Genomic DNA, 71,475 nt, shown 5'->3' on the forward strand with positions numbered 1-71,475 from the left:
TGCAGGAGCGTGCCCTCTGGGGTTGGTGTAGGATGGGTGACCCCATCTGTAGATGGGAAGCAGAAGGGCAGCTGATACTGTGGTCCTCCTTGTTGCAGTCTGGCCAGACCCTGCCCCAGAGATCCCACCAGACCAGAGTGAAAGACTAGGCTAAGGGTGTGGGGCAGAAGATGCTTCCCAGAAGGGTGATGGGGAGGGAAGACAAATGGTTGGTTTAGATTAAAGGGATTTATAGCGCTGAGGCTACAGGTTGGAGTTGGGTCCCTTGCTTCTTAATTCAAAAAAGGTTTGTAAAATACCCTTCCCCTCCTGCCCCCTTCGACTGCAGCTACAGGTACCAATCTAGCCACTGCTCCCCTTTATACTCACTCTCCTACCACTGTCAAGATCTACTCTGAACATATTAGCAAATGCCCCCTTCCCCCAGGATATCCTCAGCTTTCTTCCTCCTGCAGGCAGTTGTAGCCTCCCCTCCCTGCCTAATGGTTTAGGATCCAGTGCCAGCTCACCTACTTCATGCATTTGTTTCAAACGATAGCTGGTGCAGACTGCCCGTGGCTGGGCCAGCCCAGCAGAGGGCCAGAGAGACATCCAGTGTGAAGCACAGACACATTAACCCTGGGCTGAAGATCCAGTGCTTTTAAGCCTTCTTTGTATGCCACAGCCCTGCTCCACAGTGAAGGGCAGACCAACCTGGTATCTTCTCCTACTGTGCAATGCATCTAGTGGGAGGGCATGCCCTCCTCTGACCTTCCCCTGCTACCTGTGCCCCCAGTCATACTCCTCAAGGAGGGCATGGCAGCCAGGCACCAGCCCCTCCTCTCGGTGCTAAGCCATGCTCCGCAGAGGAGGTCACACCACCCTGCTACCTCAAGTTTCAGCCTCGCTTACCACCCTCCCATCCCACATCAGAGGTGCTCCCTTTTCCTTTAGCTCTTTGGGGTTCACTGCCTCCCCCCCCCTTTGCTCATTGAGTGTACTGCTCCTCCCTGTCTCCACTAAACACAGAGATGGCGTCTGCTTGTCCCTAAAACTTCCTAGGAACTCCCCACGTTGCATACATTCATTTTGAAAATCCAGTAATGGCCTTTGGTCCGGGGCATCGTGGTTCTCTTGGAGAAGGGGGCCTGGGATCCAGGTATGACCAATGTCTTTTTGACACCAATCCAAGCATTTCGAGGCTCTTTCAGCCCTCTTCCCCCGCATGCACCAGAGACAAAGGCAGAGACATAGGGCACTAGTTCTGTAACTCGGCCCCAGCTCTGCAGCTTCTTGGAAAATTTCAGCTGGATGGAGCCAGGTTCCTTGCAGGTGTCAGATCTCCAGTGCCGCGGTTCTCAGCTCGAGACAAAGCCGCTCTTTAGAAGTGCTGTGAGTGGACGCGGAGACGGGCAGCTCCGCTTTCTCCGGTGACTTTTTCAAACTAGTTCCAGCACTTCCACCCAGAGCCTGTTGCTCTTCGAAAGTGAGCTTGTCGGGAGAGTCTGCTGTATCGCCAGCCGCGCCTCCCTGCTGCTTGCAGAGGTGACTTGTAATCCTTCCTGGGGACCGGGGCTGCACTTGTACTGGCGGTGACATGGCTCGGCTCAGGCAGCAAACAAGGGCAGGCAGGAGCCAGACTCTCAAGTGCTGGTGTGGCCCACAGAGCCCCCCCACCTCCACCATGGGGCGCAGGAAGAAGGGAGATGTCACCAGCCTGGGTCTACCGGTTGGGGTATCGTCTCCGCACCTCCCCAGGCCCGCATCATAGGGCTCCCTGCTCTAAGGAGAGAGGCTCCTCTCGCTGCCTCTGCCGCTGCCTTTCCCGCTTGGCCCGCCAGCAGATGTAAGCGGCCACCAGCAGGCCCACTCCAAACATCAGGGTGGCCACCGAGACCGCCTTGGCGATGTCCATCTGCGGCCCATTGATGATGAAGGTGATGCACGTCGCTGCGACGCCGATGACCAGGGAGACGATGCCGAAGGGGAAAATGCACCGGTACCAGGATTTCTCAGTGCCCCCCGTGGCCAGAGCCAGCTTATTGAGCGTAGCCGTGGAGTCCGTGGTGGTGGTCAGAGGCAGCGTTGGCTTCCCTCCTTGCAGACAAGTGAGCGAGTTGGACTTGCAGCCCATCATATTGGCAAGCAAAGCAAAAGCAGCCAAAACAACGGGAGGGAGAGCCGGGCGTGGGAGGACCCCGCGCCACCACTGCTGGGCTGCTCTGTGAATGAAAGCAGAGCCGCGGGTCCTACATGGTCTGCCTTTGTCTCAGCTCAGTACTCGCTCCCTCCTCCCAGGGCCACAACTAGCAGCTCGCTGGCTGCCTCTCGCTTTCTGCTGGGAGCTTTGGGTCTGGCTCTTTTGCTGTAACGCTGAGCGGGGATTGGCAGATGAGAGAGGTGAGATCATGCCTGTGGGAGGGAGCCTGTGCAGCCGTTAACTGTTTCAGGGGCTCTGGCCAGGGGTTTGCCCGGAGCCCCGGCTAGGATGGTTCTAGGGACTCATCTTGGAGTGAGTTTTCACAGTTCTCAGTTGCTTGTACAACTCTAATCGTTTGCTGGGCACTTAGCAAAGGGCAGCCCCCCCCGGAGGGAGTGACATCAATGCCTATGGCCCTCCAGTGTTCATAGAATCATAGAATATCAGGGTTGGAAGGGACCTCAGGAGGTCATCTAGTCCAACCCCCTGCTCAAAGCAGGACCAATCCCCAGACAGATTTTTCCCCCGTTCCCTAAGTGGCCCCCTCACGGATTGAACTCACAACCCTGGGTTTAGCAGGCCAATGCTCAAACCACTGAGCTATCCCTCCCCCCGTTCAAGCCCAGCATGTGGGATTCCTCCTGCTAGGTGCCACCAGGAGCCTGTTCCACACCACAGCATTTGGGGGTTGACAAGGCCCCCAGTCTTCCCTCTAGGGACTGGTGTTCCCCATCTCCATCCCCTCCCCCTGCCCTCTCCTTCCACTATCAGAAGCCCCACACTCCTGAGCTGGGCTAGCAGAAAACAATCTTCTGACACTGATGCAGTTCCAAGTAGGATTTCAAGCAGGCAAGTCCATATGTTAAGACCCAAAGTACCAGGCGATGGAAGACTGAACCAGTCCCTAGGGGAGGTTTGTCCATATCACACCGCCTCTTATAACTCACAACTGGGGATCCACTCAGGAGGCCCAGAGCTGAGGCAGCCTGGTGTGTTACAGGTTGTTCTGTGTTTGTACAGCACCTCCCACGAAGGGCTCATTGCTGGCACTGCGAGTGCTCCCATAATACAAATAAATCAATAATGAAAGATTCAGGTGCCCTGGCAGAGCTGAGTGTGGGGAAATCAGGACGGGAAAAGCAGGGGATTGTCGGTGGTAAGAAGTGAGGTGCCCACGCAGAGCGACACACAGGGAACTTGCCAAGTGCCTGCCTGCAGTATCTCTAGACCAATGTTCCTAGTCTCCATTTCTCGAGTGCTAAAATCTTAAGTAAAATGTTGTTACTATCAGTTTAAAAAGTACATAATGGATCCCAGCTCCCCTACAGTGTGAGGGCACTGAGCCATGCCCTTTCAATGACAATCGCTGCATGTGGGACCTACTAATGCATAAACTGGTGGCAGAACAGCACTGTGTCCCTCCCCTCTGACCCTGCTCAACATGTCTGAGGAGCCCCCAGTACTCTGGGAAGGAAAGGTAAAAACAAGGGCTGGAGAAAGAGGTGACATGGAAAAGGGGAGAGGAGAGAGGAGAAGGGCTATGGAGGGGGAGGAAAAGAGAGGGGGAAGTGAGAGCAGAGAAAAGATGGGGAGAAGGAGTAGGAGGGAGGTGGGTCACGGGAAAAGCATGGCACAGGAGATGGAGAGACATGAAAGAGTGAAGGGACTTTGTACACAGCTTGGCACTGGACAGCAGCACAGAGGAGAGCCAAGTACTGAGCTCCTTTTCTTGGACTCCTTTGCATTCCTGCCGCGTTTTCAGTGATTCTCCACTCTCGCTAGGGGATGAAGGCTGGGGGTGGGGATGGGGAGGCTAGGGGTGGGGGTGAGTGGGTCATCTCTGAATAGAGGCCTCCTGCCCTCTCTCACCAACCTTCCCCATCTGAGGAGCCGTGGACAGAGCCGTCCTCATTGGCAGGGTATTTTCCTTTTCTTCTGAATGGAAATGGGGCCAGGGCTGGGGTGAGCAGAGAAAAGACCATTCGTCTCACCTCCATCTGTTTCGCCTAAGCAGCTGCTTTAACTAGATCATCATCAAGGAGCAGAATTAGAGACAGGAGTGAGCTGGAAGATTTTGATCTGAATCTAGATCAGAACTTCCCCAAAGTTCAAAGGGGCTCAAAGGGGATTCTAGCCAGGAATCAAACGTCAGAGGGGCAACAGGAGGACAAATACAAGGAGAAAGCGAACAGAACAGTTAGGGGGCCTGGGCCTGAGGCAATGGAAAGTGAGCTGGGCAGAGAAGGGGAGGAGAGCACAGAGGAAGGGGAAGGCAGATGGTGAACCAGGAGAAGGTACAAAAAGGTGGAGAGCCATGCCGGAAGAGGAAGGATGTTACAGTGGTTAGTGCACTAGCCTAGGACTTAAGACCTTGGCTCAGTTACCTGCTCAGCCTCTTCATAGCTGGCAGGCTGAGCAGCTCCTCCAGCCTAGGGCAGGTTTTCTTCCTTGTTCCCTTCGAACGGATTTAACCTCTTCCCTGCCTGACTCCATATGGCACACGTACACACCACCAGAAGGCGATCAACATTGGATCACTACCACCTGCACTAGAGTAAAACCCAGCACCCCAGAGATGAAAGGCTGCATAAGCTTATTACCAAGCCACTGATCCATCATGTTCCTAAAACAATACGATGGAGCTGGGAGAGTGCCCAGGAAAAAGGAACTCCCTCACCTGAGGGGACAAGGGAACGATAGACGGGAACTAGGGTGCCTGACCACCCAGTTAGTGTGTTTGGAACCAGGATCTTATTTGTATTTTTATTTGCTACATTCTCAGGTGCATTGTGCTAATGGGGCACTGGGTTAGTCTGTGTTTTCCTGGGAGAGAAGCAGAAAGAGACGATACAGAAGAGAGAGCCGCATGTGAATGGGAATGCTGGGCCATGTCGGAGTGCTCCCTTCCCTGCCTTCCTTCCCAAACACAGACACACAACATCAAACAACTCCACTGGCTTCCCATTCATTTCTGGACCCCTCAGCCTGCTGTGACTTCCCCAGGCCAAATCACAAACCAACTCCAGGAGCAAGAGAGAGGAAAGGCAGCTTAAAGCTGAGCACAGCTCTGTTGGCCTGGAGAATCTTGGCCAAGGTCACTAGTGTCAAAAGAGATGCGGAGATACTGTAATATTTTGGACACCTTCTGACCAGATTCCTGAGCAGGATATTGGAACAATCAAAGAGGCAGTTGCCTCTCCTGAGAATCCATTCTAGTTTTTGCAGTGAGTGCTGGGCATGCAGGGGCAGGACTCTGGAGGCCTGATTCTCTGCTGACCTGCACCGTCATCATTTCTAGCTGTGTAAAATGGGTAGAAAACCCTCTCAGATCTGAATGGTGATGACGAACACTTACTTTACACAGGTGTAAATGACTCCGCAAGACACTAGTCAGCAGATAATCAGGCCACTAGTTCTGTATTCCATTGTTGAGCCTCTATGCTTTCATTTAAGGAGCTCCCAGTAACCGGGATCAGAATGGTATTCATGTTTAATTGCAAGACAGATCTTTATGTCTGGGAAAACGATTGTTAAAAGCTCAGACCGGCCCTATTCCCCTATTGTTTGTTCCTGCAATTCCACAACTTTGTAACAAGCAAGGCAAATAAAATCTGTATTCTGTTTTCCTCTATAGCATTACAGAGGGCTTGTTAGACTCCCTCAAATCAAACAAGCTATTGGAAGAATTTACTCCTAGGTGAATATCTTTGTATGAGTCATCAGGGGACAGGGTGGATGTTGAGCTAGACCTGGATGAATATTACCAGTCACAAAAAGGAGCTCACCTCATGTTCACATGCTGAAATTCAATATAAAATCATCCCATGGGTCTGTCTAACTCCAGTAGGCTTGTTCAGTATGAACAAACAGCATCCAGCTCTGTGCAGGCTGGAACTCTGGTGCTTAGACTCTGGTATGACTCCAAAATTAAATCATATTGGAACAATTCATATAGGAAGACAGATCACATATAATGGGTGCTAGTCTCTCCGGGAATGCAGAGGATGGTTTTGGGTTAATTCTGTTGGTTGTCCAGTGAAGAAAAAGACAGCAAAACAGACAAGTCAATGCACTTTTATGATAGGTGGGACTGGTAGCACTGCCTATAATTAAAGCTGCCTGACACTTCCCATTATAATATTGTTTTTAGTTGCTTATAAGTTTGCCAAACTTCAGCCGTTTGAGCTGAAATTTTCCATGCCAGGTGTCTGCCTTACACTGAAATTTTCTGGAACGTTTTAGCCAAGCTGATTCAGCCATTTCTGAGACTGAGGCTAGGGGAAAATACATTGTTTGTCCATGTTAACAAATACTGGCAACCTTTTCATTGAACAGCTCAGTGTCCCCATGCTTTGGAGCAGGGACTGGACATTTGGCAGAGGGTTGGCCTTTGTGTCAGGGATGTGCCTTACACCATCCCCATGAAAATCTGCCCATACCACATGTATATACCATCCCCACAGAGCATGTTTCATCCAACTGCTCCAGGCCGGGACACAGTCATTAACTGAGCAGTAACCATCCACTGAACAAGACAGGAGTTCTGTGCAAAAACTAATATGTGATCATGTAACTAAAGAGTGTATCACAATGCATAAGCACTAAGTGGGGTGTGGGGGGCAGTGCAAATTAAGGTTGCACAAGCAAGCTTAATTTGGGAATTCCCTAACTACTGAGTGCTTGACTTTGCGATTGTAATAATGTTCTTTCAACATAGTTGTGTGTGTGTAATCCAGGGGTCGGCAACCTTTGGCACGCGGCTCGAACCTGTGGATGCGGCAGGTAAACAAACCGGCCCAGCCCGCCAGGGTGCTTACCCTGGCGAGCCGTGTGCCAAAGGTTGCCGACCCCTGGTGTAATCTATAGGTAGACAGGTAATCATACAATTTAAAACGCTTAGGATTTATATATTATTTTTCATCGGTAGAGCTCAAAGCATTTTGCCAAAGAGGGTAAACATCATTATCCTCATTTTACAGATATGAGAAGTGAGATGCAGAGAGGGAACGTGACTTGTTCATGGCCAAGGAGCAAACCAACGGCAGAGCCAGGACTAGAATCTGGGGGTGAAATCCTGACCCCATATCACTGCTAGTTTTGTTATGGACTTCAGCTGAGCCAGGATTTCAACTCAGCTCTTTTGACTTCCAGTCCCAGGCTCTATCCTTTGGATTATGCTACCTCTCACGGAGGGCTCTCCCCTGGAGTACTGTCATGGATGGATATAAACTGTTCAGGAAGGACAGGCAGGGCAGAAAAGGTGGGGGAGTTGCATTGTATGTAAGAGAGGAGTATGACTGCTCAGAGCTCCGGTATGAAACTGCAGAAAAACCTGAGAGTCTCTGGATAAAGTTGAGAAGTGTGAGCAACAAGGGTGATGTCGTGGTTGGAGTCTGCTATAGACCACCAGACCAGGAGGATGAGGTGGACAAGGCTTTCTTCCAGCAACTAACAGAAGTTGCTAGATCGCAGGCCCTGGTTCTCATGGGAGACTTTAATCACCCTGATATCTGCTGGGAGAGCAATACAGCGGTGCACAGAAAATCAAGGAAGTTTTTGGAAAGTGTAGGGGACAATTTCCTGGTGCAAGTGCTGGAGGAACCAACTAGGGGCAGAGCTTTTCTTGACCTGCTGCTCACAAACAGGGAAGAATTAGTAGGGGAAGCAAAAGTGGATGGGAACCTGGGAGGCAGTGACCATGAGATGGTCGAGTTCAGGATCCTGACACAAGGAAGAAAGGAGAGCAGCAGAATACGGACCCTGGACTTCAGAAAAGCAGACTTTGACTCCCTCAGGGAACAGATGGGCAGGATCCCCTGGGAGAATAACATGAAGGGCAAAGGGGTCCAGGAGAGCTGGCTGTATTTTAAAGAATCCTTATTGCGGTTGCAGGAACAAACCATCCCGACGTGTAGAAAGAATAGTAAATATGGCAGGCGACCAGCTTGGCTTAACAGTGAAATCCTTGCTGACCTTAAACGCAAAAAAGAAGCTTACAAGAAGTGGAAGATTGGACAAATGACCAGGGAGGAGTATAAAAATATCGCTCAGGCATCCAAGAGTGAAATCAGGAAGGCCAAATCGCACTTGGAGTTGACGCTAGCAAGAGATGTTAAGAGTAACAAGAAGGGTTTCTTCAGGTATGTTAGCAACAAGAAGAAAGTCAAGGAAAGTGTGGGCCCCTTACTGAATGAGGGAGGCAACCTAGTGACAGAGGATGTGGAAAAAGCTAATGTACTCAATGCTTTTTTTGCCTCTGTCTTCACAAACAAGGTCAGCTCCCAGACTGCTGGACTGGGCAGCACAGTATGGGGAGGAGGTGACGAGCCCTCCGTGGAGAAAGAAGTGGTTCGGGACTATTTAGAAAAACTGGATGAGCACAAATCCATGGGGCCGGATGCGCTGCATCCGAGGGTGCTAAAGGAGTTGGTGGATGTGATTGCGGAGCCATTGGCCATCATCTTTGAAAACTCATGGCGATCGGGGGAGGTCCCGGATGACTGGAAAAAGGCTAATGTAGTGCCCATATTTAAAAAAGAGAAGAAGGAGGATCCGGGGAACTACAGGCCAGTCAGCCTCACCTCAGTCCCTGGAAAAATCATGGAGCAGGTCCTCAAGAAATCAATTATGAAACACTTAGAGGAGAGGAAAGTGATCAGGAACAGTCAGCATGGATTCACCAAGGGGAAGTCGTGCCTGACTAACCTAATTGCCTTCTATGAGGAGATAACTGGCTCTGTGGATGAAGGGAAAGCAGTGGATGTGTTATTCCTTGACTTTAGCAAAGCTTTTGATACGGTCTCCCACAGTATTCTTGCCGCCAAGTTAAAGAAGTATGGGCTGGATGAATGGACTGTAAGGTGGATAGAAAGCTGGCTAGATCGTCGGGCTCAACGGGTAGTGATCAATGGCTCCATGTCTAGTTGGCAGCCGGTTTCAAGAGGAGTGCCCCAAGGGTCGGTCCTGGGGCCAGTTTTGTTTAATATCTTTATTAATGATCTGGAGGATGGTGTGGACTGCACTCTCAGCAAGTTTGCAGATGACACTAAACTGGGAGGCGTGGTAGATACGCTGGAGGGTAGGGATCAGATACAGAGGGACCTAGACAAATTAGAGGATTGGGCCAAAAAAAACCTGATGAGGTTCAACAAGGACAAGTGCAGAGTCCTGCACTTAGGCCGGAAGAATCCTATGCACTGCTACAGACTAGGGACCGAATGGCTAGGTAGCAGTTCTGCAGAAAAGGACCTAGGGGTTACAGTGGACGAGAAGCTGGATATGAGTCAACAGTGTGCTCTTGTTGCCAAGAAGGCTAATGGCATTTTGGGCTGTATAAGTAGCGGCATTGCCAGCAGATCGAGGAACGTGATCGTTCCCCTTTATTCAACATTGGTGAGGCCTCATCTGGACTACTGTGTCCAGTTTTGGGCCCCACACTACAAGAAGGATGTGGAAATATTGGAAAGAGTCCAGCGGAGGGCAACAAAAATGATTAGGGGTCTGGAGCACATGACTTATGAGGAGAGGCTGAGGGAACTGGGATTGTTTAGTCTCCAGAAGAGAAGAATGAGGGGGGATTTGATAGCTGCTTTCAACTACCTGAGAGGGGGTTCCAAAGAGGATGGAGCTCGGCTGTTCTCAGTGGTGGCAGATGACAGAACAAGGAGCAATGGTCTCAAGTTGCAGTGCGGGAGGTCTAGGTTGGATATTAGGAAACACTATTTCACTAGGAGGGTGGTGAAGCACTGGAATGCTTTACCTAGGGAGGTGGTGGAATCTCCTTCCTTGGAGATTTTTAAGGCCCGGCTTGACAAAGCCCTGGCTGGGATGATTTAGTTGGGAATTGGTCCTGCTTTCAGCAGGGGGTTGGACTAGATGACCTCCTGAGGTCCCTTCCAACCCTCATATTCTATGATTCTATGATTCTTTAGTATCAGAGGCTGCTGGATGCAACTCTCATGGCCATCTGCCTTCTTCTAAGAAGAGGCCATAGTTAGACAATCTCTATACATGACGGGTGTCTAATGCACCCATCACTGTAGCACCTAGGCACCACATCCTGTATTTCCCTCTATATATCTGACCCCTATTTTGGTGAATAAGCAACTCGCCTCAATATGAGAAAGCGGGACATAAGATAGGCACATGCCAGGCAAGGGAAGATGCAGTCATTGGTCAGAGTGATGCCAGGAATAAGTGATTTAGGGCCCATCTCCATCAGTGTATCTGGGCGAGTGGTTATAACAGGCTGTGCCCCAAAGCAGTTAAAGAACAGTTCCATTTGGTAGTGGGATAGAACCGTCAGGGTTCCCAGATCACACCAATCCAAGACTCCTGCACAGTTAGGAGATGTGATTAAGATCCTGCTACTCTACAGAATGGAACCAGCCTTTAACAGTCAGCAGAGAGACAATTATCTTGTTACCAGGTCTCCTGGTATAGCTTGACTGTAGCATAAACGAGACCTTCCAGTTTTCCCCACTGTTATTCTAACCTGCAGTGATCTTAGCAATGAATCGTCTGTGAAAGCAGTGGGATCTGCACTCATCCCCCCACCCCACATGTGGAAAGGACTGTGCTGTCGAAGGAGCTATATTTTATATGGTCTGTTTTCTTTCAGTAGCATTTTATATGCTTTTTAAAAACATACTAGAGCTCCCTGTGGACTAGCTCCAGCCTACATAGATCACATCTCTCTGCTCTGTCCTCAGCCAGCCTGTCTTTACAGTGCCCCTTCTCCCTATCTGGAGCAAGAGCCTTCTCCTTTGTCACTGCTGTCACCAGGAACAGCCTGCCTGTATCTCTCTCTGCCCGTCTCCATTCCCCATCATCTTTGAATTACTTGAGCTTAGAGACATTAGTCATTTTCACTGACAGCTTAGCATGCAAAGAGCGAAGCAGAGACATAATACAGCAGGCATCGGAGATACACAATAGGTCAAATTCTGCTCTGTTCCAGGCTGTGCAGCTCCTGCAGTCAATGGGGGGATATGGGCTGTACCTGAGAGCAGAATTTGGCCACTGTATAGTGGCGGGCTTCATACTGTTTTCCAATCCAAGAAATCAGGGATCTTGCAACCCCTCTAAATTAAATCACCACACATACTGATGTGAAGCGTTGTCAACTCTTGCAACTTGATCATGAGTCTCAGGACATGGGATTTTTTTAAAGCCCCGGTTTGTGGATTCAGGTGGTTAAGTCGGAATCTCAGTTTTCCTTCTTTTTTAAAGTACATTTCTAGCCCTCAGAATTGCAGAGGAAAGCTTAAAAACATGCTCCAAGTGTCTCTAAAGACTCAGAACCCAGGAGACAAATAAAATGAGCCCAACAGTTATTATTTTTTTTATTTCTTTTTTTTTTATCCAATCTTCTGATTTTCTGAGGCCTGACTCATGCCTTTCGAACGCTCAGAGTTGGCAGTACTGATGTGATCAGGTGGTTTTATTGTAGCAACCTCATAAACATCCTGTTGTGGCATAAGGGGCCACCAGCTACTTCATTAACAGCTGTGAAAATTAGAGGAGAGTTTTAAAAAAAAATCTGCTGTATATAGCTCCCTCCCATGGCACTTTTTCAAGAGAGGACAGGGTAACCTCAGTGGCCTGGGCGATATTTCCTCTCTTGTGGGGATTGTGTGTCTCAGAGGATTTGACTGGTAATGGGATACAGAGCTTTCTCCTCCAGGGCACCATGTTGGTTCCAGCCCAGGCTGGCAGTGACCAGGAGTTGCTAGATGACAGCTGTTGGTGGTCACAGTGAAATGAGTTGATTGTTATCAATCCAGTTTCTAGTGGGCAAGTATCGACATCACACATGAGACTTACAGGCCGTCTCTGCAGAGAGACAAAGCAGTGTCTGGACCTGAAGCATGACTTGCCCCCTCACTCCCTAGAGAGGCAGTCCCTCCAGTTCAGTGTCGAGTCACATTGATGGGGCAGCGTGGGGGGAAGTTTGCACTACCCATGCCCACAATGTAACTGCTCTGTGAATAAACACAGAACTTCCGCCTCCGAGCCTGCCAGTCTGGCACCTTCCAGTGGCAGCACATAATTCATGAAACCCTATTCCCTCTCTCACTCTGTAACCTCCTTGGCTGCCTGTGAGCTATCCCTGAACGCACAATGGCTGCTGTATTTCCAATTTGAGAATCTCTGATGCTCTGCTCAAGTCTCTGCGGGGTCGTGGATTCCAGTGCCATAGCAAGCAAACCCCTCATGGCGGTGATTTCTCTTTCTAAGAATGAAGCCTTCTTCAGCTAACTCTGTAGAGAGGCACCGTGCTAGGAACAGACCTGCTAAAACCATCAATATCCCTGACGCCACAAAGGGAAAAAATCCCAGTCTTAATTGGATCCGTTCAAGCTGGGGGAAGGGAAATCATAAGAGTTATATTTCCCTGGACAGAACCCAAGCTGGAAAAGCATGGGGCTCACTGCAGGGACAATGTATTGTTAGATGAGCTGGGCTGTTCTTAACAGGTATTCACGTTAAGCCAGTTCAGCCCCTGTGTTTTAATAGCACAAGGGAAAATGCTCTCAAATTAATAATACTTCCAAGAGAAGGGAGCTGGATTCTGTAGTGATTCTTATCTACAGGGCTGCCCCAGCATTGTGTGAGAATATCTGGTAATCCCAACGAGTGTTAAATAGCCTGATCCCTTTCTCGCTATGGACCTGATCCAAAACCCACTGAAATCAATGGGAGCCTTGAGTGGGTTTTCATTGGACCCTATGATAGGAAACACATGAGGGAGGCCATGAGAGAGAGAGAGAGCTGGCAGCAATACAGATCTAAATCCCTGCCTCCTGCACCTTCCCTCTTCACCACAGCTTTCACTGCCACAATCCCGACTTGATTTAACTTCTGAATTTAATTTTGGGAAACTGAAAAGAAGGAAAATCTGTGAGTTATGTTTCAGTAGCAGCAGCCAGCTGTGCTCCCCCCCCCTTCCCATCACTGTCATCCACACCCTCAAGTCACTCGCCCATTCTGCTCCCAGAGCACCACAGCACCACTTGGGGAGAGCACCCCCTGCTGGCACCAAAGGGACATTTGTTTTCAGCACAGTTCTGCTGTGCATAGCACACCCTTCTCTCAACTGATGAGGTCCCTGGTATCAGGGACAGGTTTCTGTACTCCACATTCTCAGGGACTCCTTTGCTGCCAGCACATCTCTATCCAAAACAGACAGAGAGCCTCCTTCCTGTGATCAGGGAGACGTTTCCATTCTTCACACTCAGTTCTGGAGACTCTGCCACTCTGTTAGCAGAGCTTCTCTGCACACAGGTGCTGGAGGCACCTCCTATGGCTGCCACTACGTGTTGAGATTCAAACTAGTCAGGGAAATTCTTGCAGGGCTTAAGGATTGTTGAGTGGGCTCTGGAACAGCCCCTGCTCTTACAAAGAGAATTTTATATAATCCCAAGGATGGGGGTAGGGGGAAAGAGGGCTAGCGAGGCTGCCAGAACCACAGCTCAGCTAACTGGAAGGTATATTCACCCCTTGGCACCAACTGACGAGTCCCAAGATTGTCCTGACTCCTAAAGGCAAGAGGCTAAAGCTCTAATTGTTTGAGATCAAAAGGTTCAGGTCCCTTCGTGTGTGACTAGGGATCTGCTAACACTCCTAGGTTTGTCTAAATATCCCTAATGAGGCCAAAGATATGACCTCTTCATCCCTGAGTGAAAGTCCCCAGAGCCATAAAGAGCTTGTGCATGTCATAAAATTGTATTGGGGTTAAAGACATCGTGAGCAATCGAGCTAGCTGACATGATGCTGACAAATCATGTTTAAAACCAAGCCAGCTAACTGATTATACCCTAGTCCTAGCAGGATCATACTTCATGTTTTTTCTATGGAATACCTTCCTACTTGAAATGGAATGCACCTTCCAAGTTGCCCCTGCTCCCTTGGGTCTATCAAAGGGAAACAATTACTTTCTTTCCCCCTTTTAGTAATTCTAGATCTGTTCCTAGGATCAGCAGGGAATGAGAGAAACACACACTCCTCCTACTCAAATAATAATAGTAATAGTTCATGTGTCTATAACACCTTTCATCCAAGGATCTCAAAGTACTTTACAAGCATTAATTAATTAAGCCTCATGACACACCAAGGAGGTAGCAGGAAATGGATAAACTGTGTATTCTTAATTTTACAGGTAGGAAAAGCAAGACCCAGAGAGATTAAATGACTTAAGGTTAGACAATGGGTCAGTGGAGAAACTGGGGCCAGAATGCAGGTCTCCTGATTCTCAGTGCTGGGCTCCAAGGTCATCCATCAGGCTCCAAAAGCAGCACCAATATTGCATGAATAGATGTCAAAAACCAAGCCTCTGCCTCACATAAAATAACGAGTGAAACTCCCCTAAGCTGGATGAAAGTGTACATTGGCTTGGTTGTCACCCAGCCTTATTTTTCTGGGATGATCCCACAATTGATAAGTTAGGATCTGTCAGTGTGCAGAAAGCCTAAATAACTCCAGGGGGGCTTGTGGGGACACCAGGCATCGTGAAGCTCTGGAGGGACACCATGCTGCTGCACTGCAAAGTTGTGACTTTGCAAACCAGTGTTTTCAGTTTGCATCTTGATGCCATGTCCTCACGTTGTGATATCAGGAGGTTGGAGTACGGCCCATCCGCCAAGCTCCCCGATGCAGGAGTTTTAGGAGAGAGAGCCAGCCAGAGGACAACAATGCACTGCACCTGGAGAGGAAAGTGGGAGAGGGGCTTCCCATGTTTCTTTCATCCTTTCCAACTGGTTGTGCACTTTGGTTGCCTGTCTCCAGAAGTGAATGGACAGTGGAGTTCCCATTCTGGAATGCAGCAGAGAGAGTGTGTGTGTGTGCGCACGTGAGCACATGCTTGTGAACTGAGTTCTCAAATCTGGGGGTGAGGGAAGGGCATGAATTGACAAGTCTTGATATGGAGCTAGGACAGACAAGTTTAGGATATGGGATAACAGAATGGAAAGCGTCAGTCACAAAGGAAGGCACAGAGTGGCATGTCTAGGCTATTGTATAGTGCGGGGAAGGACTGACAGTACTAAAACAGCACAGTGGGTGCAATGCATTCTTGGGGCACATATTGGTTGGTATAAGGATATCTCTCGAGGTTTGGCTCACCACTCTGATATGGCAAGTTTGCACGCATGGACTATTCTTCCTCAGGCAACTCTCCCACAGAAGTGAAAACCCACCTCAAGAACATCCCCAAGTTACTGAATATCCCCCAGATGGGTTGTATGGGCTTGCCCTACGTGGGCCCTCCGCCCACTTCCTCCAGGCCCCCCTCTTGCAACAACATAGGGCTGTAATTTTAGCAGCATAAATAGACTGATGTTCTCATATGTCCTCCTCCCCCTTCCCACAGAGAGAAGAGTGCAGCTGGGACTGCATGACTCACACTGCAGAAGCTGAGATAGTACTTTGCCCCTCCACACCACTGACCCATCTGCCATGGTGATGGATGGACCTACAGGACTGTTCCTTCCACACCTACACAGGGAGGATGCTGAAGGATAATAGGCATCAGGACAAAGGAAACCTAGCAGGGCAGCAGTGCTCTCTAACAGAGAAACAAAACTACTGGAGTCCCTTTAATTTCCAAGCAAAACCAATATTTTACTCTCACTTTACTTACATTATTCTATATTACAGCTGAGTCAGTAACAATGGCCCTGATTCTCATCTCATTTACACTGGTGTAAATGAGGAGTGAGTCCATTTAAGTCAATGGAGTGATAATAGTGCAAAAGTAATGGGAATGAGATGAGAATCCAGTCCTCTATCTCCTATTTTGAATGGGTGGGGAAAGGTAATTTTGACTTATCGGCATAAAGAGGAAGTTAGTATGTCCTGTTATCAGCAAAACTAATCAAATTTCACTATGGAATCTAGAAATCTTCAGATCCATTCCACTCCACCCCTAGACAGACAGAACACTGCATTAAAAGCTGGTCACTGGCAGTATGATTTCTCCTCCTCCACTCCCATCTCTGAAAGACACATAATTGGCTCACAGCAGCAAGTTTAGTGCCTGGCAAAGGAGCTGCACTGACAGCCCAAGAGATTTAAGTTTTCTGCCCACCAAACAGGCACAGGCAGCAGCTACACTGCCCTATTAATGTTACTCCACCTTGAGCTGCTGCAACCACCTTGATGTGTGACAAAGAAGTTCAGTCTGTGCAGCCTATTCAGTCCTCAGCATCTCTGCTGAAGCTTCCAGCAAGTACACCAACTAGATAGTAAAGAGAGGGAGGCAGGTCAGGAAGGAAGTGCACTGACAATGTCAGAGCCAGGGGCAAGGATCAGGAACCAGGGACAGGTCATGAAAGCAGCAGAGGTGGCGAGTTATATGGGACAGTGGTGCCCATGCTCCAGCAATATTCAGGGCCCGGGGGCCCGGCTCCACCAATGTTCGGGGCCGGGTCTCTCCCCCGGCCCCGCCTGCCTTCCCCGTGCACCTCCCCCGGAGCGTCCCTGCCTACACCCTGGGCAGCAGGCGGCTGCCCTTCCACTCGGCGCTGCGTTCCCTCACCGGACGCTGCCGCTGCTGGCTACAACAAAGGGAGCAGTGCTGGCAGAAGGCTGAGGTGGCTGCTGCGCCTGCAAAGGGAGGAGGGGCACACGAGATGACTCCGACTCCAAGGGGACTTTCTGTATGGGGAGATTTCGGCAAACTAGTATAGTGCCTGAAACCACTATTTCTTATTGCTAAATGCAGCTAAGTCAGCAGGCCGTAAATTGGCCATGCAGCAGTCTCAGCTTAACCAAGGCAAGAGGGGAGGAGGGTTTGGGTGCCACAGAAAGGGCAGCTTGACCCCACGTCCTTCCTGATAAGAATTGTGGTGAAGTTGCTGATACATGCATTTTAGAAGAGCAGGATTTGCCATCAGGAATGTCTGTTAGGGCATCAATGCTGCAAACTCTGGGAAAAAACCACACCTGGTTAATCAATAATCAGAAGGAAACCTCTTACTTGACAGTTGAAACTGCTTGCTTAATGAGTTTTCTTTAAGGGATATGTCATTGTATTACTAATGTATAAATAAGGGGGAAAAGTTTGAGGTAGTTGGACTGGACTCTCCCTCTGGATGCATCTTGTGTTCCCCACCGTCAGATTTGGCCACCGGAAGGCTGCCGCTGTGCCACTTGAGAACCACACTTAGCTTTGGTAATTATTGAGGGTGTTTTACTAACCCGTTGTGGACGTGTGTAAGTGCTTGAGACTAAGTAAAGTTTAGCTTTAAGTGAAAGCACTCTTGTGTTGTCCTGTTTGTGCCAGCCATCTATCGGTCGGACGGCTGTATTTCCCCTGATTTATTTCCTGACACTACCTCACACACACTAAAAGTTACCAAGAGCTTTGGGTTGAAAGAACCCCAGGTAACATTCCTGGAGTCTGGGGGCTTGGGTGAGTGTCAGACTGGTGACACCCTGTCCCCCCTCTGCCTGCAGTCAGCAATCCTGCCCCATGCTGGGCAAGGAGCAGCCCCATCCCCCACCAAACAACAACGAAAAATGTTTGCTGCCTCCTGAAGAACATCGCAAAAGAAGGGGCTACATTTTGTTTTAATTTTAGAAAGTATTTGCTTTTGAGGGTTACTGCTCCAAGAGTGCTTGGTTGTTTTCGTATTCAAAAGAGTATTAATAAAGTTGATATTCTTAGTTAAATAAATTTTTCTTACGATAGTGGTATTGTGCAATATAGGGAAACTGTTAAATGCTTAATGTTTCCAGTCCATTTTTACATTATTTAAATATATATATATATTGGCTTACAAAGCAGGTGTGTGGGGGTGGGACTTGGACCTGTTCTGGGCACCACCAAAAATTATACAAACCTGCTGCCCTTGGAAAGCAGGCACCAGGAGTCAGACAAGAACATAAAGTCCAATACAGCCACCAGCCAGGTAGAACCCAGCTCTCTAGACAACTCCCTGTTCTGCTCTTTGGGTTTAAATAGGAAGCTCTGACCAATCACAGGTCCCGGCATTCCTCCAATGAGGGGCCAGGGAAGGCCTCCATGATGCAGCTTCAGGTTTCACAGTCTCTCTATGTAATCATATAACAGTGGGCCACTCAATGGGAGCAGGGCTGTGCCAGTTAACTAGGAACCCCACCGAACCCCTGTTCAAGCCCTGTGGGGTCATTCTAGGCTGTGCTTACAGAAACTCAGATGGTGTCTCTTTGCACTATGCCTGGCTCTAGTGACAGGTGTACTGCTGGTTAGAATGGGGTGGGACAAGACTAGAACTGGAGGGGAAATACAGATTAGGAATTAGGTGCAGTGATAGAGCTGTTTGTGGCCATGGCCTTTTTATGGCACCTTCCCTGATTGAAACCACTCTTCAACCCCCTAATAATCTCCCTGATTTGGCTCAGGATGGTGGAGCTTGGTTTAGAGAGTAACCTACACCTGATGAATGCAAAAGCAAAATCCAAGGAACAGAAAGCAGCCAGTGTGGCTGCACAAGAGACCAAACAACTATCTGAGGGTATCAGAGTGGTAGCCATGTTAGTCTGTATCAGCAAAAACAATGAGGAGTCCTTGTGGCACGTTAGAGACTAACAAATGTATTTGGGCATAAGCTTTCATGGGCTAAAACCCACTTCATCAGATGCATGCAGTGAAAAATACAGTAAGCAGTATATATATTACAGCACATGAAAAGATGGGAGTTGCCTTACCAAGTAGGGGGTCAGTGCTAACGAGGCCAATTCAATCAAGGTGGAAGTGACCTATTCTCAACAAGACAAGAAGGTGTGAGTATCAACAGAGGGAAAATTACTTTTTGTAGATCTGAGGATAGAAAACTCTGAGCTGGAAATGGCATGAGGTGAGAGCCAAGCAGGCTGCACAGACTTAGATAAGATTTGTAGGAACAGAGCAGAATGGGTTAATGCTGAACAAAGGTTTGATGGGCAAAGAAAAGCTTGTACTATAGTAAGTGAGAGAAATATTTAGATTCAGCATAGGCCTGTTAATGAATGAGGAGGGGGATGAAATCCAGGATGACTCTGAGATGGTTGAGTCGTTTGATTTTAAAATACAAAAATAAAGTATTTACCCCTTCACATAACACAAGAACCAGGAGTCACTCAATGAAATTAACAGGCAGCAGATTTGAAACAAACACAAGGAAGTACTTCTTCATACAGCACACAATCAGCCTATGGAATTCGTTGGATGTTGTGAAGGTCAAAAATATAACTGGGTTCAAAATAGAACTAGATAAGTTCATGGAGGATGGGTCCATCAATAGCTATTAGTCAAGATGGACAGGGACACAACCCCATGCTCTGGGTGTCCCTAAACCTCTGAGTGCCAGAAGCTGGGACTGGACAACAGGGGATGAATCACTCGATAAATTGCCTTGTTCTGTTCATTCCCTCTAAACATCTGGTACCAGCCACAGTCAGAAGACAGGATACTGGGCTAGATGGATCATTGGTTTGACCCAGTTTGGCCGTTCTTATGTTCTTATGTAAGTAAGATTGAATATAGAAAGATACATGCTATAGAAGAATACTGTGATACTGAACAGACACCTGGTAGGAGATCCTCAGGCAAGTAATAATAAGTGATTTGCTTTGCAGGATTATATAGGGCCAGAAATTAGGAACAATTCAGCTCTACTCCTGGATCTGCCACTTACTTTTTGTGTGGCCTACGGCAAGGCACTTAAACTGTATGTGCCTCAGTTTTCCAATCTGTAAAATGGGGATAAAATATATGTCTGCCCAACCTGGAAAGTTTCATTAGTTAATGTATATAAATAGCTTTGAAAATGTCAAGGGCTAAATGTTATTATTAAGTACTGATAATGCAAAAAGACATGGGTGATTGTAAAGCATAAAGTAGATATATGCTTGCAATGCCAGATAAAGGCAATAAAAGCTAATGTGATTTTGGGTTTCATATGCAGCCAGATCATGTCACAGAACAGGCAACTGCTTAGTCCTTCACTATTTGGCCTTGTGAGAAGACACAGAATAATGCACACTGGCAAATTTACAGGAGTTCAGAGCACAGCAAGCTGAAATGATCAGGGAGCTATAGGGAATTAGCGAGTGAAAACTATTAAAAATATAAATTATAGGTGGTGCAGGGAGAGGCTCCTAGAGTTAAGGTTGCCTGACACTTTCCATTATAAGATCCTGTTTTCAGTTGCTTATAATTTTGCCAAACTCAAACAGTTGAGGCTGAAATTTTCTATGGTGGATGTGCACATCAAGCAGAATTTTTTTGGAAAGTTTATAGCAAAATGGTCCAGCTCTTTCTGAGAACAAGATTAAGGGGGAAATATATTGTTTTGCCCATGTTAAAAAATCTTACAACATTTCACTGAGCTCTGGTGCAGCCAAGCTTTGGAGCAAGGACTTAAAATTTGGCAGGAAGGTGGCCCTGTTGTCAGGGATGTGCCTTTTGCCATTCCTATAAAAATCTGCCCATATCTGGCCAGCTATAAGCCTGGGGAAAATTGCCATTTGCACATGCTCAGTAAAGGCTTGTCAGCAGCTAAATTCTCCAAAGATTCCATCTGCACTGAGCTTGCTCCATTCCCTCACAGCCCCTATGTGGGACTGCACTGCACACACACCATCCCCACAGGGCAACTGAGCATGATCAACATGGGGAGAGCCCTGCAAATCTTTGGATAACCCCTTTAAATCTGCGTTTCTTTGTTTACCATCTTTGTGGATGGCGGGTTGTATGTGGATCCAAATTTTTTCTCCGCATAGAGTTTTAGAGCAGTGGTCCTCAACAGGGGTCTGGATTTTAGCCCGGGGGGGCGCTGGGCACTGGGGCTCGGGGCTTCATCCCCGCAGGGGGCACTGGGACTCCAGGCTTCAGCCCCGCAGGGGGCACCGGGGCTCCAGGCTTCAGCCCTGCAGGGGGCACTGGGGCTCTGGGCTTCAGCTCCACAGGGGACACCAGGGCTTGGGGTTCTGGGCTTCAGCCCCTTGTGGGACGCTGGGGTTGGGGGCTTTAACCTCTCTTTTTCTGGGTATCCAACTTGAGACCCTGGGGTCTGAGCTGAAGAAGTGCTGAACACTCAAAACTGCAATTGAAGTCAGTAGGAGCTGTGTCCTGAACATGTAAAGTGCTATAAAATGCTAAGTAATCTGAAAAACCAGGCCCTAGGGAAACTTCTTACCATTTTAGCCTCCATTCCCCATGCATAAAATGGGGATAATAATATCACCTTATGTCACAGGGGTATTGTGAAGAAAAATTCATTCATGTTTGGAAAGAACTAAGCTACAGTGGTAAGGTATCATAGAAAAGCCCATGAGGAAATTAAAATCCTGTATTCAGGGCAGGGTTTAATTGGCAGGCAGTAAATAATGCATGGGGCCACACACTGAATAAGGAGGATACAAATAATTCACCATTCAATGAGCTCCACCCAGCCTGTGCACTGAATGAGCCACAGATCCTGTGGGAAAAAAATAGTATATGGTCATATAAAGACTGTATCCTAATGCATCTGCACAAGGGGACCAAACTGAGATTGCACAGGCAACCTTAATTCTGACATTTCCTACCTTTTGAGGGCTTGACTTTGCCAACTTAATGTTCTTTTAACATAGTTTTTGGGATGTAATATATATGTAAGTTGGCAACATTCATCAAAATGGTACAGAACAACTGTCTATAGTACCTGAAGGTTGAAAACACCATGAGGAAAGAGCAATTGTATAGGGAGGTCCAAGCAAGTATATAACTAGGGAGAAGTGGGATGAAACTGAGCAAAGGAAAATGTAGGATGGATATCATGAAAAATTTCCTGACAGGGCAATTGATTAGAGAGAGTGGAATAGCCTCCTAAAAGAAGCAGAGGAGGCTGCTTTTTCTAATCAATTGTATTCTATTCAAGTTATTATACAGTGCCTACCACCTTGGTATCTTTGTGCCATTTAAAACTGGATAAAGCATAGCAGAATATATTGTCGGGCACAATCTTGGACTTGTCTTCGGTGGGATGGACCCAGATGACCTAACGGGTCTTTTCCATGTCTAATGTCTATGATTTGGAAAAGGGGAAGAAAAATCACACTAATCAGACAGCAGCAGCAGGACATGTGGATCTGAAAATAGCAGCTGTGTCACCTTTATCCACTCCAACAAAGGCTTCTGAGATGGTGACAAGTTGCTAGGTGACATCTTTCTGCTATTTTCAGCTCTGTGTCATTACACTCCTTGGTTAGCTCTATCGGAGCATCTCTGTTCTGTTTGTCAGCATCGCTGACTGTGCACCACAGTGAAGTAGAAAATAATGAGAGTAACCCAGTGCCAGATTGCCAAGCACTGGGAGAGGCTGTCTGACTCCAGACTTAGTGATGGCCTTTGAAAAGATGGATTCATGCATTATAGAGAAAGGACATATCCACTTTTCCTGCAATCATAGGAATTAGATGTGGAAAAGAACTATTAGGTGATCCAGCCTGTCTTCCTGAGGCTAAATTGTATCCTGCTATATATTTTCTAATGCCTTGTCCAGGCTACATTAAAATGTAGCAAGTGACAGAGCTGTCCACTGTTTCCCGTAAGAAATTTTCTATTCTTTTTTTCTGGTTGTCTGACTACCCAATATTACAGCCTAACAGTCACTAAATACTGAATAAAAATAATAGAGAAAGAACTGGGTAAATGGCATCAAGGGGAAAATTGCTAATTTTATTTTCAATGTTACAAATTCAAAATTGAATTAAAATGCAAATAACAAAAGCTAATCTACAGAAACTCACAGGCAGCTAGCCACAACTGAATCCATTATAGAGAGAGGTTATTGGCATATACAGTATTATTGATTTTGAGCATGCAATTAGTGTGATATTGCTTTTTTAGTCTAAAATACCAAATGACGTGCAGTATGAATATGCAGGCACAGTTCAGCATGACTCAGAGGAGGTACATTATTTTTAAATGTTAGTAGATAAAAAGTGATCTTAATACATTCAAAAGCAGCTTCTTTTCTGGGATTACTGCTGCTTTATAAATTAATGCAATGTGCAACCATCACATGCAGAACTTCAAATTATCTGTAAAATGGGGATAATACCTCCCAGGGATACTGTGGTGACTGAAGGCCTCACCACGTATCTCTCAAGTGAGTAAAGGCTGCTTATTCAAGTCATCCCATTCAAGGTTTAGCTTTTGTAAGGGTTGAATGATAGGGCCTGTTATTAGAACTTGTAAAGGGCTTCATGATCCTCAGATGGAAGACTATAGAAAAGCCTGGCCCTGCCCTGACTCCACCCCATCCCTGCCCCTGGCCCCGCCCTAACTCCACCCCCTCCCTGTCCCTATTGGATCCCTTCCCCAAATCCCACCCTGGCCCCACCTCTTCCCCCAGCGCGCCACGTTCCCCCTCCTCCACCGTCCCTCCCTGCCCCACGAATCAGCTGTTTCGTGGCGCAAGTGCTGGGAGGGAGGGGGGAGAAACAGGACACGGCGGCGCGCTTGCGGAGGAGGCGGAGGTGAGCTGGAGCAGGGGGGCAGGGTGGGGCCACGGGGAGCTGCCGGTGGGTGCTGAGCACCCACCAATTTTTTTCCGTGGGTGCTCCAGCCCTGGAGCACCCACGGAGTCAGCGCCTATGGCCTATTTGACACTTTTTGGCCTTGACAGTGAACCCTGCCTCCCTTATGCGCTGGAAGACAGCTTGGAGGTGTTCTGCCCATGAATCTGAAAATATGGCCACATCATCAAGGTAGGCGACTGCAAATTTTCCAAATCCAGTGAGAAGGTTATCTACCTGTCTCTGGAAGGTGGCGGGTGCATTTCACAGTTCGAAAGGGAGCACATTAAATTCATACAGCCCTACATGGGTGATGAAGGCTGACCTTTCCTTGGCGGAGTCATCTAGCAGCACTTGCCAGTACCCCCTAAGGTGGAGATGAACTGGGCACGTCCCAGTTTTTCCAATAGCTCATCTGTGCATAGCATTGGAGAGTTCTCTGTAATAGATCCCTAACCTCCAGCTGAGTTACTGAAGACCTCAAATCATGGTTTAAAGCAGTTGTGGGCAACCTGAGGCCCACAGGCCGCACGCAGCCCATCAGGGTAATCTGCTGGCGGGCCACCAGACTGTTTGGTTACATTTGCACAGCCGCCCACAGCTCCCAGTGGCTGCGGTTCGCCGTTCCCGGCAAATGGGACCTGCAGGAAATGGTGGCCAGCATGTCCCTATGGCCCACGCCACTTCCCGCAGCTCCCATTGGCCGGGAATGGTGAACCACGGCCACTGGGAGCTGCAGGCAGCCATGCAAATGTAAACAAACTGTCTGGAGGCCCACCAGTGGATTATCCTGACGGGCCGCATGCAGCCCAGGCCGCAGGTTGCCCACCACTGGTTTAAAGACTTCAAGTTATAGAGAATCCCTCATTTACACTAGTTTAAACCTGCAAGTGACACAGGCCCCACGCTGCAGAGGAAGGTGAAAACCCCCCAGGTCTTCTGCCAATCTGACCTGAGGGGAAATTCCATCCCAACCTCAAATATTGCGATCAGAAAGACACTGACCATGTGGGCAAAACCCACCAGGCAGACATTTAGGAAAGAATTCTCTGTAGTAACTCAGAGCCCTCCCCATCTAGTGTCCCATCACCGACCATTGGAGAGATTTGCTACTAGCAGTCACAGATCAGCTACATGCCATTGTAGGCTGTCCCATCATACCATTCCCTCCATAAACTTACCAAGCTCAGTCTTGAAGCCAGTTAGGTTTTTTGTCCCCACTACTCCCCTGGGAAAGCTGTTCCAGAACTTCACTCCTCTGATGGATAGAAACTTTCATCTAGAGCTTGACCAGCTGTGTGTGTGTCCAGCCTAGGCTCCCTGCCTCTCATGCAACACTGCACTGGAGGCAGAGATTCATCCAAGACTCATCCGCAGGGCTGAGCGCTCTCACCTGTAATGGCATCCCAACAGCACTGTGAATGACTCCACAAACATGGCCGCTAACTCACTGCAGACTGTTTTTCTGACAGTAAGATCTCCTAGGGATGTAGAGGGAATACGGTCTAGCCATTACAGCACATCACTGGGAGTCAGGCAAGCTGGGCTTTCTTCTTGGCTCTTCCAGTGACTTGCTGCAACACCCTTTAATTGCTCTGTTCCTCAGTTTCCCCATATGTAAAATACAAATACAAGGGCAGATTAGGGTTTTGTGGGGCCCCTGGGTCAAAGCAAGTAGGGGCCCTTCCCACACCTTCTGCCTACAGTCCCCCCACTCCGCCCACCCAGAGCTCCAGCTGGGGAGCCGGGTTGTGGTCTGGGAGCCACTGGAGTGCTGGGCAAGCAAAGCAGGGCAAGCCCCTAAACTCTGACCCCACTCCCCAGCTAGAGCGCCGGGCGGGCAGAGGGAGCAGGGCAAGCCCCCACGTCCCAACCTTGCTCCCCGGCAGGAGCATCAGGTGGGTGGAGCGGGTCAGAGTGTGTGGGCGCCCATTTTTCCGGGCCCCACCAATTACCCAAGGCCCCTGGGCACAGGCACAGTTATCCCAGTGGCTAATATGCCATTGTACACGTTACACATAGCCTAGCAATATGAGTGAGCATAGTGCCTGGAGATCCTTGTAGGAAAGGTGCTCCGGGTGGGCAACATATGAATGTTAGGAAGTGGAAGAGTCTAAAGGAAGGGGCTGGATGCTGCACTGCTTGGGGCATCTAAACAAGGTGAATCGAAATACTAGCCAAATGTAGAAAAGGGAACGTTGTGTGGTAAAGATTTACAAAGCCCCCACTTGCATGTTTTTTATCACAGCTTTACTTCTATTAAAAGCCAAGTGCAATGAGCAGAACACAGACCTACTGGCCCACTCTTGTATAAAAATAAATACCCGCCCTCCCCTAATGTTAAAAAAATCTGGATGTTGTTAACCACGTAAGCTAAGCTTCCCAGAGGGTTATTGTCTTTTCAGCTAAAACGCTCGATTGGCAAGTATGAGTCATAACAGCATTGTGTAGAAGTGCTCCATGTTTTACACAGTAACTGGGGTAGTCAACTTGGGCCCAGATCTTCAATTGATTTCAGTGGAGTTAGATTCCTAACTACCTTTGAGGATCTGGGCCTAAGTCTCTGTACCGGCCGGTGATGTGGACAAGGCCTGGGCCCTTAGGGGAAAACAAAACCGTCTTCCATCAAGTTACCAAAACATCAGTCTGCTAACATCTGATCGTTAGCAGAGAACTGATTTCTAGACTTTTGATCGCCTGATCAATCACTGGCCCCAGTGCCATTTCTAATGTCTTTCTTCCACTTTGAACTGATGTGACTTCACTGCAGAGGTGGCAGGCAACATAGAGAGATCTAGGGCTTTGAGCCACAAGCACAGACAGTCCAAAAGCAGGATGTATGCAGGGCAGGTATCTTTGGAGAGCATCCATTTCAAAAATGTTTTGGGCCATCTGAGTGGTCAGATTGGATAAAATGACTATGAGAACTACCCAAACAAGATGGCTATAACTACTTAGACAAGACCACCATCACCACCAGCCCCATTTTCAAAACCACATCAATTTGAAAAAGCCAGGAAAGTGGAACAAACAGTTATAAGGTATGACACTGAGCCAGTGAGTGTTAAGCAACCAGAAGGCTAAGTGACCAAAAAAATCAACCTTTAAGGACATATTAGAAAAGTATTGAAATGGTAAACACAGTGGCGGATTAGCCACTGGGCCAATGGGGCCCATGCCCAGAGGTCCCAGCCAACTGGGGGGCCCGCAGAAAAATGGGCACCCCCATGCCCTGACTCACTCCACCCACTTGGTGCTCCTGCCATGGAGTGGGGTCAGGGCACAGGGCTTGCCCCACTTTGCCCACCTGCCCAGCGCTCCTGCCAGTGAGCAGAGGAGGCCCCTGCGCCCCAAGCCCGCTCCCCAGCAGGAGCGCCAGGGGGGTGGGGAGGAAAAGGGGGACTTCAGGCGGAAGGGGTGGGAAGGGGCCCCCACTTGCTCTGGCCCAGGGTCCCAGGCCCCACAAACTCCTAATCTGCCTCTGGGTAAACAGGGCCATTCCTTGTAAATAGGTAGCAAAGCCACATTAAATAGAATAAAGCCCTTGAAATGTAGGCCTGTATTGTTAGGGGATTAAGAATAGATACTAACTGTATTTGTCTATTTACCTATATCTTGTTAGAAGTTTAACAATGTTATCCAATTAGCTTATAGATGCTAAACTTCAGTTCCTGTCTGTAATGTTTCATTACTATAGTATATTGATTCAGAGATCAAAGAGGAATATTAACATTTAGATGAAACTAGTAGTGTAATATTGTCTTTATTTCTCTTTGAAGTTTGTAGTCAACTACCTGTGAACTGTTCGAATGGTTAAGTGCCTTATGCTAATGAATGGAACTAGTTATGTGTGTGTCTAGGACACAGGGATTTACTTCAAAGCAACAATATACACTGCCTATTCTTCATCCGGGCAGGCCCCTGCTGAGATGTGTGCTGTTAAGAGGCTACTAGCCTGCTAGAGAAGTGTAAAGGAAGCTTCAGGCCTGGTCCTTACCCTTTCAGATCTGCTTAAACTTTTGTCAGGGGAAATTCAGCTCACAAACCTGAGGCCTCCTGGTGCGCCCTGGATTATCCCTGCAAATTCTCATGAAAGAATTAGAACAAACTCTACACATGGACTATTGCACTATAACCTATTGAACTGATTCTGGAAGGACTTTTACAAATCAGCAGCTCACCATCTTTGCTTTGAAACTAACCTAAGAACATTATTCAGTTCTGTATGTATAACAATCTTTTAATCTCAGTAACTCCTTTTAAAATAAATTCTAGATTTAGTTAATAAGAATTGCCTGTATGCGTATATTTAGGTAAGATCTGAAATATTTTTTACCTGGTGCGTAATGTGTGTCCAATCTCTTGGGATTGGTAGAACTTTATATATGGTGAATAAGGTTTTTCAATAACCCTCACTATATAGATGTGGCCGTCTGGATGGGAGCCAAAGGCTGGATTGCTTAAAGTGAACTGTATTTTAGCTTCTTGGTAACCAGTAAGGTATTACAGAAGCTGTTTGGTTACTGGTGTGGTGAATCTAATTATAAGAATAAACTGCCAGTTTTGGGGATTGTCTTCCCTATTCTTTGCAGTTTGCCCTGATTGAGCAATCTCACAGTGGCCCCTCCAGCGACCATAGTCACAGAAGGATAAAATAATGGTGTGGGGAATGGTTTCTGTAAGGAGGGTGGTGGGGACTGAGCAAGGGAATATGGGGACTGAAAGAGACTATTTATGTAAAATGCTTTGAGACACCCAAGCAGAAATTCCCACTATCACAACCTAGGGTCCCTCTAAGCTGCATGGCCACGCAGCTGTCTATTAAGCCCCGCGCAGGGGCTCAGGGCTGCAGCGGGGAGAGATGCCTCTCTCCCAGCATGGACCTGCCCGGCCCGGACTTGCCACAGCAGGGGGAGAGGAGCCCCTCCCTCGGCCTGGCCCAGGCCTGCTGGAACTGCCGCAGCCAGGGAGAGACACCTCTCTCCCTCTGCTCCGAGCTGCTGCAGCGAGAGAGGGCCGAGGGGAGTCCTCTCCCCCCAACAGCGCTGGGGCAGCCCACACCCCAAACCCCTCATTCCTGGCCCCACCCCAGAGTCCACACCCCAAACCCGTCACCCCAACCCTCTTATCCCTAGCCCCACCCAAGCCTTCACCCCTAGCCAGAGCCCTCACCCCCTGCACCCAACCCTCTGCAAGCCTGAGCCCCCTCCTGCACCCCAAACCCCTCATTCCCAGCCCCACCCAAGAGCCCTGATCCCCCCCTCTTCCCCAGCCCTGAGCCCCCTCCTGCACCCCAAACCCCTCATCCCCAGCCCACAACCCTCTGCCCCAGCCCTAAGCCCCCTTCCACACTCCAAACCCCTTGGCCCCACCCCCACCACATGAATATTGTTATGTGCATCAATATGAAGGGGAGGTGTCACACATCACCTCCATATTGGTGCACATAACAAAATTCATTCCGCACATGGACGTAAAAAATTAGAGGGAACACTGATCACAACCACTGGCAGGGCAGTTCTTGGCTGATGTTCCTCTCACTAATTCCAAAGCTGGTCCAGGAGCTCAGAACTCATGGGAGATAAAATACTATTCCCAAAGATCCAAATGTAACACACAAAATTCTGATTTTTAGTGAATTTTGACTACAGTAGCAATGGGTAAAAAGGTCTTAGGAAGGGCGGATTCAACATACACTCATTTTGCCCAAAGTTTCTCAATGCTGGAGAAGACACTGCAGTCAGTCATTCTTTTAGGACTGAAAACACCCTACAGCAAACAGATTATGTTCTGTTATGATATGCCCTAAACTAACAAGAGCCAGTGACCATCTAAGAAGCGATGATAATGCTACAATATCCATGGTGGCTCCTTTCATCCAATTAGATCACAAATCGCTTACAACCAGAGACATGTCACCCTTTGCTAGAGTGTTACTGTTAATCAGTGCACAGCAGCACCACTCAGTTTAGAGACAGGAAGAAAAGAATATCATATCTGATTCAAAATACAGGGGGGAGCTAGGGAGGTAGAATGCAATTATCCATGTTGGAATTTGGCCAGGACACCAGGGTCCTACTACTCTTAGGACAAGTGCCATAGGACTGGACCGGACACTGGGTTGGTCTCTGAAAGACAGCTCCTCCAGCACCACACAGTACTGGTTCAGTACTGAGAGGGAAGAGCACCACCTAGCGATCCATCCCAGCAGCACTACTTCCCGCAGCACCTGGGTTTTCCATGGACATCTCCCATCTAAGCACCCATGTGGCTCAGCCCTTCTTAGCTTGGTGGATCAGACAGGATCATAGTTGGAGGTGATTCAGGTAAAGGACGGCACTATCCATGATAACCTGCTGGATGGTAAGCCCCAGGGTAGTGGTACTTCAAAGCCCTTGTCTTCAGAACCCCTCAGCTATCAGGTAGAGAAGATGACTGGATGACTTAAGAGAGAAACGGAGTTAGAAACCAGTGTAAAATTTAATTATTTTGTTTGACAAGTGGGCAGAGGGAAAAAAATTACTAGGAAAAGTTTAGTTCTTGGCTCTCTCTCTCTGGGCGTGGGGACGGCCGGCAGGATAGCAGGCTGGATTCAGGATCAGTCTGGCAGCTCATCATTCATCAGTACAGGGAACCGCTCGCCTCCTTCACAGAGTTGGGTGTAAACTGAGCGGTACAGATGAGATGGAGAATCATCATGAGGAAGCCTGGATTCCAGAATGGGGAGAAGCTCGGCTATCAAAACCTGGGTGGAAGCAAACACCACAGCAGCAGGTTGAAAGGCAGAGCACATTTCTAGGGCCTCCAAGTGGTTGTATGAAGCAGCAAAAGCTAGTCAGGGCATTATGGGTAATAATATCCAAATTGCTGAAGGATGGATTTCTTTCATCAGATTTAACTATCAAAGTGTCTATTCTCTGTTCATTGGGGATGCATCATAGAGTAACCCACAGTTACCCTATTACTAACACACCTTGTAGGGCAGCATGGTACAGATAATACTACTTATCCTTCACCACATATAGCTATACCACTCCCACGCGATGGCCCTCTCCTGGATTCTAGCTCCAGAGCTGTCTGACCCTACACAAGTCACTTACCCTCTGTGTCTCAGCCTCCATCCATTACAGTGAGAATGTCTGAGCCTTTGGAAGGAGCTTTGAAATCCACCCATGTACAAAGCTATGCAAATGGTAGGTCTGAAGTATGTGAGGGAGTGCTAAAACAACAGCGGCGTTCACACTTCTCCCAAAGGAGGTGACAGAAGCCCCTTTCCACCGGATTCATTTAAAACTAGACTAGTTCACATATCCAAGAAGACTGGGAAACAGTCCTTCCTTACTAGGCAGAAGGGCAATCTGACCCAACAGGATTCTTTAATTTCTATAGTTCTGGCATTCCCACCACCTAGGCCCCAGCAGCAAATGGTTAGGCCTGGGCCACAGACATATGGGCACTGGCGAGTTGGAAAGAGCCAGTTTATGTTGCACTCATTTGACTCACCCTCTGCGAAGTATTTCACCTATCTCTGGACTCCCAGAACTCACCCTACATAAAACATCTATCTATTTAGGGGGCAGTCACCTGCATAGGCGTGGGAACAAGAGGTGGGGCAGGTACTGCAGCACCCGCAGGTTTCATGGAGAAAAGTTTGCTGGTGCTGTCAGAACAAAGCTAGCATTATTATGTGATACTTGAGAATCCTGGAGCTGTGCTGCACCCATGTGGTGTAAGCAGGAATCACATTTTTTCACATTGCTTTTGAAAACACACAGTTTACAGTTTCGTTAGCTGGCTTTCAGCATCCCCACTATAACAAGTGTTCCAGCCCCAGTGGTCACCCTGATATCTAGGCAGGAGGTTTCAACCACCATTCTGTAAGGGGCACTGGGACAGGCCATAAACAGAGGCCTGACATTAAGTGACATTAAAGACAGGACTTAATCGCAGGAAGGTCTATTGTGTGACAGCAGGTGCAGAGGGATTTGCCAACAGCCAGGGCATGCAGTGAGAGACGTGCAGTTAGATAACAGTAAGGGCATGTCTACACTTGCCATTTAAAGCGGAAAAAGTCCCTTTTTTGCGCAAAAACCGTGGGAGCGTCTACACTTGCCAATGACTTTTTGCGGTGAAACTCAGAAGTTTCGCCACAAAAAGAAAACCACCTCCACAAGAGGCATACAGCTCTTACCAGTGATGCTTTTTGCGGTGATGTGCAAGTGAAGACACCTTCTTCCTGTTTACAGAGCTTTTAGCCTCCGCAGGATATCCCACAGTGCCTAGGTGACCACTCTGGCCAGCAGCTCTGCTGCTCTGACGCCAGGTAAACAGACATCCACCCCTCCCCAAGTAAAGCCCTGGGAACTCTGAAACTCCCCTTCCTGTTTTCTTGGCAAGTGCCCACTTATCATCTGGTCAGATGACAATGCCTGCTCCACGGAGAAAAGGATCCCCTGCCTGGAGCAATGCTGAGCTACTGGAGCTGATCAGTAGTATCAGCATTAAAGAGGAGGGAGAGGAGGCTGTGCAGGGACTCAGGATGCCCCGTGATCACCTCCCTCCCCTTCCCACAAGGCCTATCGTCAAAATGGAGAGAGCTGCACTGTGGGATAGCTGCCCTCAGTGTGCTGCTCTCATCCGCGATGGAAGTGCTGCAAATGTAAACACTCTCCGCCGCCTGTGGAAGTGAGTACACAAACCAGCGCTCTTCTTTCACCGGTTCACTATCACTGTTGAAACTGACAGCGCAAAAACTCTGCAAGTGTAGACACAGCCTAACTCTCCCTTTGCTCATGAAGGTTTCCTGCGCTGCTAGTGTTTCTTTTCCAACATGTCCCTCACTCAGCTCAGGTGACTGGCATGTCAAAGTGCAGCAGTAGGATGGCACAGGGGATGCCTTAATGGCTAAACCCTCACACTTCACCTCCGGTTGGAGGGCTCTTAGCCCAGTCTGGAGGTTCTAAGTGAGAGTTCAGTCCCGGGGAGTGGAGTCCGTACGGCTAAACCACTGCAAATAATTCAGGGCAATGGGCAATCCTTTGTGCCGAAGGCACCCAGCTCTGAGCTGGTGTGGAGATTGATCTCTCTTCTCATTCTTATTGGTGGACCAGCAAGGTCAAGGTCAATAGCAGGGCAGCCTGAGACTGAAGGAACGTGAATATAGTGCTCCTCTCTGGCCCCACGGGAGGGGCTAGACTGCTGATGGGTAGTACAGGGGAAGATCACAATGCAGGTGCACAACTGAGGCAACAGCCCCCAATGGGGTCTCTAGCTATTAATGTGACAAAGAATAGACTAGGATGTTCTCCCTACAGTAGCAGTATTAAGGGGGAGGGGGAAGGGGCCAACACCCCCCCCCCCGCACCCCCAACAAACTAAAAAAAGAACAAAGTCTAATAAACATGGTCTAGTTCCTGCAGTGTTGGACCAGCTTCTGCTGGTGAGAGAGAGAAGTTTTTGAGCTTACACAGAGCTCTTTTTCAGGCCTGGGAAAGGTACAGTATCAGGTACAGTAACAGGAGGTGGAACAGATTGTTTAGCACAAGTAGTTAATGACCAGAGAGGTGTTAACGGGACATTGCCTTGAATGGTCCCTTTAAATGAGTGTTAACTACTCATGCTAACCATCCATTCCACCTTGTAACTTCGCTCTGACTGTCTGAGTACATTTCCCAGCCGTGACTAAGAGCTCTGTGTAAACCCGAAAGCGTCTCTCTCACCAACAGAAGTTGGTCCAATAATTGCCTCATCCACCTCCGCTCTCTAATGCTCTAGTTCAATCAGAAGTTATGGCCTGGGTTATGCAGGAGCGAACTGGATGATCACAAGGGTCCCTTTTGGCCTTAAAAACGTATGCATCTTTGAAATGAATCAGAGCGTGACAGGACATGGACATGTTGAGCAAACCCCATGGCTTGGGAAATAGCTGCTGTGAGAACTAACTGTGCTGCTGCTGTTTTTCCCCCACCATGTATTTCTGCTGTTGAGTTACCTTCTGTATGTCGATTTGCTGGCGCAGCATCAGCACCTGCAGTTTCAAGGCAGCCATGTCCCTCAGCTCCTGGAAGCTGGAGTAAAAAAGGAGAGGTGTTGCCAGGACACCCATGTCCCCACATCTTCGTCCTCTGAGTGGAGCGCAATCTGCAGGGAAGGTCCCCGCACAGTGAGTACAGTCTGCCGGGTGTATCACCATCTGGGACTCCGCAGCTATTGGGGTGGGAGGGTACAAATAAAATCAGCAAGTGCCATTTGCTCTTCCAGAATTTGGGATGAATTTGGTGTTCATAAAAATTAAAAGTGATGGACTAGTAGTTATATATAGAACCAGGCACAGGCCAAGCTTCCGCTACACAGGGTGGCCAGTGCACCTCCCTCCTGACTTGCAACCTCCCTTACTAGTCCAGTCCCAGGCCCTTTCTAAGCAGAGACTGATGATGATTGTGACAAATTGTTGCAACGGCTTCAATTGTGACCAGAGATTTAAATCCTCGTCTCCACTAATGATAGATAAGGATACAATGATGTCACAGGTGGTCACCACTGTCATGGAACCCGTGAATTTTGCCATGTATTTCAACTTAACCACGAAGACAGCGAACATGTCTTGCATAAACAGGAAATAATCATGGCTTTAAAATTACTGGCAGTGTCAGCAGCAGTGAAGGAGTCAAAGTGGTTGGAACAGATGAACCCCTGAACACTAAACAGGACAACAGCAACAAAATACGAGTAAAATGGCAAAACTAAGCAATGAGCCGTGAAATTCATGAAATGTTTTGGGGTAAGTGGAGAAAAATTATTTTACAAATCGGCTTGATTTTACCAGAAAGACTAGTTGTGACAAGCACCTGGAAAGTGCAACACATAAGCACAAATGAGAGTCCTTAGAAGTGGAGGAAAACAGAAAACAAAACTTAAGAAAACAGTTACAGAGCTGTTAAAATTAACAGAAGCCGTTTCCTTACCCTTGACAATCCAACACTTAGAAGGTTTTTAGTATTCAACCTGCTCTAGTGCAGACCAGTTTTTAAAAGTTTTACTTACCCAAGGTTTTTGACTATCACATTCAAGAATTAAAAGAAAAGTTGCAAGCCTTTGAAGGAATCAGCATTGTAGCAGATGAAACTACTGATGCTGAAGACAGATATGGGCTTATTATTCTTGCTCTCTCCTTCCCAAACCAGCAGTGACAAAGTGGATACTTCAGCTGAAGGTGAACACAACAAGCTGGAAGGTTCTTTGCTGAATTTTGAGGTTTTGGAAGCAGTTAATTTTAAAACAGCAAGCTAGGCAATAAGGGAAACTGTTGAGAAATTCCCAATACCATTTGATCGCAGCACTGCAGTTGTGACAGATAATGCCAAAAACATGGGGAAATCTTGGGGTCGAGGCTTGAAACCTTTGTTTTTAAATGCTGTACACCTGACATGCATGGAAACATTTGCTTAACCTTTTGGCAAACTGTGAAGGAAAATATTTTTAAACGTAAATGAAATAAACCTGCTTGCCCTGCATGGAAAGCTCGCTTTCATGTGTTTTTAATAGAATAAGGGAAACGTCTTCGCATCCCACCAGCCCCAATAATAACCATATGGAACAGCTGGTTAAAAGCAGGTCTTTATAACCTTGCATATGCTGAGGATTACGTTTCGTGGGGTGTGGTTTTTGTTTTGTTTCTTACACAAAGGAGACTGGTCAGAGCAGTTCAGGTTGAAGAGATTGTTGATCTCTGCCAATCTGCAGCAGTTATTGAAGAATTGGAGGCTCTTAAGAAGTCTGCATCCCAAATCATGACTACTCTCATGGTTTACGAAGGGCCCACAGTTCGTGCTCATCAAGTGAAAAATGGCAAGTGTGATCTTGCGCTGGAGGCCGAGAGCTGCACTGAAACGTGCCAACATCCAGCAACAAAACCTGCACTTTTAGAAAACTCAAAACAATTAAGTTATACACGGAAACTGACTCAATATCCCACTTTTGCCAACCCGCTGACGCTTCTTTTAGGACATGCCATGTATTTCAGCCACATCAAGCAAAACACCGAAACATTTTTGAGGCCACAACATTTGAAAATATCCTACTGTATGAAGACAATATTCCAGCACAGAGAGTATATTGGACTTACTGGGAAGCATTTCAAGAACTGAGCAGTGATGACATTTTACAGGTCTGGAGAAGCATGAAACCCTGATTTCCAGTTCTTGCAGTGGTTACCCTGTGATGCTTAACAGCACCAGTCAACAGTGTGGACACAGAAAGATCATTCTCATCTTTAATAACGTGTTCAGGGATGAGAGATGTTGCATCAAAAGTGACACACTCAATATATAACTTGGACCAAAAATCACAGCCGCGTGTAAATGGAAATTAACAAAATAACTTGGTGATCCTTTTTGGTTATAAAATCAAACACTTTCCTGTTATAGTTGTTTGAAAAAAGTATTGTACAAAAATAAAAAATTCTAAAATAGCTTACTTTTGCAAAGAAAATAAAGCTATATTGCATTAAACTCTATTTGTTTAGCAGAAACATTGCACTGTTTGTATTAATAAATGCATATTTATATTCACATTCGCTTATTACACAATTATTTTGTTGCTGTGACCATAGCATGAATTTTTTTTTTATTGTGACTGTGCCGTAAATTATGCATAATTTTACTGTGACAAAATCATATCCATAATGCTAGACTAGTCTCTTTAACCCACCAGTAATATTAACACACCCTGTCCATGAGTTCCCCCTCTCTCAGCTGCATCTTTGACATTTTATCTAACAACATGGGTCTCAGGCTAATCACAAGCACCAAACTATTGCTCAAACAGGGCAGGCTGCTTAGACACTTGACCATTACAGCAGATATTGGCCTCACCTGCTCGCAGCAGCTGCAGCTTGTGCAGACACTGGGATGCTGCGTCTTGCAGGCCTTCCAGGGTCAGGAGACATTCGTACTCTCTCTTCCACGTTGGGTGGCCTGGAGGAGAAGCGGAGAGGAAAACTAGCAGGCCCAGAGGTATGAAATTACACAGAACCATCACGATTCAGTAATTCTGTTACTTCCCAAGCCCACACCAGCAAGTGAAAGGTACCATATCTGACTACTCCAAAGCAGGGAAGGGGACTGTCACCTGTCTCCTCCATTGCTCTGGTCTCCTTAAGCCACAGACAGCTGAGTACACCTGGTAAGACACAGGCAGGTGGGGAAATAATTTGAGCTGCCATTAGTGCATTTCTTACCTGTGGTCTCAGCTTCCATGTACTGGCTCAGGAGAGAATGTGCATCACGCAGGACCATCACCTCCTCTTCTATCTCTGCAGGACTAAAGGCTGGTGCAGAGGAACAAAACTTATAGCAGCTTAAGGAGCATTTCCTTTAGATCCAGGTGTGAGCATGGCAAACCCCTTCCTTCAGTCACCACCCTCATGCCCAGAGCTTAGTTCTTTGGGATTCCAGGACAGATGTAAAGGGCAAGCAGCACACAAGATGACACTGCAGAGGATGGAGGTGGTGGGGGAGAGAAAGGATGTCTAAATGTGTTGTTTACTAATGGCTCTGTTTGTCTGCATTAAAATACCCAAGTTTCCGCAAACAGGGAAGAACTGCAGTGGGAATGGAACCCTTTCCACGAGCTCTGGATGGAACTCTTTCTGTCACAGGCACAGCTCCTGGAGACGGGGTACCTCTCCAATGGTTTGAAGAGGATGCCCATCAAGCTGCACCATGTGGCTGCATGCCATCATCTAAAGGGGCAGGAGAGGTAAAAAAGGATACGGTCGCCTGCATTCTCTCTAGAAAGCGACTCCTTGCAGCAGCTGTGGCTGAGCTGCTTTGGCACAGATGACACTTCTCCCACAGTCTGAAAATTCAAGACAAGCGGGGGGGGGGGTTAGGGAATTATACACACAGAGGCCACAGATCTTCCTGCACACGGTACAATATTCCCCAGAGAACCTGTATGATTTCTACCAGCTTCTCCTTAGATGAAAGATTTCCAAGGTTTCTCTAATTCAGCGTGTTACGGCAGGACAGCATGTGTGGGAAGAGGCATGATGGTGCCAACTCTCCACTAGGGTGCTCCAGGAACATTATAATGGACGTCAGCAAGGTGGGCAGACAGATCCCAGGAATCTTGTGTTCGAGGGGTCTCTTGGGAACACAGTGCCTTATACAAAGAATGGAGGAGGAGTGCTGACAGTGGGATATGTTCCACTTACACAAGGTCTCCATAATTCTGCACTGACCCAACCACCTACAAGAATATGGCCACATGACACTAAGTATTTCAGCCACACTCCAGAAACCTACTGCAAAAAATGAGGGATAGCAGCAGTACATTTAAAATAACTATCCAGTATGTGGCTGGCTGAACCATGGGCTAGTGTGTCCCACTCCTAGATTAAGTTTTAGCTCTGTCAAGACGGATCATTTTAAAACTGCACTGTCAGAGGAAACTTGTAATGAGAAACAGCAAGGTTAATGGAATAGGAAAAAAAAGATATTACCCTGTTAGATACATTTCCCCTGTAAGGGAACTTTGGGGACGCAGAGCTAAACTGGTAGGTTATTTTCACTTTGCCATGTAAGTTCAAAGAAGCAGTAAAGAGACTAAAATTGCACAGAAAAAATCAGAGAAATCTATGTACTTGGCTAACAGATGACTAGCAGGTGACTTGATGATAATCTGCAAGCATTTGGAAGGTGCCAATTCCCAAGAAGGGGAGAAATTGTTTGGGACACTATCCACTCGCTAGGTGCAATGTTAGGAACAAACGTGTGTATCTGGCCCTGAATTCAGACTGGAAATTACAGGTTTCTAACCCTTAGAAGAGGGAGGTTCTGGAAAAACCTAACTAGTTTTAAGATGAAGCTTGATAAATTCACAGATTCACATGACAGGTGGCCTGCAATAGCAGGGGACTGGACTCGGTGATTCTTCCAGTCCTACTTATGCTGAGCATCAAGACAGACATCACCCCAGTGGGTTCTACTAAACTGTGGAATGATCTCCCAAAGGAAGTGGGTCAGAGCCCCATTGTTTGGGAAGTTGAAAATCAGACCAACAAAAGCACTGGGACTGGCAGGGGTTGGTCTCTAACTTCTATGACAGAGTATTTGGAAATACGTTTGCACCACTGCAAAGTTATATACAGGCTAAAGACCATGACTTTCCTTGGAATTCTTCAGATTTTTAAAATGTTGGGGTGAATTTCGTAAGCTTTCGTGCCCTTGGAAGTGACAGTGTACTGCCACTGGCAGGCTCCATGCAAGCTCCCATGCACAGCTCTGCCAAGGTCCCTCAAGTCTGATCTGCAGCAATCCCTGCTATTCCAGTCTCAGGCTTTCCACACAGCTCTGCCAATGCCCCTCAAATGCTGCAGCATTTTTTAGGCTTCCTCTCCATCAGGCTGCAAAGCCCAGGCCCCTCCCTTTACACCTCCCCCGCCACCAGAAAAGAACCCCAAGTAGGACTGGTGGTCATAGCTTTACCTGGAGTTCCTGGAATAGGCTTTCCTATAGGGAAGCGGTAGCTTCAACAAAGACCTGCAAAGAAGAGAGTCTTCAGTAACGACTGCCAAAGAGCAGCAGAGCAGGATCAGGACACTGTACCCTGTTCCTAATCTTTTATTTGAGGATAGTGATGTCTACATTTGCAACAAATTTAGTGCTGGTGAAAAGCGCCAGCCTGACCGCTCTGGAGACTGAATCCTCCATGCATTGAACTACAGCACCAGCCAGCGGAAGCATCCCCCAAGCTGCCCAATCAACCATCTCCAGCGAGCCCTGAAGAAATAGGATCTGCATGGCTCAGAGTGACCACTGAGCAGCCTGAGAAGAGCCACGACTATCCATCACCATCACTCTGAGAGAGAGGGGGGCTGGCCACCTGGAGCTGAGAGGCTCTGTGCATGTGTCCAAACCCCATGGCGATCCCATCCCATAAGCTGGAACACAGACTTGGAAGCAGGATCTACCAGCAGCTGCAGGGTGAAGGCTGCCCAAGCTAAAGGGAGCTGCCACTGCAGGTTGATGAGGGCTGGACACATTGAAATCTCTCACTAACGACCATCATCATGGCTGTGCCTAGCGAGGCTCAGCAGCCCCAGCAGCATTGCTCCAAGGCAGCGTCAGTGACACGTGAAGAAGTGGAAGAAAAATGGGGGGCATTTTATCTTTCTCTTCCTCATAGAAGAGACTAGGGGAGCTGAATTGTGGAGTGAAATCTCTCATAAATTACTTTTGCAAAAACCTGGGCTGCCAGTTTATAGCTAACTAAGCACATGCACACACACAGTAAGCACTGCAGTGCTGCATTAACGAAGATTTTAAACAAATTAGCATATTCAAATGCTGGCTCCCCCAGCAACACTAATTAAGTTTCCTTGTGCACACTGCATTGCTATGTGAACGGTGTCATCTTTTAGGGTTACCATATTTCAGCAAGCAAAAAAGAGGACGGGAGGAGCCCCGCCCTAGCCCCGCCCCCATCCTGCCCTAGCCCTGCCCCTGCCCCTCCCACTTCCCGCCCCCTCAGAACCCCCAACCCTCCCCCCCGCTCCTTGTCCCCTGACTGCCCCCTCCTGGGACCCCTGCCCCTAACTGCCCCCCAGGACTCCACCCCCTACCTAAGCCTCCCTGCCTCTTGTCCCCTGACTGCCCCCTCCTGAGACCCTCCCCCCATCCTAACTGGCCCCCTAAGACCCTACCCCCTACCTGTACCCTGACTGCTCCAACCCTTATCCACACCCCCACCCCTAGACATACCCCTGGGACTCCCACGCCCCATCCAACCACTCCCCACCCCCTGACAGCCCCCCCCCAGAACTCCCGACCCATCTAAACCTCTCTGCTCCCTGTCCCATTGACTGCTCCGATCCCTCTCTCCACTCCTGCCCCCTGACAGCCCCCCCCAGAACTCCCAACCCCCCTCCTCGCTCCTTGTCCCCTGACTGCCCCCTCCTGGGACCCCTGCTCCTAACTGCCCTCCAGAACCCCACCCCCTACCTAAGCCTCCCTGTTCCTTGTCCCCCTAACTGCCCCCTCCTAAGACCCTCCCCACCCTAACTGCCCACCCTACCTCCACCTGTACCCTGACTGCCCAAAACCTTATCCACACCCTCCCCCAGAAATCCTCCCCCCCGAACTCCCGACTTCGCCTAATGTCTCTGTGAATTTGCTCAGGAACGGCCTGAGCCGTTCGTCCCGGCAGGCTGGCTGGCAGGGGAGGAGGAGCGGGGGAGGAGCTCCAGACTGCCCGAGGCGATCTGCGAATGCAGGGAGGGACGGAGTGATCTCTGCTGCAGGGGAGAGGAGGAGGGGCTCTCTCTGGCTGTCAGAGCCTCATGTAAGTGGCACCATCCGGCCGGCTGCCCTGTTAGCCGCGCACGCTCTGCATGGGGGGAGGGGGGGGAGGGGAAGTCCGGACATTTACAAATTCCCTCCGGACGCTATTTTTAGCTCAAAAATCCGGACATGTCCGGGGGAATCCGGATGAATGGTAACCCTATTATCTTTTGCCTTCATGCAGACACATGAGGCAGATAAGTTGTAGCAGCAGCAGAAATCATAACTGCATTTCCTGGTTTGGGTGCAAGTCACACCTGAACTGCATTGCTCCAGTAACAGTTTTTGTATTTCCCTTTTTTTTATTTAAACATTATATATTAAAACAGTGATACTCAGACCTCAGTGGATCAGGTGCCAAATTAGCGATCAACATTACCCAAATGAGCCACAGTTGTGTGACGCCATTGGTTCATTTACTATTTTATATATTATTCTCACAGCAAAATGACTGCTCAAGTATTATTTTATCAACTACAATTGGTTAACATAGTAAAAGCATCCTTTTTTAATTATTAACCAATCCAAGTTATTAACCAATCACACGGTTTTAAAATCATGTGCTGCAAAGAGTCACAGGAGACACATTAAAGAGCCACTTCCAGCTCATGAGCCTCAGTCTGAGTATCACTGTATTAAAACAAGACACTGATTGATTTGATTGATTTGACAGTGTTCTTATTGGCCAAAATTTTCCAAAGCACCTAAGTGACTTAGAAGCTTAAGTCCCATTGACTTCTAATAGGATTTAGGCACTTTTGAAAAATTTAAGCATCAACTAAATTCAGTTTTCACATATCCCATGCATAACTCCAGAGAAATCAATGGGCAAAATATGTTAAATCCAGGTAGAATCTTCCCAGGCTGTAGTGGTCACTGTATCATATTCCTAAGAGAAACACTTCTGTACAGATCAAGATGCTCTTCATTAATCATATGTTTTTGCAATACATCAAAGGCACCAGTTGGGATTAAGTCTATGTCAGCTTTGCTTAGTGTGAAGCCATTTTTGGGGAGTATAAAAAATGGAATTCAAAACATTTAACTGACAGAAAGAGAGGATCTAAAATAAAACAAAGGTCCAAGGGAATTTTACTAAGCAAACTTTGGAAAATAGTCACAGCTGGGCTAAGAAACATCATCCAAGGGGTTATTTTTATTAAATTTGGTTAAAGTTATACGTAGGCTTGGAAGAATTCACTTTTTATCAGAAAATGTCAATACAGGTCGATTTCACCATAGACACTCAAATCAGTGAAAAAAACCATCCATCCATAACAGAAATTTACATCTAGGCAAAGTAAGAAAAATCCTACTTGAGAACTTATTGGAGTTGGATTGAAGGCTACTTCCTTTGTACTGTATATTTTGACATGTGATTTGACAATTTGTATATTAACTGTTATAAAGCTTTAACCTTTTGAATCTCAGTATCTGCTGTCATTAAATAATTAATTTGACCCCCCCCCAATAATTTCCACCAATTGTGAAAATTTAAATTGAGAAATTTAAAAAAAAAAGTTTGAAACACATAATTTTGTGTAACTATGAAAATTTAAGTCAATAAAAATAAAAAAAACTTAAAAATAAACATTGGTATTATCCTTCAAAATTATAAAAACAACAAAAACTGAATTCTGCCAAGCATAGTTATAAGCATCTAAAAATAGGGGCCTCCTTGATAATTCTAAAGCAGGGGCGGGCAAACTTTTTGGCCTGAGGGCCGCATCGGGTTTTGGAAATTTTATGGAGGGCCGGTTAGGGGGGCATGGCCCAGCCCCCACCCCCTATCTGCCCCCGCCCCGCTTCTCGCCCCCTGATGGCTGCCCCAGGAGCTCGCAGCCCCACCGCCCAGAGCATTGCGCGGGCGGCGGGGCGAGGCTGCAGGGGAGGGGGAACAGCAGGGGAGGGGCTGGGGGCGAGCCTCCCGGGCCAGGAGCTCAGGGGCCGGGCAGGAGGGTTCCGCGGGGTGGATGTGGTTTGCCCACCTCTGTTCTAAAGGCAACATTGGGGGCAGCAATGACACAGAACTAGGCCCCAGTGAATGCTAGGAAAGATCAGCTCCTGTGGGGACGAGCTGAGAAGAGAAATGGAGTTTGAATACTGAACAAACTAAGATTCCTAGTGCCTGCTGACGAGAACGTACCCCTTTTCCTGGAGGGTGAATGTGCGGGCCGTGGTACTCCCCACAGGGATATCTCCTGCTGTATGGCTCTGTGTCACTGGAGACTCTGCCAAGGAACCAGGACAATCATTCTCTGGATCAATTCCCTGTAGGATGACATCTACCGAGTTTTCGCCACTAGCAGAGCCTCCAAAGGAAGAAGAGCTCTGCTGCTGGTGCAGGGGAGAGCTGGGCAAGCCAGATGGTTCTGCAGCAGCACAGAACTCTTGCTGAATCACACTGGCAGTGGGCACAGTCTTCCTCGCTTGTTGGAGGGCAGCCCCTTTAGTCAAGCCCTTCCCAGCCACCTTTGGAGCCCTGGAGCTCTGACTGGTGGGTGCTTTCACAGGATCAGTCCTGTAGGGAGCTTTCAGCATATAGGCTGAGAGCTTTTTGGAAGAGGCAGCCTTTTTGCACACAGATGTCACCTTGATGGTCTTAGGGACACTCTCTTTAGACAAGGGTGCCTGCTGCATTCTAACAGCGCTGGTAGCAGGTTTCTTCTCTGCTGCCTTCTTTCCTTCTGCAGCTCCTAGGGCCTCCGAAGGATTTCGCAGGGTGCTTTTCCGGACTCTTAATGCTCTCTCCAGGGCTCTGTTCAGCAGCTCCAGCTCCTCCAGTTCCTTGGGTGAAGGCTCACTCTCTACAAGAGCAGAAGGTGTATCAGGAAGCCATACTGACCAAGCCCCTTCCTTCCCCATTCCTCACTATACTGGCTCACTCCTCTGGATTTCTCAGAGGAGACCATCGTCTATAACAAGGAAGCAGAGGGACTTTTCACTACACTCCTGCAGTCTCGGGTTGGAAAACTCCTGAAAGAGTCAGGATGGATGGCAACCGTGCAGAACCTGACATCTCTCCACAGTGACCAACCCTTCCACAAACAGGTGACATTCACAGACGTCCCTTTCAGGCTTGCACCTGTGGTGGCAAGACCCGTAGCTGGATTCTGATCTCAGTTACCCAGGTGTGAATCCAGATTAAATCCATGGAAGTCAACAGAGGCACAGAAGAGAATCAGGCCCCTTGTTAGCAGGGAACATCAGAGGGAATTCCCAGGAAGCAGATTAGATCATCACCGACCAGACTGAGCACGGACACAACACAGAGATGGCAAGAAGAAAAGGCTCACCTTGGTCACCCTTTCGGCAATTCTCTGGCTTTGGACTCTCAGGAGTTTGCACTTTCCTGGGGAGGGGGAAACAAACACAGAACACATGAAGGATGTGACTGTACTCTGACAGCCAGGGTTAACAACGATATAAGTGCCCCCTATCCTTTGAGCAGGGCCTGGCCAGCAGGAGAATTTCAGGGGACACTAGACAGCCCAAAGCACACACAACCCTTTAGTCAGTCCTCCCTTCTCTTCTGCAGGGAGGCACCGTTCACTGGACAGTATTGCATTGGTAGAGCTGGGGGTGAGAAAAGACATAGGACACAAACAGCAGGAGGCGCTTCAGGTCAGGACTGGGGAGGGAGATATTTGCTTAATGCTTCATTCAGGCTAGCAATACAGAGCAATCCCTTCACAAGCACAAAAAGCATATCCATGAAAACAGAAAAGCACAGCTCCAGAGCAGGGGATTATTACCTGGTACTGTAGCAACTAAAAGGGTTTTATTATTGGCTGCATGATGAGCACAAGGCTGTGCCACATTCACAGGAAGTCAGACGCTGGGAGATCAGTACTGGAATGCTGAGGATTTTTTTTTTTTTTAAAGCAGCTTGCGAAAGAATATGCACAAGAATAAAGGATTTTTTATCACAAGTCTTGCACACCCTGCCATGACCCAGGGCGCCAAAATGGAACCCACTAAGGGAAGAAGGAAGTAGGTTTGTGCTCACTTTTTTTTCTTGTTTATGATGGACAAACAACCCCAACCCTTTATGACCTTCTCTAAGAATTTTTTTTCAGCTTATATTCTTACATTAGACATCAAGGTCTGCCCTGTTTTTCTAGGAGACACTCTGGACAACCAGAAAGCTATTAGGATTATGACATCAGAGACAGTATACCGGTGAAACACAATTTGTTACCACACAGAGTCTCGATGGTAGAGCTGGGAATAAAATCCAGCTCTCCCAACTCCTGCTCCTGAGTTTTAGCCACTAGGCTATGTTCCCTCCTTGCCTCTACAAGACATCGAGCAATGCAGGTATCTTTAGCAGCTTTCAGTCATCTTTTGCCACCCACTGACGACTCACCAGTCTCCAAGAAGGGCCCGACACAGGGTTAGATTGTCCTCTAGCTTCTTCTTTTGCTCAGCACAGTCTTCCAGGGCCTGACTGAGAATGGAAGCCAGCCTGGAAATGGAACCACAGTTAGGTTTTCCTTTCATCCTATTGCATTACAAATGCCATTGCCTCCTGCTTTGCACGCTGCTTTACCAGAAGGGCTATATTTTAACCCATCTGCATCCACCCCAGATTAGGCACTTGGGGAAACCATGGACTGGCAGTCCTTCTGGGTGGATTGAAAACAAATACAAAACATTTTAACCATAACAACAGGGCTTTGCTCCTCTCCAAGGACTGTATGAACATGAATTCAACCTCCCAGGCACTGTGTGATCTTTGGTACATCAATGAATCTCTCAGGGCCACTGGAAGGATCAGGGTCCTGGCTTGCAACACCCTGCTATAACCACTAGGAACAAAGACGTGGGTTTTACCTACAAAAGCTTATGCCCAAATAAATCTGTTAGTCTTTAAAGTGCTGTGCCACCAGACTCCTAAGGCTTCCTCAAGCAGCCCTTCTCCACCCCCTCCCCCTACACATAGGTCCACTGAGCGAGGAAGGGCTGCAGCATCAGGCTCTACAAGCATGCACTATTCCTGAATTCTTTGGGTACAAAGGACTCCACTCCAGCTGCAATATACAGCCCTGCCCCCTCAGCTCTTCCCTTTCTCCTGTGAGGCCCTACTGTCTCTCAGTAGAATCACAGCTTTCCTTTGTAAAAAGTTTCTAATCTTCAGAGGTGTGGAGAGGAGTTTGGAAATGTAACGAGAGGGCAAAAACCCCAAATTCGGTATTTCTAAGCCAGTCACATGATTTTGAGGCCTGGTTCATGGCATTTCAGCACTTGGGGATAGCAATCCTGAGGGAGGGGGAGGGGAGAGCAAGGCTTTTGCTATAAGCCTTCAAATGTGGGGGGAAGAATGGGGGGTTTGCACCTCCCCTCAGGGACCTCCATAGGGATTAAAGAAGGAGGAATACAGCTATAAGCAGAGGTGGTTCTTTCTCTCCCCCACATCCCCGCTTGGGTACACAGATCCCCAAGGTCCCCCTCCTCGCCTGGTGCAGCAAGAACTCCCCATCCCAATTCAATCTACATCAGCCCAGCCCTGGAACACAATACACCCCATCCCGCAGTCTCCCTTGGGGACCCCAGCTAGCTAGCCCCGCAGGAACCTGTCAGCCCCACTCCCACCACCTGCATTATACCGCTCCATTGGGGACCACAGCTAGCTAGTCCCCCAGGAGCCTGCCAGCCCCATTATACCGCTCCATTTGGGACCCCAGCTAGCTAGCCCCCTAGGAGCCAGCCAGCCCCATTATACCACTCCATTGGGGACCCCAGCTAGCTAGCCCCCCCAGGAGTCAGCCAGCCCCATTATAGCGCTCCATTGGGGACCCCGGCTAGCTAGCCCCCAGGACCCTGCCAGCCCCTCTCCCTACCTCTCCATTGGGGACCCGCAACTAGCTAGTCCCGCAAGACCCTGCCAGCCCCCTTCACCCAGCGAAGCTGCACACCAAGGCCCGGCCCTGCCCACAGCGCTAGGGAGGAGACGCAGCCCCGGCCCGGAGTCACGGGGTGCAAGCTGTGGGGGGCCGCGCACGCCCCTACCTGTGGGCACGGCCGGCCGGCAGCATGATGCGTAGAGGGCAGGGGGCGGGCACGAGACACCCCTCGCGCTCTCCGCTGCTTCCTGCAAACTGCCGCCGCCGCCGCAAGCTCCGCCCCGCCGGGCTAGCTCCGCTTAGCGCAGGCCGGGCCGCAGCTGCGCGCTGCCTTCCCCGCCCACAAGTGTCCGTGTCCCCTTTGCTGGGCCGGGAGCCGGTCACGGTGCCAGCTCAGCCAGGGCCGCGGGGAGCAGGAGCGTCTGGCCCGGGGGCAGGGTCATCGCCCTATAGCGCCGTGCTACGGGGATCCACCCAGGGTACGTCTACATGGGGGCACGTAGGGGAGTGACTCTGAATTTACTGCGCTATAGGTTAGGTCGATGTAAGCGGTCTTGTCTACAGTACCCGCCGGATTGGCACGCAGCGATCGATCCAGCGGGGTTGATAAATCGACTGCTGAGAGCTCTCCAGTACTCCACCAGAACGAGAAGCACAAGTGGAGTCGACGGGAGAGTGTCAGCTGTCGACTTACTGCAGTGAAGCCATCCCGGTAAGTAGATCTAAGTACGTTGACTTCAGCTACGCTATTCACGTAGCTGAAGTTGCGTATCTTAGATCAACCCCGCAAGGTAGTGTAGACAAGCCCCTAGTCGTGGTAGCCGCTATAAGTGCCTCTCAACCCCAGTATCAACCCCCTTGCCTGCTGAGCTGTGTAGAGTCAGTGTTGATGTAGTTAGGGTGACGCAGTGTCATTGCAGACCAGTGGTCCCCAAACTGGGGGGTGTGGAGAAATGTCCGAGGGCTGCGGTGGGGCCCAGGTCAGCCCCACAGGGGGCAGGAAGGCAGCGCCATCCAGCTCTGCTCTGTCCCCAGCTCTGCTCCAGCCCCACTCCCAGCTGCAGCTGGGGTCCAGCTGCAGCTGGGGTCCAACTCTACTCCTGGCTGCAGCCCCGGCCTTTGCTCTGGGCCCCGACCATGGCTCCCAAACGCTGTTCCCCGGGGAGGGTGGTGTAGACAGGTTCCATTACAGGTAAGGAGGGCATGATGGAAAAAATTTGGTGTAGACAGTGTGTTGCTTACGTCAACTGTTACTGGCTTTCAGGAGTGCACAATACCCTACGCTGACAGTACAATGGAAACAAGCACTCCTGGTGAGATCGCGCACCGCTGACACTAGGAGCCAAGCGTGCACACACAAGCAATTTAATGGCTGAGGTGGCTATATGCCAATGTAAGGGTACGTCTTCACTTACATCCGGGTCCGGATGTAAGCAATCGATTTTCTGAGTTCGATTTATCGCGTCTGGTTAAGACGCGATAAATCGATCCCGGATCGATCCCGGAAGTGCCCCGGATCGATCCCGGAAGTGCTCGCCTTCGACGCTGGTACTCCAGCTCGGCGAGCGGAGTACGCAGCATCGACGGGGGAGCCTTCCTGCCGCGTCTGGACCGCGGTAACGTCGGACTAAGGTACTTCGAATTCAGCTACGTTATTAACGTAGCTGAATTTGCGTACCTTAGTCCGAAGTGGGGGGGTTAGTGTAGACCAGCCCTAAGTTAGGTCGACATAATTTTGTAGTGTAGATATTGCCTAAGGGTGTGAATTTTAAAATGGGTTGGTTAAACCACATTAAACCCCTGTGTAGGTGCTCTTATTTGGAATTAAAGAGGTCTTAATTCACTATAGGATTTAATACAATTTAACTAATCTGCTTTAAATTTACACCTCTAGTTAATTAGGATTAATTTTCCAGAGAGTCTCCTTGTAAACAAGCCCTGATTAGCACCAGATCAGAAGTCTGTTTCCATGCAGTAATGATGATGGAGCCCTGGCACCACCTGCACCAGCCCTGAAACAGTATGGCAGGGCTGCCCCATCCTGATATAGCGGGGCTTTCTGGTTCCCATAAGAGGGCCATGCATTTGCCATACACTGTGAGTTAAATTCCCTGTAAACTGCATGGCTGCCTATTAAGTGCCATACAGGCAGGGCGGGTGCAAGGATGTTTCGCGCCCTAGGCGAAACTTCCACCTTGTGCCCTCCCCCCTCCCCGAGCCCTGCGGCAGCTCCCCGCCCCCCCTCCCTGCCCTGAGGTGCCCCCCCCGCGGCAGCTCCCCACCCCCACTCCGCCCTGAGGCGCCCCCCCGTGGCAGCTCCCCACCCCCTCCGCACTGAGGCGCCCCCCCCGCGGCAGCTCCCCACCCCCCCCGGCCCAGGGAGCCGTGCGGCAGCTCCCGACCCCAACACACCTCTGCTCCGCCCCCTCCCCGAGCCCTGCAGCAGCTCCCCACCCCCCTCCGCCCTGAGGCACCTCCCCCGCGGCAGCTCCCCACCCCCCCTCTGCCCTGAGGCGCCTCCCCCGTGGCAGCTCCCCCCCACCGCCCGGGGAGCCGTGCGGCAGCTCCCCACCCCAGCTCACCTCTGCTCCGCCCCCTCCCCGAGCCCTGCGGCAGCTCCCCGCCCCAGCTCACCTCTGCTCCACCTCCTCCCCGAGCACGCCGTCGCTGCTCCACTTCTCCCGCCTCCCAGGCTTGTGGAACCAATCAGCTGTTTGGCACGGCAAGCCTGGGAGGGAGAGAAGCAGAGCAGGGCGGCGTGCTCAGGGCAGGAGGCGGAGCAGAGGTGAGCTGGGGCGGGGAATTCCCCTGCGTGCCGCCCCCCCCTGCTTACTTGCTGCAGGCAGCCCTCCCCGCGCCCCCCTGCCCCAGCTCCCTCCTCCTAAATGCCGACAACAACCTGGGCGGCCGAAGATCCGGCTGCCGCGGTCGCCGCTGAAGAAAATGCCGCCCAACCTTACCCCAGAGCCCACACCTCCATCTGGAGCCCTCACCCCCCATACCCCAACCCTCTGCCCCAGCCCTGAGCCCCTCATCCCTGCCCCATCCCAGAGCCCTTGCCCCCCCACACCCCAACCCTCTGCCCCAGCCCAGAGCCCCTCATTCCCAGCCTCACCCCAGAGCCCTCACCCCCCCGCACTCCAACCCTCTGTCTCAGCCGTGAGCTCCCTCTCACACTCTGAACCCCTCGGCCCACATGAATTTTGTTATGTGCACAATATGGAGGTGACGTGTCACACATCACCTCCATATTGGTGCACAGAACAAAATTCATTCTGCACATGGGTGGGAAAAATTAGAGGAAACACTGACTGTGAAACCCCATGCGAAAGAGCCAACCCCCCAGCACAGCCAGCCCACGTCATTGAAAGGCAGCAGGATTCCCAGTACGCAAACCACCAGCAGCTGCCCTGTGCCCAAAGAGCCACTGCACAGGCCACCCAGAGGGAACTCAGAAAGCCAGGCTTTGCTGCACCCCTTGCACAGAGCTGTCCTGTTGTTCCCCAGCTGCTATTTATTATTATTATTTTATTTGTATTGTGGCAGCGCCTAGGAGCTTCAGACGTGACCCAGGACCCATTGCTTTAGGTGCTGTACGTACACAGAGCAAAAAGCCGGTCCTTGCCCAGCAAACTGACAATCTAAGGGTATGTCTACACTACGAAATTAGGTCGAATTTATAGAAGCCGGTTTTATAGAAATCGGTTGTATACAGCCGATTGTGTGTGTCCCCACATAAAATGCTCTAAGTGCTCTAGTCGGCGGACCGCGTCCACAGTACCGAGGCTAGCGTCGACTTCCGGAGCATTGCACTATGGGTAGCTATCCCACAGTTCCCGCAGTCTCCGCCGCCCATTGGAATTCTGGGTTGAGATCCCAATGCCCGAATGATGCAAAACAGTGTCGCGGGGGGTTCTGGGTACATGTCGTCAGGCCCCTCCCCCTCCGTCAGAGCAACGGCAGACAATAGATTTGCGCCTTTTTACCTGGGTTACCTGTGCAGACAACATACCACGGCAAGCATGGAGCCCGCTCAGCTCAGCTCACCGTCACCATATGTCATCTGGGTGCCGGCAGACATGGTACTGCATTGCTACACAGCAGCAGCAGCTAACTGCCTTTTGGTGGTAGATGGTGCAGCATGACTGGTAGCCCTGGGGCTGGCAGCCGTAGGGCTGCATTGCACCAGCCCCTTGCCTTTTGGCAGTAGATGGTATATTACGATTGGTATCCATCATCGTCATATTGCGGTTCGATCAGAGGCACCTGGGCAGACATGCTCAGTCCTATTGAACTGTCTTGACGATGATGGCTATCAGTCGTAGTATGCTATTTTCTGCCAAGCGCCCAGTATTTTCTGCTAAGCACCCAGAAGAGGCCGAGGGTGATCTGGGTGCTGGCAGACGTGGGGCTGGCAGACGTGGGGCTGCATTGCTACACAGCAGCAGCCCCTTGCCTTTTGGTAGAAGATGGTATATTACGATTGGTATCCGTCGTCATCGTACTGCAGTGGCTGTCAATCATGGGCACCTGGGCAGACATGCTCAGTCCTATTGAACTGTCTTGACGATGATGGCTATCAGTCGTAGTATGCTATTTTCTGCCAAGCGCCCAGTATTTTCTGCTAAGCACCCAGAAGAGGCCGAGGGCGATCTGGGTGCTGGCAGACGTGGGGCTGGCAGATGTGGGGCTGCATTGCTACAAAGCAGCAGCCCCTTGCCTTTTGGTAGAAGATGGTATATTACGACTGGTATCCATCGTCATCGTACTGCAGTGGCTATCAGTCATGCTGCACCGTCGGCTGCCAGCTTAAGATGTAAAAAATAGATTTGTTCTGTATTCATTAGCTTCCCCCTCCCTCCGTGAAATCAACGGCCTGCTAAACCCAGGGTTTTGAGTTCAATCTTTGGGGGGGGCCATTCTGTGTGACAGTTGTTTGTGTTTCTCCCTGATGCACAGCCACCTTTGTTGATTTTAATTCCCTGTACCTGTACGCCATGTTGTCACTCGCCCCTCCCTCCCTCCCTCCTTCCCCTGGTCCGTCAGATACTAGTTTCGCGCCTTTTTTCAGACCAGGCGCCATAGCTAGCACTGGGATCATGGAGGCCGCTCAGATCACCGCGGCAATTATGAGCACTATGAACACCACGCGCATTGTCCTGGAGTATATGCAGAGCCAGGACATGCCAAAGCAAAACCAGGACCAGCCGAGGAGGCGATTGCAGCGCGGCGACGAGAGTGATGAGGAAATTGACATGGACATAGACCTCTCACAAGGCACAGGCCCCAGCAATGTGGAAATCATGGTGTTACTGGGGCAGGTTCATGCCGTGGAACGCCGATTCTGGGCCCAGGAAACAAGCACAGACTGGTGGGACCGCATCGTGCTGCAGGTGTGGGACGATTCCCCAGTGGCTGCGAAACTTTCGCATGCGTAAGGGCACTTTCATGGAACTTTGTGACTTGCTTTCCCCTGCCCTGAAGCGCCAGAATACCAGGATGAGAGCAGCCCTCACAGTTGAGAAGCGAGTGGCGATAGCCCTGTGGAAGCTTGCAACGCCAGACAGCTACCGGTCAGTCAGGAATCAATTTGGAGTGGGCAAATCTACTGTGGGGGCTGCTGTGATCCAAGTTGCCAGGGCAATGAAAGACCTGGTGATATCAAGGGTAGTGACTCTGGGAAACGTGCAGGCCATAGTGGATGGCTTTGCTGCAATGGGATTCCCAAACTGTGGTGGGGCCATAGACGGAACCCATATCCCTATCTTGGCACCGGAGCACCAAGCCACCGAGTACATAAACCGCAAGGGGTACTTTTCAATGCTGCTGCAAGCCCTGGTGGATCACAAGGGACGTTTCACCAACATCAACGTGGGATGGCCGGGAAAGGTACATGATGCTCGCGTCTTCAGGCACTCTGCTCTGTTTCGAAAGCTGGAGGAAGGGACTTTCTTCCCGGACCAGAAAGTAACCGTTGGGGATGTTGAAATACCTATCGTGATCCTTGGGGACCCAGCCTACCCCTTAATGCCATGGCTCATAAAGCCGTACACAGGCAGCCTGGACAGGAGTCAGGACCTGTTCAACTACAGGCTGAGCAAGTGCGGAATGGTGGTGGAATGTGCATTTGGATGTTTAAAAGCGCGCTGGCGCAGCTTACTGACTCGCTCAGACCTCAGCGAAAAGAATATCCCCATTGTTATTGCTGCTTGCTGTGCGCTCCACAATATCTGTGAGAGTAAGGGGGAGACATTTATGGTGGGGTGGGAGGTTGAGGCAAATCGCCTGGCCGCTGATTACGCGCAGCCAGACACCAGGGCGGTTAGAGGAGCACAGCAGGGCGCGGTGCGCATCGGAGAAGCTTTGAAAACGAGTTTTGTGACTGGCCAGGCTACGGTGTGAAACTTCTGTTTGTTACTCCTTGATGAACCCTCCGCCCCCCCCCCCCACCCGGTTCACTCTACTTCCCTCTAAGCCAACCACCCCACCCTCCCCTCCCCCCTTCGAGCACCGCTTGCAGAGGCAATAAAGTCATTGTTACTTCACATTCATGCATTCTTTATTAATTCATCACACAACTAGGGGGATAATTGCCAAGGTAGCCCGGGATGGGTGGGGGAAGAGGGAAGGAAAAGGACACACTGCAGTTTAAAACTTTAACTCTTATTGAAGGCCAGCCTTCTGATGCTCGGGCAATTATCTGGGGTGGAGTGACTGGGTGGCCGGAGGCCCCCCCACCGTGTTCTTGGGCGTCTGGGTGAGGAGGCTATGGAACTTGGGGAGGAGGGCTGTTGGTTACACAGGGGCTGTAGCGGCGGTCTCTGCTCCTGCTGCCTTTCCTGCAGCTCAACCATACGCTGGAGCATATCAGTTTGATGCTCCAGCAGCCGGAGCATCGACTCTTGCCTTCTGTCTGCAAGCTGACGCCACCTATCATCTTCAGCCCGCAACTTGCTCTGTTCATCCCGCGATTCAGCCCACCACCTCTCCTCTCGTTCATATTGTGCTTTTCTGTAGTCTGACATTGACTGCCTCCACGCATTCTGCTGTGCTCTGTCAGCGTGGGAGGACATCTGGAGCTCCGTGAACATATCGTCCCGCGTCCTCCGTTTTCTCTTTCTAATCTTCACTAGCCTCTGTGAAGGAGAAACATTTGCAGCTGGTGGAGGAGAAGGGAGAGGTGGTTAAAAAAGACACATTTTAGAGAACAATGGGTACACTCTTTCACGTTAAATTTTGCTGTTCACATTACACAGCACATGTGCTTTCGTTACAAGGTCGCACGTGGCTAACAGCAGGGAATATTTCTGTTCAGCAGAGCAGGAACGGGCACCTCTGAATGTCCCCTTAATAAAATCGCCCCATTTCAACCAGGTGACCGTGAATGATATCACTCTCCTGAGGATAACAAAGAGCGATAAGGAATGGATGTTGTCTGCATGCCAGCAAACACCGGGACCATACGCTGCCATGCTTTGTTATGCAATGATTCCAGACTACGTGCTACTGGCCTGGCGTGGTAAAGTGTCCTACCATGGCGGACGGGATAAGGCAGCCCTCCCCAGAAACCTTTTGCAAAGGCTTTGGGAGTACATCCAGGAGAGCTTTCTGGAGATGTCCCTGGAGGATTTCCGCTCCATCCCCATACACGTTAACAGACTTTTCCAGTAGCTGTACTGGCCGCGATTGCCAGGGCAAATTAATCATTAATCATTAAACACGCTTGCTTTTAAACCACGTGTAATATTTACAAAGGTACACTCACCAGAGGTCCCCTGTGTGCCCTCAGGGTCTGGGAGCACGCCTTGGGTGAGTTCGGGGGTTACTGGTTCCAGGTCCTGGGTGATAAACATATCCTGGCTGTTGGGGAAACCGGTTTCTCCGCTACCTTGCTGCTGTGAGCTATCTACATTATCTCCATCCTCATCTTCCTCGTACCCCGAACCCGCTTCCCTGTGTGTTTCTCCAATGAGGGAGTCATAGCACACGGTTGGGGTAGTGGTGGCTGCACCCCCTAGAATGGCATGCAGCTCCGCGTAGAAGCGGCATGTTTGCGGCTCTGCCCCGGACCTTCCGTTTGCTTCTCTGGCTTTGTGGTAGGCGTGCCGTAGCTCCTTAATTTTCACGCAGCACTGCTGTGCGTCCCTGTTATGGCCTCTGTCCTTCATGGCCTTGGAGACCTTTTCTAATATTTTGCCATTTCGTTTACTGCTTCGGAGTTCAGCTAGCACTGATTCATCTCCCCATATGGCGAGCAGATCCCGTACCTCCCGTTCTGTCCATGCTGGAGCTCTTTTGCGATCCTGGGACTCCATCATGGTTACCTGTGCTGTTGAGCTCTGCGTGGTCACCTGTGCTCTCCATGCTGAGCAAACAGGAAATGAAATTCAAACGTTCGCGGGCCTTTTCCTGTCTACCTGGTCAGTGCATCTGAGTTGAGAGTGCTGTCCAGAGCGGTCACAATGAAGCACTGTGGGATAGCTCCCGGAGGCCAATAACGTCGAATTCCGTCCACACTACCCCAATTCCGACCCGCTAAGGCCGATTTTATCGCTAATCCCCTCGTCAGAGGTTGAGTAAAGAAACCGGTTTAAAGGGCCCTTTAAGTCGAAAGAAAGGGCTTCGTCGTGTGAACGTGTCCAGGCTTAATTCGATTTAACGCTGCTAAAGTCGACCTAAACTCGTAGTGTAGACCAGGCCTAAGTGTAAGACCCGAGACAACAACATATGGATACAGACAGACAGGGAGCACAAGGAAACTACGCAACAGTTTTGGTCCCCAGGATGGGCCATGGTCTCAACACACCAGCAGCCTAACCATTGACAAACTAGTTTTGCAGGCATCATGTCAAAGCAGAGCATCATGTCAAAGAAGGGATCGCTGGCCCAAGCCACCCTCCACTCAGCATATGGCCCCCTACGGCTCACTAAGCCAACCAAGCCAAGCCAGGAGAGGGCAGTTTTGTTCCCTTCAATACCACTAGTTGCTATGTTTCAATGACTGATAGAGCAGCTTTCTCTGTGGCATCGTAATATGCTCTCTGGGCTAAAATCCTTTTCCTAGAGCCCCGACCTAGAACTGGGCCTGGTGCTAGGGAAATGCCATGATGAAGGAATGCTACTGCTAGGCTGTGGAATCATTCTACGACTGCTACTCCCATCTAATGGTCTTAGAGCACGCACCCCATCATGCTTGGTGGAGAAAGTACCAGGGGTTAAAGCAAAAAGGAGCAGGAGAAAGCCCAGTTCTCCATCCTTTCCTAAAAGCAGAGAGAGAGCTCCCCCCTTCACCCCTGGCTTTGGTAAGCAGTTCCCTCACAGCTCTGCATCCTTGTTGAGTGAGAGTGCCCTGTCTTGCTCTAATCTGAATGAATAACTAGAGGATCCAAACCATGCCCTCACGGATTATGGGAGTGCTCTGTGTCTGTCTATATGTAAATAGTTAGTCGAGAAGGTTCCAGGAGATGGCCCACAAGAATATGTAGCATAGCTTCTGGGTTTTGTAGGACTGCTTTTGTGCACTGCACTTGGTGCAGCTCTTTCCATCGGCTCTTAACATGGTGTCAGAAGTAAAAGAGTTAACTCCCATTAATTTCTATGGGCGTTAGATACCTAAATACCTTGGAGAATCTGAGTCACTTCAGCAATGGCTGGGAGCAGCATGCCACTTCCCTGCTGCAAATCAAATGAATTGGGGATGGCTGGGAAAGCCAAAACTTCTTTAGGGCCTCATGCTGCACCCAGGTGTAGTGGCTGCATGGCTAACAATGAAACCGTGGCAATCAGAGTGGCTATGCTGAATACAACTTTGGGTAAGGGCTGCTTCAGGGCCACCCCTACGATCAGCTGTGCATCAGTGACCAGGGAGCCCTGGTAGAGCTGCTAGAGGGCTCTGTGCTAGTAGAACAGGGGACAGAACTCAGTGGGTTCTTCAGCACCCCTAAGGAGGAACTCTGGTTTGTGAACTGCATTTGCACCCCTCAGTCTGCATCAGAATACTACTGACAGGAAGAAGCCTTGTTCTGTCCCTGATTCTAAGCTCCCTTGACCTCTGTGCCTTAAGCTCATGAAATTGAGCCAGCTATCACTTAGTTACTTTTCTTCTTCAGAGCCCTCTTTTCTGGCCTATGGAAGGCGGGTTTAAGACCTGAGGGGACCAGGTTTCACCTCACAGCACAGTCACTCTGCATAGCAGTTTGCTGCTGGGTTTTTATTAGAAATGTGTTTGTTATTATGGAGGAGCGTGCAGTGAAGTGCAGTGCTAATCCAAATAGTGACTAATGTTGGCTGTTCAGTCTGGCCCACTGCAAGCATTCAAAAACTATGAGTCAGGCCCAGCAAAAAGTCCTGATAGGCTGAAAAATCATGAGATTTTAAAAAATAATAAATGTTTGGTTCCTTTTCTTTGCCTTCTAGTGTTTGAGCCTCCAGACTTCACATTTTCAAGGTTTCTTTGCACCAAAAAGGCTAGAGACTTTTTTTTGTGTGTGTAAAAGGAAAGTTAGATTCTCACATAATCACATGGCTCCAGGAGTTGGGGTTTTAAGAGAACCACAAAATATCATGAGATTCACAATAAAATCACATGAGATGGCAACACCATTATCACCATTTTAGGATTCCAGATCAAGACTGCTCCAGGTACAAGTATAAAGATTGTTTTTGCTAACTCCTAGCTCTGCAAACTCACCCTGGGATCTGAGAGTCATGCTGGGTTGTTCCTGGCTTGTGCATCAGTAACAATAAAGACAGTAACAATAAATAAAGACCGTAGCAATCAGAACTCTGTTAGCCATTCTGCTGGTGATGCATGTGCCTATATAGAATCCAGCTTACTGTCTCATGACCATATAGACTCTGCAGTATTAACAGGAGTAATAAGTAGTTAAAACTTACTTTAGTCAGCAAAGTCAGCAGATATGATTGTGAACTCACTTGGGGGGTGGGGTGGGGGCGGATGGGTGGAGCAAGAAGGTGCCACTTTGACACAGCTGCTTTTCTCAGTAAAACTGCAGTTTGCTTATGCACAGTTTCCAGTGGGTTTGTTTGCTGGCCAAGTAAAGCCTTAACGTGGAATTGTGAGACCTAAAATTCTGGTTTTGGCGCAAACTACAATTATCCCTGAAGATGTTTTTGGCTGAAATAAGTTATAGATTGTCAGCCTTTACTCCAGATGAATGACATTTTTTGTTTGGCAGAGCTATTGACATGGATTTCTTATGAAAAAAGTTAAATGGTAGTTTCGGTTAAAGGATGTGGGGGTGGAGGGTAAATAGCGAGGCAGGGAAAGTTCTGCCTCGTAGCATATCTTGATACAGTGTGCCATTATGGCACAGATAAAGGCCACATTTTCTGTCTGGTTGAGATTTATCATTGGATGCAATTTTATAATAATCCACTAGATGGCAAAACTCTACTTATAACCGAGTTGTGCTTTTGTATGGCAATTGTATTCAAGAGCATTACATGGAAGATGAAAGGATTACATGATCCTGTTAAACACACCTGGAAACTGTTGGCATTTATGCATTTAAAAAAAAGACCGGATTGCTATAATCTAGGAAATGGACATGGGGTCTGGTCCTAAGCCATTGAAGTCAAGTGGTGCTATGCCATTGACTTCAATGGGTTTTAGATCAAGCCTTGGCTGTCCAAAAAGGTAAAACAAATTCCTTTCTGCACTGTGACTCCTCCAGAACCTCAGATTACAGGGCCTGTGGCACTGATCCAGGAAGCACTCCAGTGGTTAGATGTTCGGCTGCCTGTGTGTGTTCTTCCTGTGTGCTGCCCCAGCTCTGCGCAGATGGCTGGCACAGCAGACCTCGAGTGAACTGCCCAATGACCACAAGATTCGTTACGGGACAAAGGCGCCAGGCCAGGTTTATTGTCGACAAAGCACGGTAATAGCACCTGGCAGATGAAGATACTAAGACATGTATGCCTGTGACAATGGACACAGCTCAGTGAATAGCGGGACTTTCCATTCCCCCCTCAGCTGGACAAAGATACTCCCTTTGAGATACATCTGTATACTCTGATACAAACAAGTTAGCACTGCCTCTGAAATAGTTACTGCCCCCTGATGTGGCTAGTTATTACCTATCGTCTTGTACATGTTGGTTTGATTAAAACATCTTTATTACGTACTGTCATCCTGACCTTATCTTTTAGGAGGGGTCAGTTATTCCTGTTATCCCTTGGGAATGTTTTTGTACCATCTTTGATATCGGGATGTTCTGGTACTACTTGATATCAGGATGAGTTTGCGTGAGTACTCTGTGCTTAGCACTTCCTAGTAATGGTCTTTCCAGATTCTGCGAGCAGGTCCTGCCTCATACCAGGGCTCTGATACAAGGGCTTATGTCTCAGGGCATGTCTACACTACGAAATTAGGTCAATTTTATAGAAGTCGATTTTTAGAAATCGATTTTATACAGTCAATTGCATACGTCCACACTAAGCACATTAAGTCGGCGGAGTGCGTCCTCACTACCGTGGCTAGCAACGACTTACAGAGCGGTGCACTGTGGGTAGCTATCCCACAGTTCCCGCAGACTCCGCCGCCCATTGGAATTCTGGGTTAAGCTCCCAATGCCTGATGGGGCAAAAACATTGTCGCGGGTGGTTTTGGGTACATGTTGTCAGTCGCCCCTCCATGAAAGCAATGGCAGACAATCGTTTCGCGCCAGACACCAGGGCGATTAGAAGAGCACAGCAAGGCGCGCTGCGCATCAGAGAGGCTTTGAAAACCAGTTTCATGACTGGCCAGGCTTCGGTGTGACAGTTGTGTGTGTTTCTGCTTGATGCAAACCCGCCCCCTTTGTTGATTTTAATTCCCTGTAAGCCAACCACCCTCCCCCCTTCGAAATAAAGTAACTATTGTTTTGAAACCATGCATTCTTTATTAAATAATAAAAAAAAAAGATAACGGACAAGGTAGCCCGGGTGGGGGAGGAGGGAAGGACAAGGCCACATTGTTTATTGTAGCCACACTAAAAATCAAACTGTTTGAATGACAGCCTTCTGTTGCTTTGGCCATCCTCTGCACTGGAGTGGCTGGGTGCCCGGAGCCTCCCCCCCGTGTTCTTGGGCATCTGGGTGAGGAGGCTATGGAACATGGGGAGGAGGATAGGCGGTTATACAGTGGATGCAGCAGGGGTCTGTGCTCTTGTTGGCTTTCCTGCAGCTCCAACAGATGCTTCAGCATGTCCGTCCGTTTGCTCCCCCAACAGACGCTTCATCATGTCTGTTTGCTCCCCCATTAGCCTCAGCATCACGTCCTGCCTCCGCTCTTCGCACTCACTTAATTCTTTCCTGGCCTCTGCCACTGAATGCCTCCACGCAGTCAGCTGTGCCCTATCAGTGCGGGAGGACTGCATGAGCTCGGAAAACATTCATTGCGAGTGCGTTTTTTTCACCTTCTAATCTGCGATAACCTCAGGGACGGAGATGATAGGGGGACTGCATGGTCACCTGTGCTGCTGAGTTCGCCACGCTGACCAAACAGGAAATGAAATTCAAAAGTTCCCAGGGCTTTTCCTGTGTACCTGGCTAGTGCATCGGAGTTCAAAGTGCTGTCCAGAGTGGTCACAATGGAGCACTCTGGGATACCTCCTGGAGGCCAATAACGTAGATTTGCGTCCCCAAATTCAACCCAGCAAAGTTAATTTTAGCGCTACTCCCCTCGCCGGGGAGGAGAACAGAAGTCGATTTTAAGAGCCCTTTAGGTCGACGGAACAGAGTTGGTTTTGTGGACGCATTCATTTTTAAATCGACCTAATGTGGCTAAATTCGACCTAACCCCGTAATGTAGACCAGGCCTCAGGCTCTCTTCTTACTACAACTCCCATTAGTTGCGAGGATGTTTTATAGAAGGCCCTTATGGCAGCTCTCAATTTCAGCAGGGAAACTGAATGGATAGACATTTCATGCTTCCAGTGCTGTGGCGTACCCTCCCCGCCTGCCCCAGGGTTAAACCACTCCTTGTATTACTGAGCCTGTACCAGTCATTCTCTTGGACTGAGTATTCATTCATCATTATTTATTCTATCTGGCTACCGCCCCCCAGCACCACAGCATCTGAGCGTCCTGCAAGCATTAATGAAGTATATCTTTGTAACAGGCTCAGAGAGATTAAGACAGTTGCTCAAGGTCACACAGCAAGTCAGTTTGCAGAACTGGGAACAGAACCCAGGAGTCCTGACTTCTCCCTCCCTGCGCTAAACACTAGACACCACTGCAGCTATGCCCTGCGTACTCTGAGAATATGTAGTGATGATGATGATGCCAGGCAACTTGGCATTTACAGGCTGATCACTGCCTTTCCGCTTTGGTGTTCACTGCTCTATTCCTTGTACTAGTCAATGGGTTTTTTCCCTAAGTAGGAAATATTGAATGGGGCTTGGATACAGACAGAGGGATTAAACTATAGGAAATCTAAGTTTCAGCTAAACAGAAATATTAGATTCTTTTTAGCCTAGCTGGATGGAAATTGACATTGGCTACAGAAAGCATGCATTCAAAGCAAGAATCCACAGCTATAGAATCCCCTTACCTAGAAGAAAAATTAACACTGAATAACATAAGGATCAGGAGACAAGAAAAAGCACCTAGAGCAACAATTTATTTTGCATAAGACCCCTGGTAATAAAAAAGCTCTGGGAAAAAACCCCAGTAGAACTACATATGAAGTACACAGTGTCCCTAATTTGCAAATTTAGGTGCTTAAAATTAGGCTCCTAAATCCATAATTAGGCACTGAAATAAATGGCCTGCTTTTCAGAGGTGCTGGGCACCCACAAGTCACTATGAATCCCATATGTCTGAGTCGTGGGCTAGTGAGCCTCCATGCACTCACTTTAGATATCTAAGGATAAATGCAGCAAAGACATCAAATATGTTCATATAACCATAAGTCTTCAGTCATTACAGACCTGGTCTTGCAGCCTTTAGTCACATGAGTAGAAATGGAAATCCTTGTGTCTACGGGCTGCAGGATGGGGCTCTAAACTATCAAAACCTACAACAGTAGTTCCATTTCCTAATACCATGCACTGGAACAATGCAAGTTATCATGACTTATCACAAACCCTGAAAGAAAAATGTAAAATGATGATCATGCAAAATATCAGTGAAAGGTTTATTTACAAAAAACAAGTAGGTGAAAATATCTACGCAATGTAAAGCCCAATGGGAACTGTTGGTAGAATGGGAGCTTGCTATGGTCTCTGTTACCAGTTGTTATCAGTACCTTCAACGCAGGAGAAACTGTATCATCCAATGCTAATACAGACATTCTTTGCAGGGAGTTGGTAGTTGTTAGATACTTTTCTGCGATCCATACACATTTTTGTACAAGGAGCCAGATAGTCATAGGTATTTAGGTACTTATCTGCATCTTTAGGTGCCTAAATATCTTAGAAAAAATGACCCAGAGTCCACAGTGATTGGACTCACTAGGATAAAAGTTAAGTGCACATCAGATCTGGAGATAAACCAAGAAAAAAGAAAACTGGGATGAGGATGGATAAAAATCAATGATTTTTTTTATTTAAATCTGATTTTTTGGATAGAATGCTTTGAGGAAAAGATAGTTTTAATTAAGATACATCTTTGAGCTATAATGTCTCATCATGGAACAGGGATTATAAATTCTAATTCTATAGTATGAGACAATATATTCATGTAATGTTTAAGAAAAGTTTTGTAAATGAGTTCCAATAGTTCATGGATTAGGGACCCAATCTTATGGGGTTCCAGGGTTTTATGTATAGATTATTTAGGTTAATCTTTCTATCTACCCAATGGGACTCAGTGCTCAGTCTAGAAGATACCATCAGAGATGCTTAGTTTTGCAGTTCCCAAACTGTGGATTTGTGTCTCCAGAGATAACATGCTTGTTAACAGCAAAAATGTTTTTAAATAAATAATATATAGAGGTGAGAAATAACAGACCTCAACCCTATTGTCCCTCTGCAAATTTGTGTACAGAGTCAATCCCTTACCTCTCTCTAAAAGTGCAAAGTTTCAAAAAGTTCAATGAATATAACTGTTGGGGCCGGAATAGATCTGGACAAGGAGAAGAAGTCTGGAGATAAATGTGAGAAGGGAGGGACAGGCAGTAGAAACAAAAGTGAAACTGTTTGACCAGCATATTCCAGAAGTCTTGAGGTCTTTATGAGTGTAGCCTTCACTGATTTGAGATCTACCATACCATTCTCTCACTAGAAGGGGAAACATATAATGGCAGCAGGCCATAAAACAGACCCATTCAAGAAATATATGTTTGCTGATGATGTTTTAAAGAAAGTCACACCAGTGAACTGGTGGAAGTCACTTAAGCACTTGGATTCAGAGACTTTTGAAGTGATAATCTCACTTTTAACAGCAGTAGCTTCTTCTGCCAGTGTAGAAAGAATATTTTCTTCCTTTGGACTAATTCATTCCAAACTGAGAAATCGTTTGGGACCTGAAAAAGCAGGAAAGCTTGTTTTTCTTTTCCAGATTATGAACAAACAGGAAAATGAAGGTGAAGATGACTTAGTTAGCTGAAGAAGCCAATATTTTAAGTTTCTCATGTTGACCTGGCTGACATAGTCTATTTAATTTTTTTTTAAATATTTCATTTAACTATTTTAGTTAAAAACAATTTTAACAAAAACAAACCTGATTTTAAAAAACTTGAATGTTTAACTAAATTCAAAAATTCATATGCTTGTTTTGTTAAATATGTTTGCTGTTGAAGAAAAAAAATCTAGAATATATAACGTTGTTTTAGTTAAATAAAACAATTTAAATGTGCAGAGTCCTGCACTTAGGACGGAAGAATCCCATTCACTGTTACAGACTAGGGACCGAGTGGCTAGACAGCAGTTCTGCAGAAAAGGACCTAGGGGTTACAGTGGACGAGAAGCTGGATATGAGTCAACAGTGTGCCCTTGTTGCCAAGACGGCTAATGGCAGTTTGGGCTGTATAAGTAGGGGCATTGCCAGCAGATCGAGGGACGTGATCATTCCCCTCTATTCGACATTGGTGAGGCCTCATCTGGAGTACTGTGTCCAGTTTTGGGCCCCACACTACAAGGAGGATGTGGAAAAATTGGAAAGAGTCCAGCGGAGGGCAACAAAAATAATTAGGGGGCTGGAGCACATGACTTATGAGGAGAGGCTGAGGGAACTGGGATTGTTTAGTCTGCAGAAGAGAAGAATGAGGGGGGATTTGATAGCTGCTTTCAACTACCTGAAAGGGGGTTCCAAAGAGGATGGATCTAGACTGTTCTCCGTGGTACCAGATGACAGAACAAGGAGTAATGGTCTCAAGTTGCAGTGGGGGAGGTTTAGGTTGGATATTAGGAAAAACTTTTTCACTAGGAGGGTGGTGAAGCACTGGAATGGGTTACCTAGGGAGGTGGTGGAATCTCCTTCCTTATTGGTTTTTAAGGTCAGGCTTGACAAAGCCCTGGCTGGGATGATTTAGTTGGGATTAGGTCCTGCTTTGAGCAGGGGTTGGACTAGATGACCTCCTGAGGTCCCTTCCAACCCTGATATTCTATGATTCGGTCTGGTGATGTTCTCCTCCTAATACAGCATGGCAAGAAAATCCTCCAAATATTAATGATCAACCTGTTGAATTGGAGATAGTTCATCTCCCAATGACTTCATAAATATCTGCTTCAGTTACCTTTGGTAAATGAAATAACCAAACAATCATTCATTTTCTGATATAGCTGTAAAACTAATCTGAAAAGTTTTCAAAATAAATCACTTAAAAAATGTATAGTGTGTACCTTCTAAAAATGAAACCTACATCTATCTCTGAGTTGTGAAGAATATGTATTAAGGTTATAACAACCGACAAGAATGCACTTTTATGTAGAAATACATGATTAAATCGAGTCTTCCTGACTAGTGATTTAAATCATGATTTAAATCAAATCCACCCTGCTGGGATGTAATCATAGGCGCCGACTTCCACTATTCTCGGTGGGTGCTCGACCCCCCCTCCCCCGGTCCCACCCCTGCACCGCCCTCGCCCCACCCCATTCCACCCCTTTCCCAAAGTCCCCGCCCCCTTCCTGCCCCCATTCCACCCCCTCCCCAAGTCCCTGCCCCTGCCCCACCTCTTCTCCGCCTCCTCCCCTGAGCGCGCTGTGTCCCCACTCTTCCCCCTCCCTCCTGGAAAGTACTAAGTGCCACCAAACAGCTGTTTGGCAGCGGGAAGCGCTGGGAGGTAAGCGGAGGAGCGGGGGATGCGGCGCGCTCAGGGGAGGAGGTGGGGCGGGGGTGAGGGGAGCTTGGCTGCCAGTGGGTGCAGAGCACCCACTAATTTTTCCCCGTGGGTGCTTCAGCCCTGGAGCACCCACAGAGTCGGTGCCTATGGATGTAATTAAAACTCATAAAATAACTTTATCGGTGGTAAACACAGGCAGACATTCGTTAGTGCAATACACAGGCCATGCTCCCATTCAGCACACAGTAACTGCTCACAGCCTTAGAGGTGAAAAAGAGCTCTGTCTGCCAAAGATATCCTCCTCCATGCATACTGTGGGTTGAGCCTGACCCAAAGTCTCCCGATTCTGGCTAGATGTTACCTCCCAATATATCAGGGATTGCAGAGCTGAGTCATGATTTCCCCTGTGTCCCAAGTGTCAGTTATTAAACTCAAGGGAAGAAGAGACACTGAATTATTCCCAACTCAAGTCTGTGGATGTTGCCCTACTCCTGGCAAAATGCATGAAAATTAGAGAACACACTAACAATCATCAATCAATCAGTGAGTCTTACTGACCTATACTAATTCTGTGTGTACCTCAGTTTCCCTGTGTACTGCACCAATACTTCGGTGGTGGGATTTGGGTGTGTGATTTTTGCTGAGGCCCTCAGGGCAGGTGAGGTTGCCCATCTATTTGCACCTATGTAACCTGAGACCTAGGAGGGGGGATGCAACCAGGTGACACCTTTTGCCCAGGAAGCGAGACAAAGCCCTGGTCTACACTATGAATTTAGGTCGAATTTAGCAGTGTTAGATTGATTTAACCCTGCACCCATCCACACGACGAAACCATTTTTGTTGACTTAAAGGGCTCTTAAAATCGATTTCTGTACTCCTCCCTGACGAGGGGATTAGCGCTGAAATCGACCCTGCTGGGTCGAATTTGGGGTAGTGTGGACGCAATTTGACGGTATTGGCCTCCGGGACCTATCCCAAAGTGCTCCATTGTGACCGCTCTGGACAGCACTCTCAACTCAGATGCACTGGCCAGGTAGACAGGAAAAGCCCCGCGAACTTTTGAATTTCCTGTTTGGCCAGCGTGGCGAGCTGATCAGCACAGGTGACCATGCAGAGCTCATCAGCACAGGTTACCATGGAGTCCCAGAATCGCAAAAGAGCTCCAGCATGGACTGAATGGAAGGTACTGCATCTGATCGCTGTATGGGGAGACGAATCCGTGCTATCTGAACTCCGTTCCAAAAGATGAAATGCCGGAATATTTGAAAAAATCTCCTCGGCATGAAGAACAGAGGTTATAACAGGGACCCGCAGCAGTGCCGCGTGAAACTTAAGGAGCTCAGGCAAGCCTACCAAATAACCAGAGAGGCAAACGGCCGCTCTGGGTCAGAGCCCCAGACATGCCGCTTCTATGATGAGCTGCAGGCCATTCTAGGGGGTGCCCCTACAACTACCCCACCCCTGTGCTTCCCTCCTCCCCCACCCCTCCCTGGCTACCTTGGCAGTTATCCCCCCATTTGTGTGACGAATTAATAAAGAATGCATGAATTTGAAACAACAATGACTTTATTGCCTCTGCAAGAGGAGATCAAAGGGGGGAGGGGAGGGCGGTTGGCTTACAGGGAAGTAGAGTGAACCAAGGGAGCGGGTTTTCATCAAGGAGAAACAAACAGAACTTTCACACCGTAGCCTGGCCAATCACGAAATTGGTTTTCAAAGCTTCTCTGATGCACAGCGCACCCTGCTGTGCTCTTCTAACCTCCCTGGTGTCTGGCTGCACGTAATCAGTGGCCAGGCGATTTGCCTCAACCTCCCACCCCTCCATAAACATCTCCCCCTTACTCTCACAGATATTGTGGAGCACACAGCAAGCAGTAATAACGATGGGAATATTGGTTTCGCTGAGGTCTAACCGACTCAGTAAACTGCGCCAGCGCGCTTTTAAACGTCCAAAGGCACATTCTACCACCATTATGCACTTGCTCAGCCTATAGTTGAACTGCTCCTTACTACTGTCCAGGCTTCATGAGCCATGGGAGCAAGGGGTAGGCTGGGGTAGGTGCGACCATGCGGTGCTGCTGACTGGGAGAGCAGCCTGAGGCAGAAGCCTCCAGCTGGCATGATATTCCAGGCAGGACTGAATATCCATTAGATGAAACTTAAAGAAGAGAATGACCTGGAGTCATTCCCATTTTTGTCCAGGTGCCCCCGACCAACCTCACTGAGGCCGGCCAGGAGCACCCGTGTCTGCCCAGGGGCCCCCGACCAACCTAACCAAGGTCGGCCAGGAGCACCCACGGGACGACGACGATGGTTAGCAGTCGTATTGCACCGTCTGCCGTCCGCAAGGCAAGGGGATGCTGCTGTGTAGCACTGCAGTACCGCGTCTTCCAGCAGCACGCAGGAGACATACGGTGACAGTGAGCTGAGCTGAGCGGGCTCCATGCTAGCCGTGGTATGTCATCTGCACGGGTAACCCAGGAAAAAAGGCGAGAAACAATTTTTTGCCGTTGCTTTCACGGAGGGAGGGAGGGGGGCCTGACGACATGTACCCAGAACCACCCGCGACAATGTTTTTGCCCCATCAGGCATTGGGAGCTCAGAGTCCTGACTGGCTTCATATGGAGTAGTTCCAGAGCATCGTCCCGGTGACTCTGTGACAACTGGTGGCACAAGTGGGATCAAACTGCACCCCATGGACAGAGCATCCTGCAGTAAGTGACTGGGGAGCCGTAAAATGAAGGGGGATTAGCATGAGACGGGCGTGCTGAAGGCTCTGAGAGGTGTAGTTCCAGGAGGCGGGGGAGCCTACGGCTTAACCCCCAAGAGAGAGTGGACCCCAAGAAGGACTGTTGCACTGAAGGGGTTCCTCCCAGGGATTGTGGGGAGCTGAGAGCACAGGCCTGTGAGTCTGTGACCACGTGGGAACAGCGTGGAGATGGCCTATAACCATCTCCTTAAGAAGGACATTGTAGAGCTATGCAGAGAAAGAGGGCTGCGCATTGGAAAATTCACCAACACACAGCTGATTTCTCAGTTGGAAGAGAATGATCATTCTAAGGAGCTGGTTCCTGACCCAGCTGGTGCCGCGAGAGAGGCTGGGAGAAGCCAGGCATCCCCAGGGGTCATCCCAGCCACCAACCCAACCGGGGATGCGGGAGGGGCTGAAAGCAGCCAGGCAGCCCAAGATTCCACCTACCCGACCAGCAGGGGATCTTCACGGCCGAGTTCCCCGTTGGTCGAGCTGAGACGGTTGGAGTTGGAAATGGAACTGAAACTGAAAGGACTGTGAGAAGGAATGGCAGGACCATGAGAGACAGAGGCAGCATGAACTGGCGACGGCAGAGCTGAGAAGCAGAGAGACCCCTACCTTGGTGAGTGGGGATGGGCCCAGGGTGGCTAAGCCCGCAGGGAACTCTGATATAGAAGTGCTGCCTCCGTTTAAGGAAGGGGATGATATGTATGCCTTCCTCACTGCCTTTGAGAAGGCCTGCAATGTGCACCAGGTTGACCCTGCAGACAGGCTGTGGCATCTGGGTCCCAAGGCCATCAAGATATTCAGCCAGATGGATGAGGTGGAAGCAGGGGACTATGAACAGTTCAAAGAAGCCCTGCTGCGCAAGTTTAAGCTGACCCCTGAGGTGTACAGGAAAAGGTTCTGGGGTGTGTAGAAGAACCAGGGGATGACCTATCTGGAACTGGTCACGCTGATGGGGGAATACACCCGCAAGTGGGTGAACGGGGCCAGGGCCCAGACCAAGGAGGACGTGATTGAACTGATGGGGCTGGAGCGACTACATGAGCTCTGTTCCCCTGACCTGAGGATGTGGCTGGTGGACAAGAGGCCGAAGGACCTGCGTTGCACGGGACTGCTGGCTGACGAGTTTGTAGACAGCAGGTTGGGATATGGAATGGAATGCCAGGGGGACAGGCCCACATCAGTACAGAAGGGGGGTGTGGCGGGCCTGGCACCACACCGCCCCTTTGTGGCAGGGGTGGGATGGGGTGTCGGAACCTCGCCACTCCCAAGTTCACACGCTCGCTTCTCTGTGGGCGGCCGGATGCGGCCTAATGGCCTTTCTCCACGCAATCACCCCTTGGTCGGGGTAGTGGGTCCTAATGGCTAGAGTCCACGTAAATTGCTCCCAGCGTTGGAGCAGTACGGCCCAATGGCCAGAGTCCATATAACTCCCCCATCACAGGCGGGGCTTTGTGGCCTAGTGGCCTGAGTCCATGTAAATCGCCCCAAGTGTCAGGGCAGTATGGGCTTATGGCCAGAGTCCAGATAACTCCCCCCTCGCAGGTGGGGTAGTAGAGGGTGGTGGGGGACCCAGGCCTGCCCTCTCCACCGGGTCCCAACCCTGTTAGTGGCAAGTTCCCCTTGCCCCAAGCTCAGCAGGGATCCACCCGCAACACGCCGAGCGGCTGTGCGGCTCTAACACCATTTGCCTCTAAAGTTCCCCTGGGTCACTCCCTACCATAAACGTTGGGTTCTCCGCTTTGTATGGGTCCTTCAGTCTGTTCCCCTCCTGTGACATACTCCGTCTGGGCCTCAGGAGACAAAGAAGTACCTCCAGAAGTACAGCTGCAGGCTACTGTACCTGGCCCACGATGTCTCTCTCTCGGAACACCAGGGAATCCAACGCACCAGGCAGAGGCTGCTACAGAACTTTTACTGGCCCGGGGTCTTTGATGCCGTCCAGCAGTAATGCAGGTCCTGCGACCCCTGCCAGAGGGTGGGGAAGACCCAGGACAAGGGGAAAGCAGCTTTGAGGCCCCTGCCCATCATAGAGGAGCCTTTTCAGAAGGTGGCCGTGGACATGTGGGACCCTTCAGCAAGGCAACTCGGACAGGGAAAAAAAACATTCTGGTAGTGGTAGATTTCGTTAGTCGCTATCCCGAGGCAGTGGCCTTATCCTCTATCGAGGCAGACACTGTGGCAGATGTGCTGCTGACCATTTTCAGCAGGGTGGGGTTCCCCAAGGAGGTTCTTACAGACCAGGGGTCCAATTTCATGTCAACCCTGCGCCTGTGCTTGTGGGAGAAGTGTGGGGTCCGACACACCTGGGCCTCAGCATATCACCCTCAGTCCAATGGGCTGGTGGAGAGGTTCAGTGGGACCTTAAAGATGATGCTGAAAACCTTTATGAACCAGCACCCACAGGACTGGGACAAGTATTTACCCCCCCTGCTGTTCGCGTACCGGGAAGTGCTCCAGGAATCAACCGGGTTCTCTCCTTTCGAGTTGCTGTATGGGAGGAGAGTGAGGAGACCCCTCGACTTGATGAGGGACGAATGGGCAGGGAAGGCCTCCCTGATGGAGAATCAGTGGTGGAGTATGTACTTATTTTCTGGAAAAAGCTCTCTGAGCTCATGGACTTGGCCGGGGAGAATCTAGCCGGGGCCCAAGGGAAGCAGAAGGTCTGGTACGACTGCTCAGCACGTGCCTGCTGTGCCTGCTCCTATGCCACCAGGGTCCAGGTGATGGTTCTCATTCCCTTGAGAAAGAACAAACAACAAGCTGCCTGGAACGGGCCCTTTAAGGTCATCAAGCAGCTGAATGAGGTGAACTATGTAGTGGAACTGTCTAACCAGGCTCAGCCACCGGGTGTACCATGTCAACATGATGAAGCCGTACTTTGACAGGGAGAATTTGATACTGATCATGTGTGGCCAGCGGAAGGAGCAGGGAGATGACCCCCTGGTGGATCTATTCCCTGAGACAGGGGCCGGCCCTTCACTGGAATACATTCCCTTCTCTGACCAGATCAGAGATCTGAGGGGTGCTGGGTTCCTACCAGCAGCTGTTCTCCACCAGCCTGGGCTCACTAACCTGGCTGTCCACCAGGCGCAGACAGGAGCCCATCCTCCTGTAAGATGCTCCCTGTTCCGGATCACTGGGAAAACAGCCCAGAACCTGGAGAGAGAGGTCAAGGACATACTGGCTTTAGGGGTGATCCAGCCATCTTCCAGCCCTTGGGCCTCTTACATGGTGCTGGTAAACCCAGTTTAATGATGTGATCAACACTGTAAAAGAGGCTGCTGAGAGAGAGAGAGAGAGACTGGAGGAAATGAAAGCTGGAGAGCTTTAGAGCTGGCCATGATGTTTCTAAAACATCTGTAACAATTCACCATGAAGTCCTTGCAAAAAGGGTGCTTTGGGACTCCCCTGAGCTTTGCTGACTTCGGGCCATGCTGCAGAAGCAGCTATCAGATGTGCTATAATAGCAGCATATAACAAAGCGGAAGCAATGCAGTTGAGCCTCACTCGTGTGTGACCCCATAAAACCAAACAGCCGTGTTTTACATTGCTCATATAGGAGTGAAATTAGTCCCCTTCCTGGTGAATGGGTG

General features: G+C 49.0%; 2 protein-coding genes across 2 annotated transcripts; both read right to left on the reverse strand.

Moving 5' to 3' along the window:
* Window positions 1-1,744: 1,744 nt before the first annotated feature.
* On the reverse strand, window positions 1,745-2,116 carry LOC135884461 (transmembrane protein 100-like). Its single transcript, XM_065411842.1, has one exon. It carries the CDS (start codon window positions 2,114-2,116, stop codon window positions 1,745-1,747), a length of 372 nt encoding a protein of 123 aa, XP_065267914.1.
* A 28,057-nt stretch (window positions 2,117-30,173) lies between these two features.
* On the reverse strand, window positions 30,174-47,113 carry TEDC2 (tubulin epsilon and delta complex 2). Its single transcript, XM_065412379.1, has 10 exons — window positions 47,059-47,113; window positions 45,416-45,514; window positions 44,343-44,398; window positions 43,193-43,853; window positions 39,193-39,246; window positions 37,477-37,561; window positions 36,942-37,050; window positions 36,577-36,678; window positions 33,696-33,910; window positions 30,174-30,449 (listed from the first exon to the last, which is right to left on the reverse strand). Exons 1-10 carry the CDS (start codon window positions 47,082-47,084, stop codon window positions 30,303-30,305), a joined length of 1,554 nt encoding a protein of 517 aa, XP_065268451.1. The 5' UTR covers window positions 47,085-47,113; the 3' UTR covers window positions 30,174-30,302.
* Between the last annotated feature and the right edge of the window lie 24,362 nt (window positions 47,114-71,475).

Source organism: Emys orbicularis, chromosome 10, assembly GCF_028017835.1.
Source record: "Emys orbicularis isolate rEmyOrb1 chromosome 10, rEmyOrb1.hap1, whole genome shotgun sequence".
Classification (NCBI taxonomy): Eukaryota; Metazoa; Chordata; order Testudines; family Emydidae; genus Emys; species Emys orbicularis.

Excerpts from the sequence above, each read along its gene's own strand:
- LOC135884461 (XM_065411842.1), bottom strand. The coding sequence starts at position 2,116 with ATGATGGGCTGCAAGTCCAACTCGCTCACTTGTCTGCAAGGAGGGAAG.
- TEDC2 (XM_065412379.1), bottom strand. The coding sequence starts at position 47,084 with ATGCTGCCGGCCGGCCGTGCCCACAG. Across the intron at positions 45,515-47,058 it reads CCGGCCGGCCGTGCCCACAG|GCTGGCTTCCATTCTCAGTC; the intron begins GTAGGGGCGTGC and ends TTCCATTTCCAG. Across the intron at positions 43,854-44,342 it reads TTGCCGAAAGGGTGACCAAG|AGAGTGAGCCTTCACCCAAG; the intron begins GTGAGCCTTTTC and ends CTGCTCTTGTAG.